This window comes from Humulus lupulus, chromosome 2, assembly GCF_963169125.1.
Source record: "Humulus lupulus chromosome 2, drHumLupu1.1, whole genome shotgun sequence".
NCBI lineage: Eukaryota > Viridiplantae > Streptophyta > Magnoliopsida > Rosales > Cannabaceae > Humulus > Humulus lupulus.
In genome coordinates, this window is record NC_084794.1 from 98,846,765 (window position 1) to 98,918,853 (window position 72,089).

Below are 72,089 nucleotides of genomic sequence, written 5' to 3' on the forward strand. Positions count from 1 at the left end.
ATGTCTCTAGGGAATTAATGCTGGACCGACCCTAAGGTCGATGAAACTTATAAGCGCTTGACTAGTCTAAGCTAGTTACTCAGAGCTAGGGCCTAAGGCCTAGGTGACTGCTTGTCCCATGGTTATGACTCTATGGTCATGAGGTAGGTTATGTTGGTGACTAGTCATCATGCACCTATCCTGTTTAAGCTAGTGAAATGATCACTTATTTATAAAGCTCTGGTGACCCTATCATCACATGGCTATTGGGAACGGAACCCACCTTAGTGACTTGTACAACTGTCACTCTTCTATTTTGGGCTAAAAGCCCTGGATGATTATTATGATCATCGGTTGATGTGTTATACTCAACATTATGTGAACTCATTTGCCTGGTTGATTAGGGCTATATCTGCTAGGCATGTGCCTTATGATTTGATGACATGTGTATTACTGTTCATGAGCATATTGAGTTTTCTTGCTGGGCTTTGGCTCACGGGTGCTATGTGGTGCAGGTAAAGGCAAAAGAAAGTTGGAGCATCCTTGAGCTGGAGAGCTTAGGTGACGATGTGTACATATGCGGCTGCTCGACCGCCACGGCCGAGGGTTGAAATAGGAACTAAGGTTAAACCCTGTTTTGCCGCTTAGATCGGCTTGTTATAAATATTTTCTTGTAGTAGACTCTTAAATTATATTTTTGGGATCCCAATGTATATAGTAAACGTTCTAATGAAACGTTATATCTTAAGCAAAATTTTTAATCCCTAAACCGCTAATCATACTTAGTTACACGATTTTGGCCAAATGACTCGATTAGCAAGTTTAGCACTGTTTATAAGGCACACCGTAATGGTCCCTGGAGTTTGGGGTGTTACAGATAGGCTCCTCAAGAACCAAGATCGAACATGATCCATTAATTTGGCGACAAGGTCCTAGGACCTGTCTCTTTTGTTGATCGTGTGGGTCGATAGGTTCCTCAAGAACCAGGATTGAACATGATCAAATAATTAGCGACAAGGTCCTCGAACCAGTCTCTTGTTTGGATCGTATGGTTCGATAGGTCCCTCAAGGACCAGAATCGAACTTGATCCGATGGGGTTGACAGATCTACAAGACAAGTCCTTCGTTGAACGAAATTTAAAGAACTAAGAGAAATTTTAGAAATTAAATTCACTCACTGAAGCACAATGGCTGTTACATAGATAATTCATAAATAATACATTTGCAGCTTAAAACTTGTATTGCTACTGAACAACTTCATTGATAGTACCGGCAGAAGTGTTCGCCATTCCAGTAGTTTCTGATTAGTTCACCATTCAGACGAGTTATCTTGTACATCCCATGTGGTATCACCTCCTCCACGAGTATGGCCCTTCCTAGTTAGGTCCTAGTAACCCTACTGTAGTGTCCTCAGTGTTTAGAAATACCCTTCTGAGTACTAAGTCCCCAACCTGGAATTTTCGATCTTTCACTCTGGAGTTCAGTATCTGGCCACATTTTGTTGATGTGCTGCTACTCTGAGACTTGCCTTTTCTCATCTTTCTGCAATTAAATCCGGTGACTCTTCTATTAGTTAATGGTTCTTCCCCTGATCATATGTCTCCCATCTATGCAATGAGGGAGTGATTTCAACTGGCAACATGGATTCATACCCAAATACCAAAGAGAATGGTGTATTCCATTTCTTCGTTCGCGCCGTCGTTCGATGTGACCATAGGACCTCCGGAAGTAATTCTGGCTAGGCTCCTTTGGCTTGTTCAAGGCGTTTCTTCAGAGTGTCTTTGATAGTCTTGTTCACTGCTTCTACTTGACCATGAGCATGGGGGTATGCTACCGAGGAAAAGCTCTTTGTGATTCCATGCCCAGTACAAAAGTCGGTGAGCATATCACTGTTGAATTGAGTCCCATTTTCTGAGACTATCTTCTTTGGTAGGCCAAATAGACATATGATATTCTTCACCACAAAGTCTAGGACTTTCTTCGAGGTTATGGTGGCGAGCAATTCTGCTTCAGTCCATTTGGTGAAGTAGTCCACGGCTACAACAGCAAATTGGAATCTTCCCCTTCCCATGGGTAGCTTTCCGATTAGGTCGATCCCCCATACAGCAAAGGGCCAAGGGCTCTGCATCTGTGTTAATTTGTTAGGTGCTGCTCGGGGTATCTTGGAGAACATCTGGCACTTATGGCATCTTCTAACATACTCAATCGAGTCTTCATTCATCGTTGGCCAAAAGTATCCTTGTCTTAGGATTTTCTTCGATAGGCTCTGCCCCCCAGTGTGATCTCCACAAAACCCCTCGTGTACCTCGATCATTAACATCTTTGACTGGTCGGGTGTAACGCACCTTAATAGTGGTAGGGAGTACCCTTGTTGGTATAGTACCCCTTCGACTATCATATATCGCGCAGCTTGTCTCACCAACTTCCTTGCTTTGTTCCTGTCGCTGGGCACTACTCCTTGGTTGAGATAGTAAATAATAGGGGCCATCCATGTATCTCCTAACTCAATAGGTAGTGCCTCCATCTCGGTTATACTTCTTTCCACCAAGTACTCAACAGGAACAACATTTAAGGCGTGTGCGTCTTTGGCATTGGAAAGCTTGGCTAAGGCATCGGCATTAGTGTTCTGTTCTCTCGAGACTTGTATAATTGAGTATTTCTTGAACTGTGTCAACAAGTCCTTCACCTTGTTCAGGTACTGCACCATCCTAAGTCCCTTGGCTTGATACTCCCCCAGTACCTGGTACACCACTACCTGGGAATCGCTGAATATCTCCAGGGACTGTGCATGTACATCCTGAGACAAGCGTAATCTAGCTAATAATGCCTCGTACTGAGCCTCGTTGTTTGAAGCTTGAATCCAAATCTGAGAGTGCAATGGATTCGATGATTCTCCGGAGTGATTAGTATGATTCATGCGCCTAAGTTGGGTTCATTGGATACTACATCAACATATAGCTTCCATACAGGAGTATCTCCTTCCTTCTCGGTATCTCCACTCTCCGATTGGTAGGAATGGTCTTCAAGGTTGGTGCCTTTGATTATGAATTTCACCAATGCTTGTCCTTTTATCGCCGTCCTCGAATGATAAGTGATATCAAACTATCCTAGTTCCACTGCCCACTTGAGTAATCGTCCTGAGGCCTCTGGTTTCTGAAGACCCTGTCTCAGCGGTTGATCAGTCAGGACTCAGATTGAGTGAGATTGGAAATATGGACGCAACTTTCGAGAGGCGATTACTAAATAGTAAGCTAGTTTTTCAAGAGGGGGATACCTAGACTCCGCACCTACTAGCCTTTTTGTAACGCCCCAACTCCTGGGACCGTTACGCTGTGCCTTGTTAATAGTGCTAAACTTGCTAATCGAGTCATTTGGCCAAAATCGTGAACTAAGTATGATTAGCGGTTTAGGGATTAAAAACTTTGGTTAGGATGTAACGTTTCACTAGAACGTTTAATATATATACATTGGGATCCCAAAAATATAAATTTCAGAGTTTATTACAGAAAATATTTACAACAGGCCGTTCTAAGCGGCAAAACAGGGTTCAACCCTAGTTCCACTTTAAACCTCGGCCGTGGCGGACGAGCAGCTGCATATGTACACGTCATCACCTAAGCTCTTCAACTCAAGGATGGTCTAGCTTCCTCTTGCCTTTACCTGCACCACACAGCACCCGTGAGCCGAAGCCCAGCAAGAAAACATAACACTATACATAAACATTATCAAGTGATCATCATTATAATCACACTAAGCGTAAAACTTTCAAACCAATGAGTGAACATCACATGATTCAAGAGGGAGAGTGGCTGCTAGGTAAGCCACTAGCCTCCAAGCACTTATTTCATTCATCGACCCTCGAGGTCGGTCTGGAATTAATGCTCTTTGAGTCATTCAATGATGATGGTCGATTAGATCTAATCTCCGTTGGCATGCGTGACCCACGCTAAGACCGTTCTGACTAATAAGTCAGCGCTATGTGACCAGTGTCCAGTATCACTGCCGAACTTGACTAATAAGTCACAGCTTCACAGCTGATACTAACACCTTTGCCAATTCTGACAGACGAGTCAGTGCAACGTGACCAGTGCCCAGTACCACTGCCGAACCTGACTAATGAGTCACAGCTTCACAGTTGATACTAGCACCTTTGCCAAATCTGACTAATTAGTCAGTACCATGCACAAGTATGCAATGCTATCAATATGTATCATATGCCAGTTATCCAAGAATAGGGCATTCAGCATGCTTACTAAACAGTTGCTAGCATAATCATGATCATGCACAAACTCAGAGACTCAAGCTCTGGCCAATCTCATATTCATCATTCATGGCATGCCCTAATCATATGTTTCTCGTGCATCACATGCATCACACTTAATCATCCAGCATGCCTCAATAATAATCATATGCAAATGGGCAAGATCGCCAAGCATTCATTATGCTATCAATGTTTACATTTAAACATCCAACATGCATCAATCATAGCCATGCATGTCACATATGGGGTGCAGTTTTCTTACCTTGGGTTTGAGCGAGAATTAATAAAACAAACGACCTTTGAGAACGATCAGCTTTTAGTCCTTTAGCGGTCACCTAGTCATAACCAAACATATAGGATACCATTAATAAAAAATGACCAACATAGGTTCCCAAACCAATATCTAGCCTCCGAGACATCAATCCACACTTAACCGGGTACTAGGATCAACCCCGAGGCCTTAAGCTAACATCCCCAAGCCAAAAACCTATTTTTGGCCAAATTTTCCTTGATGGGCCGCGGCTCACCATAGCCATGCCGCGGCTCATCCCCCTGACAGAGACATAATTGCCTCAGAAACCACTTTAGGCCGCGGCACACAAAAGCCAGGCCGCGGCTCATTACCCTGATCAGCCCAAAAACCAGCAACGCACCAGCAAACTCCCCTGCATTTTCCCTCTCAAACCAGCCCTTCAAAACAACTCAAAACCTCTTCCAAAAACTCATTTAAACCTCCAAACATCACCCATAACTCACCCACATCACAACCCAAGTTAAACATCAATTAAACTCCCATTAATTCCTAACTAACACATCAAAATCACAAGCTGAAACTTAATAGAAAGAAACAGAGTATAGCTCAAAACTCAGACTTAATTCCTTACCTCAAGCTCGGTTTTCAAACCCCTTCAATGGCTGAATCAATTCCCTAAGCCCAAACCTTGATTTTCCTAGCATGTTCCTTCAAATTGGCTTCAAAATTCCAAAAGGAGAAAGAAGAGAAATGGTGTACGGGTGAGGAGAGAGAGGAGGTTGATGTCTCTGTTTTGGCTCTGTTTCTACAGCCTTCCAAACCCCAAAGCTGATATAAATCCTTAAGGTCAAAAGACCATAATGTCCCTAGGCCAATTTAAAAGCTTCTAAACACTCCCAAGGGTAAATTCGTCATTTCCAACCTATACCGTTAATTATAATTAACGCTCTCCAATTCCCGTTATTCTCAACATTCTCAAATGCCAATAAATCATACCTCATTACCCTTTAATTCCCTGTAATGCTCTAATCATCAAAATGACCCCGAGACTCACCCCGAGCCCCGAACTTAATCCCGTTATGACTAGACCGAAAACTTGCTTTCCCATGATCGTCTCACGTCGAATGGCTCGAACCAATCCACATATAATGTGGTAAAATTATAATTCACCCATATGCATAAAATTACACAATCACGCCCCCAACGGCCAAATTACCAAAATGCCCTTGCATTTAAAATATGAGCCCATATGCATGCATTCACCATCATATAATAACATAATTCACATGAACATGCATATAATCATTAAATATCATAATAAATCAATTATGGCCCTCCCGGCCTCCTAATCAAGGTCCTAAACCTTATTAGGAAATTTGGGGCATTACACTTTTACTGATATAGTATACAGGGTGTTGTACCCTTTTCTCTTCCTTTACCAAAGCAGCACTGATTGCATGCTCGATGATTGCCAAATAGATGAACAGTACTTCACCATATATTGGATTTACTAGGATGGGAGGTTGGGCGAGGTGTTCCTTCAGGGCTTGGAAAGCCTCCCCACACTCCTCTGTCCATTGGATCTTCTTGCTGCCCCTTAGTAAGTTAAAGAAAGGGACACACTTGTCCGTAGACTTTGATATGAATCTACTAAAGGCAGCTACTCTCCCGGTTAAGCTTTGCACTTCTTTGATCGTGGTAGGTGACTTCATGTCGATCAATGCTTTGATCTTCTCGGGGTTAGCCTCGATTCCACGTGAATTGACTATGTATCCGAGAAATTTACCAGAACCAACTCCAAACGAGCACTTGAGAGGGTTTAGCTTCATGCTATACTTTCTAAGTATTGCAAAGCATTCCTCCAAGTTTTGAACATGCCCTCCTTCTTCTTTGGACTTAACCAGCATGTCATCGACGTATACCTCCATATTTTTGTCGATTAAGTCTCGGAACATGTCATTCACTAAATGCTGGTAGGTGGCTCCTGCGTTCTTCAAGTCGAATGGCATCACCTTATAACAGCACAATCCCTTGTCTGTCTGAAAGTTGGTATGTTCCTCATCAAGAGGGTGCATACGTATTTGATTATACCCAGAATACACATCCATGAATGAGAGTATTTCATGTCCTGTCGTTGCATCGACCAGTTGGTTTATTGTGGGTAGTGGGAAGCAGTCTTTGGGGCAGGTCTTGTTCAGATCTGTGAAGTCCACACATGTTCTCCACTTCTCGTTTGGTTTTGGGACCAACACGGGGTTTGATACCCAATCAGGTAGTAGGCCTCCCTTATAAAACCATTTTCCTTGACCGCTCGACCTCCTCCTTTAGGGCTTGAGATCGGTCTTTTTCAAGCAATCTCCTTTTTTGTTGCACTGGTGGGTAGTTCTTGTCTATATTGAGGACATGACTTATTACGGACGGAGAGATTCCAACCATGTCCTTATGTGACCAAGCAAAGACGTCTTGGATTTTCTTCAAAAATTCCACCAATCGTGCTTTAATTTCCACCTTTAACTCCTTCCCGACTTTGATTACTCTAGTCGGGTCCTCCTCATCTAGTAGGACTTCATCAAGATCTTTGATTGGTCCAACCCCCATGATGTCATCCCCAAAGCAAGGATCGATGTCGTTTCCCTCGCTTTGGGAAACTTGCTATAATAACAAATCTTCGTTAAAATGAGGCCTCGGCTCCAGTAGAATGTTTCTTTCAACGTCAACTTCCATGTTGGCATCCTCATCGGTTCCTTCACTGTCTTCGCAACAGGTTACTATCATGTTGTTTACATATGGTCTTTCTTTGCCTTGACCACTAACACACATAACATTCTCGTGCTTCCCTTTGGTTACCCTGTACGCATCCTTGCCCTGCGCTGGTAAGGAACTTCAAAGATAGATGCTAGATAGATACTGCTGCATGTAATGCCATCAGGAGGGGTCTCCCGAGTACTACATTGTAAGCCGATGAACAATCTACCACCAAGAACTCTGTCATCACAGTCTCGTGCCAGGGAGCATCCCCCACTGTGATTGATAGTTTGATAGTTCCTGCTGGTGCTAGGCATTCTCCCGTGAAACCATATATCACTTGGGAACACGGTGTCAGGACCTTGACCGTGAGCTTCATCTTCTCGAGGGATGATTTGTAGATGATATCTACCGAGCTTTCCGTATCCACCAAGCACCTCTTCACTTGGGCATTGGCAATTTGAATGGTAAGGACTAGAGGGTCATTATGGGGGTACCTCACGTGTCTGGCGTCATCCTTTGTAAAAGTATTCTGCATCCTTCTCTATAAATAGAGAGGTCATGCACCATTGTAAAGGACCGAAATTCTGAACCTTGAGAGGAAACTCTGAAGAATTCATGCTTAAGAATTTTCAGAGATAATCTTGAGTTTAATAACAGAGACTTGTGGACTAGGCAGATTTAACTGCTGAACCACGTAAAAAATCGTGTTGTGTATTGTCATATTTTAATTGGCCATTACTAGTTATTGTTTACGTGCTCTTCTTTCACTGCTGACGAAAAGCGGCGTCAACAGTTCGGTGCTTTCATTGAGAGCCTTAAGCATTCATCCCTGAAAAATTCATGGCCACTAACAATCAGAACACGCCTGAAGAAAATTACCCAAGACGTCCTGGAAAACAGCCAATGGAGAACCCGGATGTTGAAGAGAGAAGTGGGTCTTCTGATTCCCAGGGACCACCTCCTCCACCAAGAGATGAGGATATGTATTACAATCCTAAGCGGTATGTTCCTATTGTGGAACTTGAAAACCGACAATTGAAGCAGCTGTTGGCAGAGGCCAACAAACGGAATGAGGAGTTGACAAGGATAGCTGCAGAGGCGCAGGTGGCTCAGCCCCCGCCTCCGCGTGAAAACCAAGTCCCTCCTCCAAGGGACGTGCATGTTCCTCCCCGTAGACCCCATGGGCGTTTACAAAAAGACGCTGCCACAAGGAGGCCGACTCAACCTCCGGCACCAACAGAGCCATCCGCTCCACCTAGGCCCCAGAGGAATACTCGGGTTCAGGCCCAGGCTAACCCGCCTGTGGAAGTGCCTGCAGGAACTGAGAATAACCGAACCCCTGCAGAGGCTCGGACTCAGATACCTGGGAGCGCACCAAATGCGACCGACCCATCTCGGGCAAATTCTGGACCCTCTAGGCCGCGACATGGGTGGCAGCCACCGTTGCCTATACGGTTCCCTCCATCACCCATTAGATATCCTTCGGCCCCCCGCAGGAACGCTCAACCCGTTCGAGATCAGGGCGAAGGGCGTGCAGGGGGAAGACAAGGAAATGGGGAGGCTTTCCAGGAGCGGAGAGGCACCCCATCTGAGAAAAGTCAAACGTCTTGGTCTCGCACGGTGGAGACGAGGCGACGTGGGAAGAATCCATCATGAAATAACCAAGCAACGAGTTTTACCAGTGATGATTCCGGAGATACCAGGTCGGTCAGTAAGCATGACCGAGGTCGTAAGAATACTGGAAGCCACAAAAATCATCCCGACTTGCGAGATCACCTGAATCAGAGTTGGGGTAATGGTGACCAGACAAATCCGGACTTGAGGAATCGCTTGAATAGGTGTAGAGATCCCTTGCGGAGACGCGAGCCTGGGATTGTGATCGATGACAGCCGATTCCAGACAGTGCCTCTTGGGGACCCAGTCCAAGAAAGAATTGACCAGCTTGAAAAGGCTTTTAAGCTTTTGAAAAACGAGCAAAGGAATGATCGATATGAAGACTCTGACGAGGAGCTCGAACCGTTTGCTCCTCATATTTCCAATACTCCATTTCCTCAAGGGTTTCAGATCCCTCACGTCCCAACATTTGAAGGAAAGACCGACCCGTGTAGTCACCTGAGCACGTTCAACACCATCATGAGAGCCAGTAACGTGGGTTACGAGCTCAGGTGCATGTTGTTTCCAGCATCGTTGACAGGACCTGCCAAAAGTTGGTTCGAAAAATACAAGAGACACTCGATAACTTCTTGGGAGCAGTTGTCTAAAGACTTTAAGAAGCAGTTTAGAGCAATGATGGGGGTCAGACCGGAGGCATCCACATTGACTAACGTCCGACAACAGCCGGGCGAAACACTAAAAAGTTACTTAACAAGGTTTAATCTGGAAGTCGCCCGAGCTCGGGACGTGGATGACAGTGGGCACCTAATGGCTGTCCGAGCCGGCGTAATGCCGGGAAGTGCCCTTTGGGACGACATGCAAAGGAAACCAGTAAGGTCCATAACCGAGTTTAACAGACGAGCGTAGAGGTTTGTCAATGTAGAGGAAGCGAGGTCAATGCTCAATGCGACTTCCCAGCCCGAAACTACAAAGATAAACGTCAACTCTGCCTCAACCTCGGCGGACCCAGCGGCTCCAAAACCCGTCACGGAGAACCCCTCCAAGAGGAAAATGAACGAAGGAAGTAACCCCGAAGCCGAGGGAGGAAAGAGAAAGAAAGGGGAGAGATATTTCTCCGTGTATAGAGTATACACCGAGCTCAATGAGTCTCAGGAGAACATATACCTGGCTAATGAAAACCAGGTCCCCTTTAGGCGTTCGGACCTGATGAGAAATAAAAAATCCAAGAGGGACTCCAGTAAGTATTGCTGATTTCACAGAGACACCGGCCATACAACCGATGAATGTCGACAGCTGAAGGACGAGATCGAAGGATTGATCTCGAGAGGTTACTTCCGGCAATATGTTAAAAACCAGAGTACTAGTCAGGCGGCCGCGAGCCAGAGAGTAGTCGCGCCTCCGACGACACAAAACAATAATTCCCGAGCTCGGGAAGAAGACAGGCCCCCACCAATAGATGGAGAGGATGTAATAACCATCTCGGGAGGGCCTCATCTCGCAGGAATGTGCAGGAACGCCCAAAAGAGATATGTTAACGAACTGACGACTGGGGACGGGTCTCCTTATGAACCCGAACCTAGGGCCCCAAAAAGCCAGAGGATTGAGACACAACCAATAACCTTCACTGAGGAAGACGCGTCCCATGTCCAGTTTCCTCACCATGATCCACTGGTCATTACTCTTCAGCTGGCCAACAAAAGGGTCCACCGAGTTCTCATAGATAATGGGAGCTCAGTCAACATTCTTTACAAAGCAACCCTCGAGAAGATGGGACTCTCCCTTCGCGACCTGAAAGCGTGTGCAAATACTTTGTATGGCTTTTCAGGAGAAGGAACCGCCTGCATGGGATCCATCGAGCTCCCCGTGACCTTAGGAGACTACCCAGTCTCGGCAACCAAGATGATGGAGTTCGTGGTAGTAGACTTACCATCAGCCTACAACGTGCTGCTCGGGAGACCCGCCCTGGTCGGGCTGGGGGCAGCTTCATCAGTAAGGCATTTGGCCCTTAAGTTCCCAACCCCTAGCGGAGTCGGGACATTGAAAGGAGACCAATTAGCAAGGAGGGAATGCTACAGCATCTCCTTGAGAGGAAAGAGACAAACGAGCGCACAAACACTCGTCATCATACAAAACAAAGACGGAACGGTCTTAGAGATTGACGAAGAGATTGATCCAAGGATTGAGGAGAAATTTGACCTCAAACCTTTAGAGGAGCTCGAAGAAGTTCAGCTCGAGGAAGCTGATCCCTCGAAGAAGGTGAAGGTCGGAAAACACCTCCAAGATGAGGCAAAATAGCAATTAATTTGCTTTTTGAAGAAAAACCAGGGTGTCTTCGCGTGGTCACACTTAGACATGGTGGGGATAAGCCCGAATATAGCAAGCCACGCACTGAACATAGACAAAAGCTTCCCCCCGAAGCAACAAAAGTGAAGACAGCTGGACGAAGACAGAAGAAAGCAGTAAAGGAGGAGGTTGACAGGTTAAAGGCAAACCGATTCATTAGGGATGCCTTTTACCCTAACTGGGTAGCCAATTTGGTGTTGGTCCCAAAGCCCAATGGGACGTGGCGAACCTGTATTGACTACTCAGATCTCAACAAAGCTTGCCCAAAAGACTGTTTTCCGTTACCAAGGATTGACCAGCTCGTGGATGCCACGGCGGGCCACGGACTGATGTCGTTCATTGATGCCTATTCTGGATACAACCAGATTCCCATGCATGCCCCCGACCAAGAACATACGAGCTTTATAACGGATAAAGGGCTATACTGCTATAATGTCATGCCATTCGGGCTCAAGAATGCTGGAGCCACATACCAGCGGCTCGTAAACATGATGTTTTCAGAACAAATAGGGAACAACATGGAGGTTTATGTTGATGACATGCTTGTCAAGTCTCAACTCAACAAGAACCATGTTGATGACCTCGAAGAGTGCTTCGGCGTGCTCAGAAAGTATAACATGAAGCTAAATCCTCAGAAGTGCACTTTTGGGGTGTCTTCAGGAAAATTTCTGGGCTTTATTGTAAACTCTCGTGGAATCGAAGCTAACCCCGACAAGATCAAGGCCCTGATTTACATGCCCTCACCTCGGAGGCACAAAGATATCCAAAGTTTGACTGGCAGGATGGCAGCCCTAAGCAGATTCATCTCGAAATCTACGGATCGTGGTCTTCCATTTTTAAACTTATTAAGAGGAGGTAAGAAATTTGAATGGACGGAGGAATGCGAGCTGGCCTTTCAGGAACTCAAAAAGCACCTTGTAGAACCACCCATCCTATCAAAACCTGAAACGGGAGAAATACTGTACCTATACCTTTCAACCACCGAACACGCGATAAGCACAGTGCTCGTTCGAGAAGAAGAGAAGGTGCAAAGACCCGTTTACTACATCAGTAAGAGATTACTGGGGGCAGAGTCAAGATACCCATTGATGGAGAAACTCGCGCTCAGTTTAATTCATTCATCTCATAAACTCCGCCCCTACTTTCAGGCGCATCCCATCCATGTGCTGACTGATCAACCGCTTAGGCAAGTCTTGTCTAAACCAGAAGCTTCAGGTCGACTTCCTAAATAGGCTGTTGAGCTCGGACAGTTCGAGATCACCTACCACCCAAGAACGACCATTAAGGCACCGGCATTGGCGGACTTTATAGTGGAATGTACTGGAATAGCCGACGACGAGGTAATAACCACGGCCCACGAGCTGTGGAAACTTTATGTCGACGGCTCATCAAATGAAAATGGAGCGGGGGCAGGGGTCATTTTGGTTACCCCCGCAGGGAGCAGATTTCATTCTGCCTTAAGATTTGGCTTTAAAGCGTCGAATAATGAGGCCGAATACGAGGCTTTACTCGCAGGACTTCGTATAGCAAAGGAGCTCAAAGCTAGAGCTATACATTGCTACAGTGACTCCCAATTCGTGGTTAATCAAATCCTAGGAGAATACCAGGCTCGTGGAACAAGAATGGCAGCTTATCTGGAAAAGGCAAAATCCGCATTGGAGTGTTTCGAGTTTTACGCAATCGAACAGGTTCCCCGAGAACGAAACTCAAATGCAGATGCCTTAGCTCGACTCGCCACATCCACCGAAAATGAAGGGCTGAATGTTGTACCCATAGAACACCTATCAGCACCTAGCATTAACGAGCCAGAAGAGGAAGATGTGTGTATGATCAAAACAGAGCAGACCTGGATGACCCCAATAGTTGATTATCTTGAAAATGGAGTCCTTCCAAAAGATCGGAACCAGGCTCGAAAATTGATGTATCAACTTCCCCGTTACACCATTTTGGACGGGAGGCTATACAGAAGGGGATATTCCATGCCGTTACTTAGGTGTGTAACCCCTCCCGAAGCTAAGAAGATCATTGAAGAAATTCATGAAGGATTTTGCGGAGATCACGTCGGGGGGCATAGCCTATCCAAGAAGATCATACGCCAAGGATATTTCTGGCCAACCATCAAAACGGATTCTTTCGAGTACGTGAAGAAATGCGACAAATGCCAGAGATTCGCCACAATACCCCGAGCTCCACCATCCGAGCTGACCATGTTGACTTCCCCATGGCCTTTCGCGGTATGGGGGATCGATCTAATAGGATCTCTCCCGACTGGCAAAGGCAGAGTAAAATATGCAGTGGTTGCCGTGGATTACTTCACAAAGTGGACGGAGGCTGAACCATTGGCGACTATAACTTCAAAAAAGATCCTTGATTTCGTGGTAAAAAGCATCGTGTGCCGATATGGGGTACCAAGGAAGATCTTCTCCGACAATGGAACCCAGTTCGATTGCGACTTGTTCACCAACTTTTGTGAAAAGAACGGCATAATAAAGAGTTTTTCATCAGTAGCCCACCCTCAAGCGAATGGCCAGGTCGAGGCTGTAAACAAATCTCTCAAAAGTTCTCTGAAGAAAAAGTTGGAAGAAGCGAAGGGACGGTGGCCCGAAGAATTGCCCCAAGTCCTTTGGGGATATAGGACCACAGCTCGAACATCAACAGGGCATACCCCGTTCTCTCTAGCATACGGCTGCGAGGCAATGTTGCCCATCGAGGTCGAAATCCCAACGATCCGAACTCAGATTTATGATCAAAGTTCAAACCACACTCAGCTCGAGGAAACCTTAGACTTGATTGAAGAAAAGAGAGAAGAGGCTCAACTGAGAAACGCTGCTTACCAGCAACGAACTACCAGGTATTTCAACAAGAGGGTTCGAGATCGAAAGTTCGGAATGGGAGATCTGGTGTTGAGACGTGTATTCTTGGCAACACGAGATCCAGCAATTGGGGTGCTCGGGCCGAATTGGGAAGGACCATACCAGATAGAGTCAATCATCTGTCCCGGAGTGTACAAACTTGCAAGATTGGACGGGAGCCTGGTACCGCGAGCATGGAATGGCAAACACCTCAGACCTTACTATCAGTAGTGTAGGAAACGTGTTGCCTATAACCATGATTTTCTATCTGTATTAGTTTATTTGCTTTTGAATTCCATCAAATAAAAATCTATTTAGTTCAATATATTATCTCTTTTTATTTTTGCAATCTCTCTTAATTTAATAACCTATGGTTACACTCATAGGATATTAGGGGGGAATCATTGGTATATATACCATCAGCTTAAAAAATAAAAAATAAAAATAATACACAAAAGTATTTGGATATAACCAGATACGCGAACTTAGATAGTTCGGACATAACCAAATTATCAAAAACATAAAAGTATTTGGATATAACCAGATACGCGAGCTTAGATAGTTCGGACATAACCGAATTATCAAAAAACATAAAGTATTTGGATATAACCAGATACGCGAGCTTAGATAGTTCGGACATAACCGAATTATCAAAAACAGAAAACGTTTGGAGTTAACCAGATGTGCAAACTTAACAGGTTTGGAACAAACCAGCCAAAAAACTAATCGACGATAAGTAGGAACCTAAACCTACTTCGGGATAAGTCGAGATCGAGGCTGGAATATCTTAAAGAAAAATAGTTTCAAACTCTTAACCTTGGAGTAAAAACCGAGGACGAGGAAAGGTAACTAAGCAAAAAAGATATAACCAAACCATTCACATTACATACCATATAAGTACTTTCGGGTTCATGGTTAAAGTAATATCCGACTTTGATGAATAACGAGGTCCGAAGCGGATAATTTGAACAAACTATGCATGAATGCATCGAGTTTCGAGCCTAAATCCACACTATGTTTGTATGAATAAATAAACATAAATGATTCATCAATATAAAATGTGCAAAATATTTCGAGCTGAGAAATGTAAGGCATAAAAGAAATTGTATCAGCCCCGTGGGCATAAATTAAAATAATTACAAAGATCAAGGGGACGCAGCCCCAATAAACGATTTCCCCGAAATCAGAGTTAAGAAGGAGGAGTCTCCTTGGCCTTCTCAGTATCAGCAGCACCGGACTCCTCAGGATGAATAGCATGACTATGCTTTTGGGCACCCTCCGAAGCGGCCTCCCGAGCAGCCTCTTCCTTCTCAAGCCGAGCATTCCACCTGTCAAGAAGTGTCGCCTCGTGAGGACCTAAGAAGCTGGTATCCTGGTCTTCGTTGTTGGCCCACATTCGGTACATGGCCGAGTCAACCGCCTGGTCCTTCTTCTCTTTGTACTCAGCAAGGAGACAAGCTTTTTCATCCTCCATAATATCAAAGGTAGCGGCCTTTTCATCTTCGAGCTTCTTTTTGGCCTCCTGAAGCCGAGTGACCTCCTTCTTAAGATCTGCAAGCTCGGAATTCTCCTTCTCAAGCTCCTCGAGCTTAGCCTTCAGCTTCCCGAGCTCGGAGGCCATGCCCTCGAGTTCCTTAGCTCCTGCATCAAGCTTTGCATTGGCTGCCTTCAGATCATCGCTTGCTTTAAGGTGGAGATCCTTCGCCTCCTGAGCATGAGACTTGCTCGAGTGGATCTCGTTGTTCAACTTATAGTTGAGCTGGGCAGTAAAGGCAAGAGACTGACAAAGGAAGAAATCACCATTAGCTCCAGGTCAGTATGATTATAACCAAGAAGTAGGACGGTAGAAGGACACTTATCGTGGCAGCGAGTTCGATACTCTTCTCATAAAGGACAGTGCAGTCTTGGGTATCGTTCAAGCATTGCCATTGGGGAGCTTCGAGACTACCAAAGCTCTGGCCGATCCAGGACATAACATCCGAGACCAGTGTAGACCCATGAGACCCAGCGGCATTGTTAACCACATATGCATCCATGTGGGTGGAAACTGACAGCTTTTAAGCTCTAGAAGTATAAGGCTTTCTAGAAGGCGGACCAAGTCTCAATCGAACCATTACGGGAAGTTGGGGCTCGGTCGTGTTAGAGGCATCGACCTCCGAAGTCGATGCCACAGTTGCGGCACCGACCTGCGAAGACGGCGCCGTGATGGAACCGGAAACAAGAGGAGCTGGGGGAGGAGGTGTCTTCTCGGTCCTTTTGGGAACTTTGGCGGACCGGTTCACCTTTCGCGATGGTGCCCTGGGACACTTGATCCTTTTGGCACCACCGCTCTCGATGATATTGTCAAGGTCGGAGTCCATGGCACCTGCACAGTTCCAATCGGAGTTAGACATAATGATAATAAGCTTGGAAAATAAAAACAAAAAACCAAGTAAAGAAAAGACCTAACTGGAACTCTTCCCCGAACTAGAGCTCGGGGACCATGAAATTCCCCCATCTTCAGAAGAAGCAGGGGGAGTACCTTCCCTATAGGTGGGTGAAAACCTTGAAAGGTCCCTATAATCGTTGGTCCCGTATTGGACAGCTATCCCATTCCACACCTCGTCCGAAGTATACATGGTGTCATACTTCCCAAGCCCACTATCAAACCTATGAACACAGTCGTCTACCCAACTCCATATGTAGACGTGGTATCCATCATATGGGCATGAGACTAACCTATTGGGTTTATGCTTTAGTAAGGTGGGGGACCACATTCTCGAGGTAAGGAGGGCTTTACCTTCATCCGAATCTGAGCTCGAGGCTTCATCATTAGCCTCATTCCCCGACGGTGGACTCCTTATGCGAACTGGAAGTGGGGGCCTCACCTCTCTCCTCAGAGGGAGGACGCTTGTGGGCAAAGGCACCTGCTCCCAGTGTTCATACTTTTTATTGGATCAGTCAGAGGTGGACTGGCCCTTTCCCAAAAGTCCGCATTTTCGGAGCTTGTCCTCATGTAAAAGGTACAGGAGAGACCTCCTACCATGAGGGAGTTGAAGCAGGGTATCCTTATGTCCCTTCATTGCCTCGTCAGGAGAGGGACGCTGAAAATTGGCTGAAAAGAAAGACACATTTCAACTAAGTACGAATCTAACAGCTAAAATCCCGAGCACAGAGATAACGGAAACTGGAATACTTACGAATCCGCCTGAACGAGTAGTGTTGAGACGGGGTCAGACCGTCGGTCCAGAAGAAGGATTGTTTGAAATCAGGTGGATGATTGGGGAGGTCTTCAAAGACCTTCTTCTCTTTGGGATAGCTCGAAAGATAGTAAAAGCCATCTCCTTCCCGAGCTCGGGAGGGGTTGCTTTTCAGGCAAAAGAGATATAAAATCTCCTGAGGCGAAGGCCCTTCCCACTCCAGCTCGTGGTAAAGCGACCTCAGGGCAGACAGCACCCTGTAAGAATTGGTATTGAGCTGGAACGGAGCCAGCCCAACAAAATCCGTGAAGTCCTTGAAAAAAGACTTCATTGGCAACAGTGGCCCCGCCCTCATGTGTTCCTGGCTCCATGCCGCGTATTTCAGCTTGGCGTCACGGTCCCCGGGGGCGAAACAGCTTCGTTCGTGGGCGGCCGGAGCTCGACACTTCAAAGAACCTGACAAGCTGAGGCCATGGAGGGCCAAGATGTCAGTTATCTGACTAGTCGAGGTAACCGAGCTCCAATAGTGCTCAGCCTCGAACATTTCTTTCCTCGGCTGCGAGGACGAAGGCTCCCCCATTAGTGAAAATTGAAGTTCTCCTGGACTATATGCGACAGTGACCTTTAATGCGGGGTCGAGGGGGATCGGCCTAGGCCCTGAGTTGGACTCTGGATAAAGGGCCTCCCGAATAGTTCTCCTCTTCTTCTCTATAACCTCGTCTATTTGACGGCGATAATGAGCTCGGATTTCCTCCTGCTCGCGCGCAAGCTCGTACTCCCGAATTTGGCGTTGATTCCGAGCGAACAGCGACTCCGGGCTCGAGGTTTTTGACGAGTAAGGGATTGCCAGCAACGACCCCCACCGTTTTTCCAGATTCTGTGACATCTAACGAGAAAGAAAAAATGGTGAGGGCCATGCATGCAAGAATTACGAGCTCGATAGAGCGAGCTCGGAGTTTAGGAACAAAACGAGCTCGATACTAAAACCCAATAAAAAGTCAGGACGTGTATTCTACGGGAAAAAGGAGGAGAGTGGACATAGCTTTTTGAAAATCCCAAAGTATCAGGGAAAAAAAGGTGGCGGTTATTTAGGAAAGGTAACGTGGGGTATCGTGCATTCTTTAAAAACCAAGATTTTGTACCCAAATATCTTGGTGTGCAAGATACATCTTTTAAATTTTGAAAACCCAAAAATGAAGAAACCATGTTTGGGTTTGTTCTACACAGAAAATTGGATTTGAAACCAAAGATTCAACGCCTAGTATGGGAACGTAAATGTAGAAGCCTATTGATCAAAAATTTCCTAGCATATAATACTAAGGAAATATATCAACACATTCCCAGAAATAACAAGAACACTATGGACAGAAACTAGCATAAGGGAAAATAAAAATTGCACACTTACACAATAGTGGCGATTGTAGAGAGATCGTTGACTAAAGGAGAGGCTGCAAATATGAGCTCACGAACTCGAACAAACCGGAGGTTCTTTGTTTTTTCGGCTGAGAAAACATGCACGAGAAAAAGGTTCACTGGGATGGCCTCTGGTTTCGTCCTTTCCTTTGCTTTGTTTCTAATGCGTGTAAAATAAGAGGGAGAAGAAGACCTTGAACATATAAAGGAAGAAAAGTGATAAAGAGGATTGATCTGGGCCATTGGCTAGAATCCTCATAAAATCCGACGGCCAGGGGTCAAAGACATGATGGGGCCGAAAAGATGGCAGACGAATGATCGTGGGCATGTTTCCAAGGTACTCAATTGCCCTAAATGAGCAATACCCAACTGACGCGTGTCCATTTTCAAGAGTATGACGGTACGGTTCCCGAAGAAAGTAGTTCAAAAGTTTTCTTCTCTTAGGATTCGAACAAATACTTTTGAGGGGGCAAGATGTTATACCCAGATTTTGAGCCATGTTAAATGCGACCTCGAAAGTTGGATTCGCAACGAATGAACTCGTAAAGTTTGAAGTATACTCCAGGACTAAATATCGAGCCTGCAAGACTGAGACGACCTCGAATGTGGTGGTCGAAATATTCACGATCTCGAAGGGTAGCTCCCGAGACGCATCTATCCTCAGGGAAGACCTCGGATCAAGGGTTCCAAGCCTGACACATGTACGATCTCGAAGCCATGTGACCTCGGGAGATTTCATTAGCTCGAAAGCTGATGAGAAACCTGGTAGAGTAAGGGCTTGGAGATATATGATAATGACCTTGAATATCTACAAGTGTTGTCTATAAGGGACGTGTTCTGCATTTATTATTGTAAATCCCATAAAATCATGGGATATTATTTGATTAGTTATACGCCCCCTGGTCTTCAGGGGACCTTTCCTTTTATATCAGATTACAGGCATTTAAAGCCATTTAATTTATTTACACAAAAAGAGTAACTACCCAAAATATGTGGGATAGTATTCTGCATCCTTCTCTATAAATAGAGAGGTCATGCACCATTGTAAAGGACCGAAATTCTGAACCTTGAGAGGAAACTCTGAAGAATTCATGCTTAAGAATTTTCAGAGATAATCTTGAGTTTAATAACAGAGACTCGTGGACTAGGCAGATTTAACTGCTGAACCACGTAAAAAATCGTGTTGTGTATTGTCATATTTTAATTGGCCATTACTAGTTATTGTTTACGTGCTCTTCTTTCACTGTTGACGAAAATCGGCGTCAACACTTACAGTATACACAGCGGAATTAAAGAGTCCTTCCTTCAGTTTCTCTAACTCTTGTATCCTCTCTGTCGCAGAGTATTATCAAGAAACTGAACCGATCTTCTATTTTCTTCACAACCTTCTAATGTATCCTTAGAATCACCTAGATTAGTGTGGGCAATTCTCAACACATGAGATAGATACAGAGAAGAAGAAGAGAAAATAATCAAAGAGGCTTAGAAAAGGACTTGTGTTTAGAGAGAATCTAAAACTATCAGAAAACTAGTGATTAAACTTATCTGTCGTCTCAGAAATCTGAACTTATGACTTCTCTCTAAGCACTCCTTTTATAGACTCAATTAGACCATTTAATTTAATTAAAAAATAAATAAAATAATAGCCAATTAACAGCCCTAGGTCGAAATTATCATGGGCTTTAGGCCTGTGAAATTTCCCATTTGGTTATAAGCCCATTATACTTAAAATCAAGGCCTATATTATTTTCTATTGATTTAATTAATTAAATAATTATTTAAATCCTTTAACAAATTAATTATTTATAATTTGAACCTTGATTTAAACTTATTTATTAATTTAGATACCAATTTATCTTAATTAATAAATCAACCATAATTTCTCTTTTCTTCTCTAAATTACGCAACACTGTGAAACTATCCAAAATTGACCTAGTCAACTTTGATAATTCTAATTGATGTTTAAATCAATTAATTGAGACTATCTAGATGATTTTATCCAAGGTACAATGGGGACCATGAGCCTATGAAATCAAGCTCCAATAATTTATCATAAATCTAACAAATAAATTTACTAACTTATTAATTCCTCGTGACTCCACTATAGACTCGGAATTGCACTCTTGAATTCATAGAACGCTTTATAAAAAATATAGATACGCAATTAATTATCCATTGTTACAACCATAATTTTCACTCAATCCTCTATAGACGGTCTACAATTAGATAGGACTAAAATATAGTTTTACCTCTCATTGTATTTTATCCTTAAAATACTCAGTTCCTTGTAAATGATATTTCAATAAACTAATTTAATTACTGAAATGAGATCTCTATCATTTAACACCTTGAACCAAACTAAAAGGAAAGCATCGTTTCACTTCTTCATCAGAAGCTATAAATGTTCATATCTATGATTAACACTCCCACTCAATTATACAACCGAGTTCCCAAGATGTAAGTATGGGCTAGTCTGTAGGGTAAGCTGGTAACGAACAAGTCAAAGAACTCAAATAATACAATCAGTTAGAATACTAACCACTCAGAATTGAGATTGAATTGACCTATGGTCAACTATATGATATGACTAGAATAGATAATAATGGTATGTTTACTTATCTTATCAACTGTCAATATCGGTCCAGTCTGATGTAACAAATACATCCGATCTTATCCACTTTGCTAATGTTCTGGAAAGAACATAACACTGTGATGTATAAGTAGATCATATAGTAGATTGGCAAGCCAATGTAAATCCTGTGCACTGACTAATCTTAGGACTAACTTATTTTGAACATATAATCATATTTATATTCCACTATGATTACGTCACTATAAATAAGATTAGCTATATGCTTGGGATTTAATAGAAGTTTATATTAAACAAATAATCATGAAAATAAAATATGTGAACAAAGTGATTGACCAAGTCAAAAAATGATTTCTATTCTTTTATTGATAATAAATGAGATTACAAAGAATTTGGGTTTTAATAAGGGCATAAAACCCCAACAGTCAGATGGTTTATGCCTTTTTCTTCCTTCATGATAGCATCATCTAGCTTCATTATTTTTTTCGACTCGGTCCAAGAACTCCTGCAAGGTGTTGATAGGGCTCCTGTGTTTACTATCCCACAAGGGACTTCGGCAAGTTATTCTTGCCGAGATGGCAACAAACTTCCCTTCATCTCCTACCGTGGCCGCTCGGTTTGCCTCTCTCATGAATCTTTGAATGTATTCTTTCAGGGACTAATCTTTCCCTTGCTTGATGTCAGCTAGCTAATTGGCATAAACCGGTTGAATCCACCCGGCATTCCTGAGCTGAGTCAAGAGAGTGGTAGGGAAGACCCTGCACCTATAATCATGCTCCACACCGAGTAACTCCATCTGATCCTTGAACTTCCCAATGTGTCGTACCAGGTCCTCCTTCCCAGTGTATGTACGAAGTTTCAGGGTCTTGTATTTCGATGGTGGTTGGGCAGCTTGGATCTTGGCACTGAAAGGACTTCCACTTTTATGAGTCATCTCGATATCTTAAGGTTTCTTTGTTAGACCCTGAACAACCATAACTAGTGTATCTATTTGAGTCTGTACTACTAGTGGGATCGCTGCTCCGGGTGGGGTAGAGGTCCCTGGTACCCCTTCCTGGGCGCTAGTCCTCCTGTTGATGACCTCCCTCAAATCTTGAGGTTGTGCATCTTTCTCCAGCCTCTCGAACACAGTACTTGTGTTATTCATCGGTTCTTCTCCCTTACAAGACTGTGGGTGTAGGGATGGTATGTCCGCCTTGCCCCTGTTGGTGCGACCCTGCTCCCGAGCCTTTCCTCCTACATGACTTTGAGACTTTGAGCGTCCATTTTCATTCTTGTCATGCCTTTCAAATGTTTGACCCTCATTTCCTGTGCTGTTTCGTCGGTCCCCCTGGAAGTGGGCATTTGGGTAGGTAACACTCCTACTTCAAAATGGAGTATTATTCTTCTTAGTCATGGAGGAGGCAGTCTTGGACTATTCCTCTTCATCCTGTCTCTAGGAAAGTGGTTCTGAGAGTGTCCTTGGGGTCCTACTCCTCCCTTGGGACTCTCTGTTATTGTTGTCTCACATTCCTGCTGCTTTTACCTGAGCCTCCCTCACCGCCTGAGCAGCAGCTTCAGCATTAGCTCTGGCTAACTGAGTAGCCGCTTCCAAGGCCACAACGGCCTCCTGGTGCTTCTAGTCAGCCTCCTACTCCCTTTGGATCATCCTCTGGACCTGCTCATCGATCTCCTGTCGTTGCCATTCCATAGTCGCCCTCTGAAGGGCAGTTTCTTCAGCAAAGGCCTCCTGCCTCGCCAGAAATTGCGCCATCTCCTCCTGGTGAGCGTCATGTGGATCTTCTGCATTAGGTTGATCTCCTACCTCCACCTGAGGTTCGTTAACGGGATCTATGGGATCCTAGGTGGGGGGATCCGTGGGAGCAGTCTTCTTTGTCTAAATGGGTTTTGGAGGCATCGTAAATTGATGAAAGTATGTTTCTTGATTTTGTTCTCTCAATGAAAGCACCAAAATGTTGACCTGTGAAATTGGCCAATGGTCATATGTGCAATATACGACACCTTTTGAACGAAATAAATAAAATAAATGACAAAGTACGATATCTTAAATAAACACACATGAATTTTATAGTGGTTCAGCTTGTTCTGATGAACAGTAATAACCTAATCCACTTAGCTTTAGTATTGAATCACTCGACAATTATACTGTTGAACTAAAATATCCACTCGTTCTCACTTTCCCAGAATTTCTCCCCAAATATTCTTTAGATCTCCAAAATTCCAGAAAAAGTGATCTAGCCCAGAGTCCAAAAGTCCTCCCAAAAAGAGTCCTTGTAAATGAAGCCATGGGTCCTTTATTTATAGTACCCAGGGGCTGTTACATGACTAGTAGTATTGGAATCGTGATTTGGTACACAATTATCATGATGGAGAGACGTGTCCACCTCCCCATGATCATGAGATCGTGGGTCTTCTCGTTGTTTCTTTAGATCGTGGTAGATAAAGCACGATTGAAACTTCTGGGAAAATGTTAAGTCTTTGTTGGTATATGATACTTAGGTGCTAGGCCCGACGACCAAAGCTTGGGTGCTGAACCTGTGACCTTCTAGGTGTTGGACCTGTTGATCCTTTGGGTGCAGGCCTGTTGATCTTCGAGGTGCTAGGCCTATTGATCTCAGTTTGAACGAGAGTGATTATTTCTCAGTGAAGTGTACTTGGGGGTTTAGGTCGACCACCCTATGAAAGATAGGGTGGGCCGACCACCCAGGTGGCTCTTGGGCCTGCTTAGACTGACCACCCTAGGGATGAGGTCAGGTCGACTACCCCTAGGGGTCCTTGGGCATACTGGGGCCGACCACCCTAGGGGTTTGGGTTAGGCCAACCACCCCTAGGGGTCCTTGTGCATGTTGGGGTCGACCACTCCTAGGGCCTTGTGCTTGCTTAGGCCGATCACCCCTAGGGGTTTTAGGCTTGGTTGACTGCCCTAGGTCTTGGACCTATCTTTTTTGCCCGTCATTCTTTTCTCAATACTTTGTCATTTTTCCCTGATTTGTGATGTCACGTGTCACATTCTCATTCGCCACGTCATTATCGTATTTTTGAGGGATAACACAAACATATATCACATATAATATAAAAATGCACATAGTCTCACACAACAATTATTAATATGCAGAGATTAATGACTTGCTCTAGTACCAATTTTTGGAAAAACAATAAGAGTGCACAGCGAAAATCGCGTGGTGGGCCTAGTTTGATAAAACAAAAAATGTCCATCTCTCATATAAATATTTTATATATTCAAGAAAACATCCAGACAGAAACATTAATATGCAATGTGATTAATCGTGCAACATTTATATAATTATACACATACTTATATATATATATCTGTTGACGCGGTTCTTCGCCAACAGGTAATTAAGAGAATGAGAGAAAAGGATTAGTGCTAAATGTGAACCGAAATAGATGTATAATCTTAGGGGACGAAAGGGGTGACTCAAGACATGGTTTTTAAGTGGTTCGAAGGTTAAAATCCTTCTACTCCACTAGTCAATATTATTGATTTATATTGAGTATTTGGTTACAAAGTATCTCTTACAAGGGATTATTTGTCCAACCCCTATCAACTCCCAGGGTCTCCATATTTATAGGAGAAGGCACCTGGAAGTTGGTAGGGAGGTCATCCCGTGACCTTCTTACTTATCGTATCAATTCTGTGACATTCATGATTAATTCCTAAACCTGACACATAAGTATGGTCAAATCAATAGGTAAGGAAGTAATGGGCCGCACAGCCCAACCCCACCGTGGGTGTCTGAACACACATGTTCCTGCTGCGTGTCCAAGAAGTCAGGGGGATATCAGACACATGATGTCTGATATATGCACGTTTACCTTGCGTGTGTTTACTTCTCAAGGGGTCATAGCTCCATGTTCAGCTCGTACCACGAGCTGCATGCTGGACTCGACCTTCGGCCTTCAGAGGGCCTGCTCCAGTCTTGGACAATGGAGGCAAGCCCTTTGGGCTTCCTCGAGCTAATGACAGAAGCTCCGGTTTTAGGGGAGTTCATGAGATAACTACGATTAGTCAGAAGCTCGGCTTGCTAATCAGCTCGTGGGAAAACCAGGGCGTACATCTGCCCCCCAAGCTCCTGCTCGTGGTAGACCACGTCGTGTATAAGACCACAGTAGGGGCTTTTGGCCTTCCCCATGAACTCTTCGCATTCCACCTTTTATGCAGGCATCTGATACGTGGAACATCGTGGGTGGCGATGGTACGTCTTACGAGAACCGCATTTAATGGTCTAGCCCATGCCCAGCCGTCGTTTCGTATTTTGAGTGAAGGGCCTCGGATCCCTCATCAGGGCCATCCAACGGCCCTCTATACGTGATCCTTTACGCATATAAAAAGGGGTGGCCACCCTACGCATGGGCCACCCTTTTATTCGAAAATTTTCAAGCTTCAAGCTCCTCTTCTTCTTCTCTCTATATCTCCAGAAGAACAAAACCCTTGATCCCGTTACTGCTACTTTCAGCGTTCAAGAAGCTTAGGCGCACGGACTTCTCCGAATCTTTTGAAGCCATTACACCGACGAAGCTCTTACCAACGCAACACCTTCGTCTACCTCCCAGCCATACACTGTAAGTTTCCTGACCCTCTATGTTTTGAAAATATGTTACTGTAGCTTAGGTAAAAAAATTTACTGTAGTTGCATGCAAGGGTTTGCTGAGTTTTGTGGATATGGAGGGTGACAGCCTTTTTTAGGTCTTAGCATATTTGCTGTAGAAAATCGCTTTAGAGCAAGGGTTTCAGGATGCTTTTTCTGGGGAAAATTTCTGGGTAGGAGTTTTGGGAATTTTGGGTGCAAAACCGGGTAGCTTAGGGAACACGCCTCATAAGCGGTTTTGCAATTTCCTGCCTACTGAACCTTTCCCCCCAAGGAAAATTCCATCCTGACCCTCCTGACACACGAATCCCGAGTAATCAGGGATCGGTTAGGAGCACAAGCGCGTGTTCATCGAACCGCGTGGTCCCACTCTCCACGGGCTGGGCTTACCTCAGCTCATGCAAATAATAATTGCTTTTTCCTCGTGCTTGGGTCGCCTTTTCTGAAATGTTTTCTTTTGTTCGTTAGGCGACCAGATGGCTCCAAAGAGAAATCTCCCACAGAAGAACGTCAGCAGCTTGGCCTCCCAGCAGGACAAAGGAAAGGCGGCGATGCCCAGCTCCCCGATCCCCCGCTTCGGGCCGATAGTGGAGATGGAGGTCGAGGTGACCCCTGATGCCTTCTTTGAGGCGGAAAGGATTGTCTCGAAGATAACCGACCAGGCGAAGATTAACAAAATCTTCCTTTCCCACAATATCGCCCTGGGGAAAGCGTCTGTGGTGGCCCGACCTGCTGCGGAGGGCGAGCGGAGCTGTTCGCCGCTCGACGAGTCGTTCGCGGCCTGGAGCGGTGAACACTTTAAGGCAGGGGCCTTCCTTCCATTGGATCAGTACTTTGCTGATTTCCTTAATTATGTGGGGTTGGCCCCATTTCAGCTCCCCCCCAATTCCTACCGTCTGCTGGCAGGGTTGAGGTACTTGTTCCAGAAGCACGAGTGGGAGGTCCCCAATCCTGCAGACATTTTATACTTCTTTTGCCTCAAAGCCAGCCCGGACCAGCGGGGGCGAGGTGACAGGTTCTACTATTTAACCCGGTTTCCCAATACGGCGGCGGTCATCGAGCTGCCCAGCCACCCCAATGACTTTAAGGACCAGTTCTTCATGTCAACTAGTTTCCGGAACTGCGAGCACCACTATTTCAATCGTCCTCGTAAGTCTCTTCCGTCCTTAGCTCGCCTCTTAAGTGTTATTTTAGCTCCTCCCGTACTCCATTCTGACTCAAACTAATCTTGCAGCCATCTTCGTGAGGACAGAGAAGTCTGTGACCCTCGGGGCCAATATGACACGCTGGCGGGCTTGCCCCCTAGTGAGAAGGATTATCGCGCGCTCGTGATGGACGAGACAATGGTGTTCTGCAAGTTGATTTTTCCAAATCAGACCCTGAACATAAAGAGGCCCCGGGGGCCGCCTCCATCTCGGGACACCAGACCTATCGTCGTGGAGGAGGTCGCGGGGGATGAAGACGAGGAGGACGAGGGCGACGAAGTTCCGCTCGTGAGGAGCAGGAAGAGGACCTTGGAGGTCGCCCAGAGGATGGGCGAGGAGAGGATCCAATCCGGAGCAGCCGCGGGTCCTTCTGGCCAAGGTAACCCTCACATGTTTAGGAGTCTAGATAGGGCCACTGCAGACCCCCGGCTGGCTAGGTTCAATCCTTGGCAGCTCGTCCATCGTCATCGAAGCGATCCGGACCTGAACACACTCCTGCTCCATTGTGTCGACCGGCTAGTGCTGGATCACCAAGAGAGCCGGCCTAGGGGTACCGTAGTAGTAGATAACACCCTAGCCTTTAGGTCGATCCTATTCGAGGAGTATGGGACCAACCTACGCACATGGCCATCACTCCAGAGGGGTATCTATGCTCCAAGGCTTAGGCAGTATGTAGAAGAATCTAGCCCTGAGTCAGAACCGGACTTAGAACTTGCGCCAGTTCGGGAAATAATCGTCTTAGGTTCTTCCAGCTCGGGGGGTAGGGCTCCCTTAGTATTCGCACACTTTTTATATTTAACCCTTTATCCTTGTCTGTATGGTTGCTAACTTGTACTAACCATGTTTTTGTTTTGACAGAAGAAATGTCTCAGCCCGAGGATAGCTTGCGAGGCGCGGTCTTCGGGGGAAACCCCTCGGCCGGACCAAGACTAAAAAGGCTCCGGGGGTCCAGGAGCGCCGCTGGGACCTCCACCAAGTCTCCGGCAAAGGAGAAAGAGAAAACCCCGACTGCCCAGGACACGGGAGCAATTCTTCCTGCCGCAAGAGCAGGCCAAATGCCTCCCCCACCTCCGCGAGCTCCAGCCGCCATTCAGGACGAAGGAACGGAGATCGGGACTCCGGTCGTGGCGGTCTCCGATGTGCGCATCCCAGTCAACCCTCAGGACCTGGAGAAGATCCCAGAGGCCTTCCGAGGGACGGTGTATGAGTCGGCGAACTACGCCGTCAGCCATACATACAAGTTCACCGAGAAGGAGCTCCGGGCCATCGAGACCATGAGCCCGGTGGACGTGCTGGAATCTTCAATGGGCATGGCCATAACAGTAAGCCAACCTAGACTTGTGTTGTGTTTTTTTTTTTATTCTTTGCTATGCTTGTTCCTAAGGCAATTGTCTCTTTGTCTTTGCAGAGCATTGTCGCCCTACACCGGAGCATCATCAGGACCAAAACTCAGCTCGAGGATATGAAGACCGAGCACCAGGCCTCCCTTCGGGAGGCTAGGGCGACTGAAGATGCCTTGGCGACCACGAAGGCCGAGTTAGAGAAAGCCTTCTCGAAGGTCCAGGAGCTTGAAACCTCCCTTGCCACCTCGCAGGCGGATCTTGAGGCTGCGAAAACTGAGCTCCAGACCGCCCAGGTCGCCTTAGAGGCCGAACGGAACACTTCGGAGTAGTCCATGCAGGATCTGTTCTATCATTGCTGGGCTTACAATCCGGAGGCGGACTTCTCGTTCATGGAACAGAGCCTTTGGGCGCGCTTGCTGGTTAAATTCCAAGCTCGCCTTGAGAAAGAGGCACCGCCTTCGGAGACTGGGGAAGCCTCTGGCGCGGCGGAGCAGGGTGAGACAGCGACCTCCAAGGGGCCATCTGACAAAGCTTAGGGCGTTCTTTCCCTGTGGCCCTTGAACATTTTTAAGTATATTTTTTTTTGTAACCTTCGCATGAGGTGTTTTCACCTCGAGACAATTTTCTTTAACACCTTTAATTTATGCTCTTTTATGCTTTTAAGCATTTCGGTTATAATTTATTGAAAAACTTAGTTCGTGTTAATTTTTATCCATATCTCGAGTTCTTTAATAAGAAAAACGATCAGTAGATTTAAATCAACTTCTAAGTTTTATGACCCGGTTAAAACCAGGAACTTAATTTGAAAAACTTAGTTCGTGTTAACTTTTATCCATATCTCGAGCTCTTTAATAAGAACAACGATCAATAGATTTAAATCAACTTCTAAGTTTTATGACCCGGTTAAAACCAGGAACTTAATTTGAAAAACTTAGTTCGTGTTAACTTTTATCCATATCTCGAGCTCTTTAATAAGAACAACGATCAATAGATTTAAATCAACTTCTAAGTTTTATGACCCGGTTAAAACCGGGAACTTAATTTGAAAAACTTAGTTCGTGTTAACTTTTATCCATATCTCGAGCTCTTTAATAAGAACAACGATCAATAGATTTAAATCAACTTCTAAGTTTTATGACCCGGTTAAAACCGGGAACTTAATTTGAAAAACTTAGTTCGTGTTAACTTTTATCCATATCTCGAGCTCTTTAATAAGAACAACGATCAATAGATTTAAATCAACTTCTAAGTTTTATGACTCGGTTAAAACCAGGATAGGACTTAGTTAGTGTTAACCCTTATCAATATCCCGCGTTTTTGAGAAAACCACGGTCAATCGATAAGAATCAACATCTAAGTCGTTAAGGAGACCTGGTTATATCCAGGTACCATGTGCCCCCCAAGTAACTGGGAAAGGGTCTTTCGTGGTTACTTTATATTACACTTGCAAATATGCATAAAAAGTTGATTTTCATTAATACATAAGAAGTGGCCTTTCAGGCCTTGCAAGTAAATCATTGGTAATATCTTTTTAAGTGGACGGTGTTCCAAGTTCGCGGGACCGTCCCTCCATCAAGTCGCGTTAGCTTATAAGTTCCCTCCTTGATGACTTCGATGATCTGGTGTGGTCCTTCCCAGTTTGGTCCCAAAACTCCGTCTTTGGGATCTTTTCCGGCGAGGAAAACTCTTCGCAGGACCAAGTCGCCTACGCTAAAGGTGCGTTTTTTAACCTTGGTGTTGAAGTAGCGGGCAATTTTCTGCTGATAATGGGCGAGCTGAAGTTGCGAATCCTCCCGCCTTTCCTCAACCAGATCGAGGGAATGGCACAAGAGCTCGTGGTTTCGATCTTGGTCGTAAGATTGGACTCTATGCGAAAGAACCTTTATCTCCACGGGGAGGACTGCCTCACTCCCAAAAGTTAAAGAAAAGGGAGTATGACCCGTAGGAGTTCGATGCGAGGTCCGGTATGCCCATAGGACCTGGGGGAGCTGTTCCGGCCAGACCCCCTTTGCTTCGTCTAATCTTTTCTTGAGGCTCGCCTTTAAGGTCTTGTTGACAGCTTCGACCTGGCCATTAGCCTGAGGATAGGCCACGGAGGAGAAACTTTTCACAATCCCATGTCTGTCACAGAACTCGGTGAACAGGTCGCTGTCGAACTGAGTGCCGTTATCGGAGACGATCTTCTTGGGCAGGCCGAAGCGATAGATGATGCTTTTAACCACGAAGTCAAGCACCTTTTTGGACGTGATTGTTGCCAGCGGCTCTGCCTTAGCCCACTTGGTAAAGTAGTCGATGGCTATCACGGCGTAACGGACCCCGCCCTTTCCAGTAGGCAGGGCGCCTACTAAGTCTATTCCCCAAATGGCCAAGGGGCCGAGATCATTTTTAGCTCGACTGGAGGAGCTCGGGTAACCGCAGCGAATCGCTGGCACTTGTCGCACCTCTTCACGTATGAGATCGAGTCTTTGGACAGAGTCGGCCAGTAATACCCTTGCCTGAGAACTTTTAAGGCCAGGCTCTGCCCCCCAGTGTGGTCTCCGCAGAATCCTTCGTGAACTTCCTGCAGGATGGCCTTTGCTTCATTCGAATGAACGCATCGGAGGAGAGGTAGGGAATGCCCACGTCAGTACAACACCCCATCGACCAGCGTATATCTCGGAGCTTGATACAAGATTCGCCGTGCGTCGTTACGTCCTTCAGGTAGCGTGCCCTCGACGAGATACTCAAGAATGGGGGTCATCCAAGTCGGCCTAGCGTCAATCATTTCGACCTCCGCCCGATCTCCTTCTATACTTGGTTGTTCCAAGAATTCCATCGGCACCAATCCCAAGGTCTCCGTCTCTCCCGAAGTGGCGAGCTTGGCAAGAGCATCTGCATTAGTGTTCTGCTCCCGAGGTATCTGTTCGATCGATCCTCGCTCAAATGCGGACAGCTCAGCTTTTACCTTTGCCAGATAGGCGGCCATCTTGGGTCCCCATGCCTGATATTCGCCCAGGACCTGGTTCACCACGAGCTGGGAGTCACTGAAGCACTGGACGGAGCTCGCCTTTAACTCCCTGGCTATCCTTAGGCCAGCCAGCAAAGCTTCGTATTCCGCCTCGTTGTTGGAGGCCTTGAACCCAAACCTTAGCGCCGAGTGGAATCTATGTCCCTCGGGGGATATCAGAATGATTCTGGCCCCGAATTCATTCTCGTTGGATGAACCATCTACAAAGATCTTCCACAACGATTGGGGCGAGGTGAGCTGAGATGAGTCCTCCGCTGGATTCTCCTGGAATCCCGTGCATTCTGCCACGAAATCGGCGAGGGCCTGACTTTTTACAGCAGTTCGTGGGTTGTATAAAATCTCGAACTGACTGAGCTCGACCGCCCATTTTAACAAACGTCCCGATGCTTCAGGTTTTTGCAAAACCTGCCTTAGAGGCTGATCGGTCATGACGTGCACTGAGTGGGATTGGAAGTACGGCCTGAGCTTTCGCGAGGCCGTGATCAGGCAGAACGCCAATTTTTCCATAAGTGGGTACCGTGATTCTTCCCCGAGAAGTCTCTTGCTGATGTAATAGACTGGCTTCTAAGCTTGGTCCTCTTCTCGTACCAGTACGGCGCTAGCTGCATCCTCAGTGACAGCTAGGTAGATAAAAAAGAGGCTCGCCTGCCTTGGGCTTGGATAATACAGGTGGTTCAGCCAGATGCGCCTTCAGGTCGAGGAATTCGCTTTCGCACTCTACTGTCCATTCAAACTTCTTGTTTCCTCGGAGCAGGTTGTAGAAGGGCAAACACTTATCGGTTGACTTGGAAATAAACCAGTTCAGTGCGGCCACTCTCCCTGTTAAGCCCTGGACATCTTTCCGCGACCTAGGCGAAGGAAGCTCGAGCAGTGACCTAATCTTGTCAGGGTTTGCCTCGATTCCTCGTGTATTGACTATAAACCCCGGGAATTTTCCTGACGCGACTCCAAAAGTGCATTTCTGGGGATTGAGCCTCATGTCGTATTCTCGTAATATTTTAAAACATTCTTCCAGGTCGGAAACATGGTTGTCGGCAGTCTTTGACTTGACTAGCATGTCATCAACGTACACTTCCATGCTTTTCCTGATCTGGTCCGCGAACATTCTGTTTACTAATCTTTGGTAGGTAGCTCCGGCGTTCTTCAGACCGAAAGGCATGACCTTGTAGCAATAGACATTAGTCGGGGTCATGAAGCTGGTGTGTTCTTGGTCCGCCGGATTCATCGCATTCTGATTGTAACCCGAGTATGCGTCCATAAAGGACATGAGCTCGTGCCCCGCCGTGGCATCCACCAGCTGATCGATCCTTGGTAATGGAAAACTATCCTTGGGGCAGGCTTTATTCAGGTCGGAGAAGTCAATGCAGGTTCGCCACTTTCCGTTGGGCTTTAGAACTAGCACGGGGTTGGCGACCCAAATTGGAAACTTGGCTTCACGGATATAGCCACATTTTTTGAGTCGGGTCACTTCTTCTTCTAGGGCTTCAGCTCGAGTTGTTCCTAAACGTCTTTGCTTCTGAGACTTGGCAGGAACGCTTTTGTCCAGATGGAGCGTGTGCATGATGACACTCGGGTTAATTCCCACCATGTCCTCGTGGGACCAGGAAAATACATCTAAGTTATCCCGCATAAACGTAATCAGCTCCATCTTCCTCTTGCTACAGAGGTTTTTCCTGAGCTTGACCATCCGTGATGGATTTTGTGGATCAAGGTTCACCTCCTCGAGCTCCTCAATAGCCTGGAGCTCGGATCTGTCTTCGCCTACCCGGGGGTCAGTGTCCTCACCCAAGGTGACATTTTCCCCTTTGGCGTTTTGAGGTTTTTCAATCTCAGGAGCCGCCAAGGGTTCCTGGGATTCCTCTTCACTCATAATGGCCATAGCCAGTTACCCGGGTTTAGATTTTCCCTTCATGGAAATGCTGTAGCATTCCGTGGCAGCGAGCTGATCGCCCTGGATCGTGCAGATTCTCGTCGAGGTGGGGAACTTCATGGAGAGGTGTCGGATGGAAGTGATGGCCTCGAAAGCTATGAGCGTGGGTCGGCCCAAAATGGCGTTGTAAGTAGCGGAGCAGTCTATGACCACGAATTCGAGTAGTTTGGATACTGTTCGAGATTCTTCTCCTAGGGTGATCACCAGCTCGATCGTCCCTATCGCTGCTGATCCTTCTCCCAAGAAACCATACAGCATCATGGAGGTTGCCTTTAGATCGGCGACAGTCAGACCCATCTTCTCTAATGTGGATCGGAATAAAAGGTTCACCGAAATCCCGTTGTCTATTAGCACCCTTCTCACTCTCCGGTTGGCGAGCTGGACTGCTACAACTAAGGGATCATTGTGAGGGAACTGGACATGGCCTACATCTTCCTCCGTGAAAATGATCGGTTGTCTTTCCAATCGCTGCTGTTTTGACTGATGCTGCTCCGGGACGAACTCCACTCCGTTATGAGCCTCTAGTTCATTCACGTATCTCATCTGGGCGCCTCTGCTTGTGCCAGCGATGTGTGGACCTCTCGATATGGTGGATATCTCTCCTCCGATCACGGGAGGAGGGACGTCCTGATCTACCCGGGACCCGGGCTGACTGGCTGGGACCTCTGGAGTAGGTCGACTCGCTGAGACCCGGTTACGCGAGTATTGAGCCAAAGGGCCGGCTCGGATGAGAGTCTCGATCTCATCTTTTAAATGCCTACAATCGTCGGTATTGTGGCCCACATCGTTATGAAAACGGAAAAATTTGGAAGTGTCTCTCTTTCCCTTGTGGTGCTTCAATGGCTCCGGCCTCTTCCAGGGGACCCGAGTAGAGTTGGCCAAGAAGATACTCTCTCTGGACTGAGTGAGCTCGGTATATGTCGTGAAGACGGGCTTAAACTTATCTATGGACTTATTCTTCTTTTGGCCGTGCTGACTGTTTTCGCCATTGCCCTTTCTCTTTCCTCCACCGGGCTGGTTGCTCTGTGCGACGTTCGAGGTCGTTGCCGCAACCTTCGCCCCTATCCCCGCAGGCTAATCGGGAACCTGGCTGGTTCCCGCAGCTGAGGCCTCGGCTTCTTCTAAGTTTATCCACTCTTGGGCCCTGTTAAGGAATTCGTTGACCGAGCTGACTCCCTTCCTCTGTATATCCTTCCATAGGTCTCCTCCGACAAGGATTCTGGTTCTCATGGCCATGAGCTTAGAGCTATCAACCGCGTCTCTAGCTCGAGCAGCGACGTTTGCGAATCTGCTCAGGTAGGCCTTCAGAGTCTCACCGGGCTGCTGTCTCACGTTGGCCAGGGAGTCGGCCTGAACACGGGCGGCCTGGGAGGCTCGGAATGCCCTTTTGAAGTCGGCTGAGAAGGCCTTCCAGGAGCTGATTTACTATTTTTTACTTTGCTTGAACCACTGTCTGGCAGGTCCAGTCAGCGTGGAGGGGAAGATTAAGCATCTCAGCTCCGGGCCAATGTTATGGGCCATCATTAGGGTGTTAAACATCCCTAAATGGTCCGAGGGGTCTCCATCCCCGTTGAACTTTGACAGGTGAGGCATACGGAAACCAGATGGGTATGTCGTCGCTGCTATGTTGGGGGCGAAGAGTTCCATCTCGTCCCCTGAATCATATTCGTCTTTTTCTTTTTCTGATAGAAGTTTCCTCATCAGATCCTCCAACTGGGTCAGGCGTTCGAGGGTTTGGTCCTGATGTCCTTGGTTATTCCGAGGCTGTTCAACAGCTCCGGATCCATTATACACATTTGGTGGGTTATTGCCCCTCCTATCTTGAGATAGGTTATTTGGGACATTCCCTCCGTTGCATATTTCGGACAGGACCCCCCTGAACGAGCCTGGCCACCACTTCCAGCTTGGTCCTCTCTGTGGGAGTTGAGGCGATCTCGAAGGTCGCCTTCCTGGGTTCTCTGGTGACTTTGCGCCGAACTTAACCGCTGACGCAGGTCTCCCCCAGAGAGATCACTCTGGCGACTGCCGATCTAGTGGCTCCTGCTGGATAGGCTTGGAGTCCGCCTTTGGTGGTGACGATCTAAGTTTCCCTCCGACGCCTTGCTACGCCGGGAAGGTCCAGCAGACGGTGGGTTTCTCCTACTACTCCCGTAGGCTGGGACATCCCGGACGGGCCGAGGAGGAGACGGATATCTGATCGGAGATGGAGGATGCCTGACTGGAGCGGCGATCCTAGTTCCGTCTGGACGGATCAAGTTCGGTGGGGGCCTTTCGGCCCTGCCAGCCTGCTGGTCCTGCGCCGGGCGATCTGGACGAGGCACAGGACGGTCCTCGGGGATGGGCTGTCGTCGCGAGCCGTCCCCGGATCTTCTTCGAGAATTTCCTCGAGCTCCCCTGGGCGTCCTCGAGGATGGCTGAGAGCTAGGAGTTGACGTCCTAACCGAACAGCTGTATTGTTGTTGTCTAGTCCTAGGCACTTCCCCAAAGTCTGCCTCTCGATGGTGTGATGAAGGGGTGGAGTTGGCTGCTGGAAGTCTATCCGACCGGCTATGCCTGGACCGGTTACCCCAGCAAGACTTAGGAGCCTCACCTTGCCTCTCTCCAACGTTAACATCGGTTGTGAGAGGGGCTAGTCGGGCCAGGATATCCTTGATTTGCTGGCTGGGCGTTGCTAACTGGCTCCTCAGTTGAGCGTTCTCCATCTCTACCGCAGTATAATAGCATGGGTTCGGATTAGGTGGCCGAGGCGCCGAACTACCGGTATCATCTTGGCCCGCCGGCTGTTTTCCTGGCCGCTGCTAGACTTCAGGAATTTGTTCATCAGGGATGGTAGTATGATGAGCCTCCTGCCCATCATGTTGTTCTGTCTCGTTGCCATGCCTGGACCGTGTAGTCACCATAGTTGGATGTTTACAGCAGCACTAATCGAACTTGCTCTTAATGAAAGCACCAAACTGTTGACGCGGTTCTTCGCCAACAGGTAATTAAGAGAATGAGAGAAAAGGATTAGTGCTAAATGTGAACCGAAATAGATGTATGATCTTAGGGGACGAAAGGGGTGACTCAAGACACAGTTTTTAAGTGGTTCGAAGGTTAAAATCCTTCTACTCCACTAGTCAATATTATTGATCTATATTGAGTATTTGGTTACAAAGTATCTCTTACAAGGGATTATTTTTCCAACCCCTATCAACTCCCAGGGTCTCCATATTTATAGGAGAAGGCACCTGGAAGTTGGTAGGGAGGTCATCTCATGACCTTCTTACTTGTCGTATCAATTCTGTGACATTCATGATTAATTCCTAAACCTGACACATAAGTATGGTCAAATCAATAGGTAAGGAAGTAATGGGCCGCACGGCCCAACCCCACCGTGGGTGTCTGAACACGCACGTTCCTGCTGCGTGTCCGAGAAGTCAGGGGGATATCAGACACGTGATGCCTGATATATGCACGTTTACCTTGCGTGTGTTTACTTCTCAAGGGGTCATAGCTCCATGTTCAGCTCGTACCGTGAGCTGCATGCTGGACTCGACCTTCGGCCTTCAGAGGGCCTGCTCCAGTCTTGGACAATGGAGGCGAGCCCTTTGGGCTTCCTCGAGCTAATGACAGAAGCTCCGGTTTCAGGGGAGTTCATGAGATAACTACGATTAGTCAGAAGCTCGGCTTGCTAATCAACCCGTGGGAAAACCAGGGCGTACAATATCATATACACATTTATACAAATTTTCAAGAAGCCTATCAAGTATCCTTGAGTCTTTTCATATATATATATATATATATATCGACCTTCCTATCCAACGCTTTGAGTACTCAAATCACAATCTTCCAGAGTGTTTTCTACACCTGCAGATGTATGTGGGCACATAGAGAAAAAGGGTTTCTAATTTAGAAATCACAAGTATATCTCAACACATGAGAACTTGGATTATGACTTGAGAAATGTTAGAATAAAATAAGAAGATGACAATTTCTTGTCTGACAAATTCTGAAACATTTTATGAATTCTTACTCTCTTATTTTATTCTTGTTATTACATAATATATTAATAATATCATAATGATGATATGAATTGATTTAGGTAAATATCTAACTTAACAAATTTGAAAAACTCTATTTTAAAATTATTAATTAAATAAATAAAATAAAATAACACGTATACTTTATCTGCACTATCTTACACCCATGGTACAGTCCCTGAACTATGTCATGCGTGTAGCAGTATTCTCTTTTCAGTGATATTGCATTTTTCTTTTATTTATTTATTTAATTAAAATCAATTCTTCCAACAAAATATGGTATTATCTTTTTAAGGAAAAGATCACAACCATATTTCAATATTTAAATTTTAAATTCAAAATTCAAAATTAAAATTGATGATCATCATTATCATCATCTTTTAAAATTCAATAAATCAAAAACTATTTTGACTTACCAATTTTACTTTCTCCCACTCAAATAAAATAATTAATTACAAAAATGAATTAATTTATTTATATATATTTCGAAATTATATATTTAAATTAATAAACATATTTTCGAAAATTTAATAATTAATTCCAAATTAATTATTCAACCTCAATTATCATATAATTGTATATTTGACCTGAAAAATAAAATTCTTCTCAAATTTCCAAATTACAGTTTTATCATTGTATCAACTCTTACTTTGATATAGTATTGATAGAGCCACCATAAGGACCTATGAACCTATAATATCAAGCTCCAATAAATATTAGATTATTAATCAAAGCTCTTTGATTTAATAATCATATTCATTAATCTCATGATTACTCCACTATAAATATAAGATTGAACTCTTGATAATTATAGACATATATTTACAGAGTACTTTACTAAAGAATAAAGTTTCCATTGATATAATCATTACATACAACGTTAATCCACTATTAATGGTTCATAATTAAAAGGAAATAAAATTACCGTTTTACCCTTTTAACTATATCTTGTTCCTATTGTACCATTGACTTTACTAGTGAAGGTTGTGTCACAACAAATTTGCGACGTGAGCGCTCATAACATTTTCAAATTCAAAAGTCAACCCAATAGAGAACCATTATTCAATCTATAAGAATGTATAGATTCCATATCTGTTAAACTATATCCTCAACCATATATATCATTGAGTCCCCAAAACAATTGTTTTTAGCCTGATCATTCTCACAAACCTTAACGCATGAGTCAAATGATCATATGTCATATATAGGATTTCATAGTAACCTCAAGATTAAGATCATCGTGTATATGATCATCGTTCGATGTGTTTGATTAATACTATGAAACGGTGTTTAAACAAGTATGAAGAAATCACATTTGGTCTAGTTCTATATATCACTATATATAAAGTACATTCACTAAAGTGTCCTGCTACTCTAGTGACCCGGATCTAGGTCACTTGTATTCATAATACTAGCGAACTGTACTAGAATTAATTAATCTAAAGATTCCATAACTTTATTTTACTGCGAACTTTTTCAAGTTTATTATCTTAATCCCGATCCTCTCATACAAATATGAGATTAAGACCACATAGATAAACTTTGAAATTTTATGATATTTACTTAATATTATCAACATAATATCGGGTATAGTCTATATATATAATAATTCAATTCAATTATTTATTTCATTTAAAATATTTTTCAATTATAATTGCTTTAAAGACACTATTCCCAACAATGGTTACCCTGGTTGGGGATTTAGGGCATGGTTATTAGTGCTGAGAGCTGGATCTCCACTATTGCTTGTTTTAATGGGGTGCCCAAACGCCTTGGCTTTATTGGCAACTCTCAAGTTAGTTTCCAAGACTTTTGTATATGAATATTGTTCGTATATATATATCTACTTTTCTAGATTTTTCTCCGTACATGGTTGATTTGGTTATTTATGTTATTGGGCATGACCATAAGTTTGTCAGGACGCTTAGGCGTTCTTGAATTGTCTATTTAGGGTCCGGATTTATCTGGAACCATAATTCTGTAAGTGGTTTGATTATGGTCAATGACTTGGTCATTGACCCCAACTTGATTTTATAATTTCATGTTGTGAGGTCGAACTTATTAAGTGTTTTCACTTACCTAGTTGTTTCATGTAGGTAAGTGTTTTTAGGATTTATGACCTAAAAGCATGTAAAGATATTTTATTGATTTAACTAAAAGTACAATTTTATTATATTTGAATGTTATAATTATTATTTTAGAATAATTTATATAAATATAAAGAAAATTTTATATTCATTTATGAGGATATGATCTTGTATTACTACAAGAGAATTAATATCATATACAATGAATAAAATAGTGAGTAACATATTAAGGTAAGAAATTTTTAATGAATGGTTATTAGTATAGTTTACTAAGCATACATGATGCAAGTGATCTAGATTCAGATTACTGATGTAGATAGACATCTTAGTAAAAGTGTTGTATATAAAAGAGATTATATATGATAAGACTGATATGAATTAACTATCTTGATACACTTATTGCTTGCCATAAAGATTTAATTATTATCATAATAGATGATATTTGTAGATCAGTCTAAATATTGAGTAGCTATGAACTCTTGTTTGTGCTTATTGGATCTTTTGATTCACTCGTTAAGGTTTCTTAGTATAATGAGACTAGTGACTTTTGTTTTGGAGATTCAATATCATGAATGGTTGGGAACATGATTTACAATAATGGAATTCATACTTTCCTAATTGATCAAAAATTGGTTCATTTAAGGGTTAATTCTTGAACTTAATAGTTATTGAGCTCAAATCTATAATTTGATTATAGATTAATTTTTCGCTAGTTAATTAATGGTACTTAAGGAATGAGAGGTAAAGGGTAAATCGGTAATTTTGACCAGCTCTTATTAACGAACCAATATTTGGAGTATAGAACTACATCAATTGATTATATCGATGGACCACAAACAAAACTCGATAAATATAATTCTATAACTTAGAGTGCAATTCAATATTTATAGTGGAGTTATCATGGAATTAATAAAAAAGATTATTAGATATAGTTTAATTAATAATCTGGTTTATTGGAGCTTCGTATTATAGGTTCATGGTCCCCAGGTCACCTTTGTTCTACAATGTCGATGGTAAGGATGTCATAAGAAAGATTTGTAGAGAGAATGACTTAATTGCAAATGAATTAATCTTCCGAGGAAATGAAATAATTATGGCAATTGATTAATTGTGAATTAATTAATTATTTAACAATATATTTTGTATTTTGAAACACTTTATGTTAAAATAAATATTAATCATGTTTAGATTAATATATAGAGAGAGATTAATAATTATCTTACTATAAGATATTTATTTAATTTATTTAAAACTGATATGTTAAGATAAATTTAATTTGAATTAACTGATATTTATTTAGGGATAAATATATTATCTTAAAAATTAATTAAACAAACAAATGAAAAAAACAGGGAGAGCCATAGAGTGGCGCCACCCAGGGGTATTTTCTATCACTGGGACTTGAATTTTGAATTTTAAATTAATTTGTTTATTTAATTATGTTTAATTATTTTTTTAAATATGATTTAAATTAAATAATAAAAATAGATGTAATTGATCAATTTTATTTAAATAAAATAAAGATTAATTAAATTAGTTAATTATCTTTATAAACCTTAAAAGTGTTGGATTAGCTTATACAGGATCTTTATTTATTTTCATGTATATCTAATATTAAACAAATTAATACGAGATAGCCTAAAACATATTTCTAAAATTGAATTCAAAGAGAAACAAATAATAGAATACTTACAGTATACGCAGCGGAATTAAAGAATCATTCCTTCAGTTTCTCTAACTCTTGTATCCTCTCTGTCGCAGAGTATTATCAAGAAACTGAACCGATTTTCTATTTTCTTCACAATCTTCCAATGTATCCTTAGAACCACCTAGACTAGTGTGGGAAATTCTCAACACATGAGATAGATATACAGAGAAGAAGAGAAAATAACAAAGAGGCTTAGAAAATGACTTGTGTTTAGAGAGAATTTAAAACTATCAGAAAATCTTACTTGTGACTTATCAAACTTATGTTTTGACTTCTCTCTAAGCACTCATTTTATAGACTCAATTAGGCCATTTAATTCAATTAAAAAATCAATAAAATAATAGCCATTTTGAAGCCCTAGGTCGAAATTATCATGGGCTATAGGCCCATGAAATTTCCCATTTAATTATAAGCCCGTTGGACTTAAAATCAAGGTCTGTATTATTTTCTATTGATTTAATTAATTAAATAATTATTTAAATCCTTTATCAAATTAATTATTTATAATTTGAACCTTGATTTAAATTTATTTATTAATTTAGATACCAATTTATCTTAATTAATAAATCTTCCATAATTTCTCTTTTCTTCTCAAAATTACACAACTCTGTGAAACTATCCAAAATTGACCTGGTCAACTTTGATAATTCTAATTGATGATTAAATCAATTAATTGAGACTATCTAGATGATTTTATCCAAGGTACAATGGGGACCATGGGCCTATGAAATCAAGCTCCAATAAGTTATCATAAATCTAACAAATAAATTTACTAACTTATTAATTCCTCGTGACTCCACTATAGACTTGGAATTGCACTCTTGAATTCATAGAACGCTCTATAACAAATATAGATACGCTATTAATTATCTATTGTTACAACCATAATTGTCACTCAATCCTCTATAGATGGTCTACAATGAGATAGGACTAAAATACCGTTTTACCCCTTATTGTATTTTATCATTAAAACACTTAGTTCCTTGTAAATGATATTTCAGTAAACTAATTTAATTACTGAAATGAGATCTCTATCATTTAACACCTTGAACCAAACTAAAAGGAAACCATCATTTCACTACTACCGAGTTCCCAAGATGTAAGTATGGGCTAGTCCATAGGGTAAGCTGGTAACGAACAAGTCAAAGAACTCAAATAATACAATCAGTTAGAATACTAACCACTCAGAATTGAGATTGAATTGACCTATGGTCAACTATATGATATGACTGGAATAGATAATAACGGTATGTTTACTTATCTTATCAACTGTCAATATCGGTCCCGTCCGATGTAACATATAATCCGATCTTATCTACTTTGCTAATGTTCTGGAAAGAACATAACACTGTAATGTGTAAGTAGATCATATCGTAGATTGGCAAGTCAGTGTAAATCCAGTGCACTGACTAATCTTAGGACTAACTTATTTTGAACATATAATCATATTTATATTCCACTGTGATTACGTCACTATAAATAAGATTAGCTATATGCTCGAGATTTAATAGAAGTTTATATTAAACAAATAATCATGAAAATAAAACATGTGAGCAAAGTGATTGACCAAGTCAAAAAATGATTTCTATTCTTTTATTGATAATAAAATGAGATTACAAAGAATTTGAGTTTTAATTAGGGCATAAAACCCCAACAAAAATAAGCAATACTTTTAAGAAGTTTTTATGAAGCATTTTTTATGAGACTCTCTCTCATGAAATAAACGATAAAATTTCCTAAACCTGGAATTATAGAAATTTCTATAGCCTCTCTCTTCTCAAGTCTCTCTAGATCTCATATATCTCCTAAACCTGGTATTTTTCAATATATGTTTTGTATTACATATGTTTGAATCTAAATATATATATTTAAAAAATTATATAATTTCCATAATATATATTAAATGGGGTGAAATAAATAATATGTATTACATGGTTTTAAGAGAAAAATGTTCTCTTAATATGTAAAAGATTTAGTTTAGCTAATTTATAAGCTAAGACGAAGATTCAACTATTTCCTCTAGTTGCAATTCTTGAATAAAGTAAACATTAAAATTTTTATAGTTTTGCTGCTTTAATTTTTCCGGATCAACGTAAATAAGTATTGCCCAGCTCTTTGTTGACAATTTTTTGCTTATACTTTCTATATATTCTTTCTTCTCCTGAGAAGTAATTTTATATGTTTATGTTAGTATTGAAAAATGATATTAATGAAATTTGTTTAGTATATAAGAACAATTTTTTTGGTTGATTTTTCAAAAACACAACAAAATTCTTCAGAATGTTCTATTAATTGTACTACAGAGCAACCCAACGCCTCTTCTACATGGCCAAACATAATTACAGATATGCTTCCAGTGTTCTCATTGATTTGAGCATATGCCCTGGTACTGAAATTGATACGTTTATCATTTGAACAGTGGTTTATTTTAAGAAGATACATTTTTCTTAAAACGTTTAAATTATTAAACACACATCGTGGTGTTCCAATTGATTCACTTCCAAATGTACAACTAATTTTTTCGTTGTAATTTTTTGAAGTTCTTGAGTTGCATGCAAGACATGACATGAAGTAGAATATTTGTGCTAAGTTTGTCAGAATTATTTTTCCTTGAATCCAGAATTTTGCTTTCTACATCAATTTATGTGGTAAGTAAAAATGTTGCTGTAAATTTAATTTACTCAAAAGTAATAAAAACAACTGCACCTCTGTTGGTTGTAAGCTTTTCATCAAATATGCAATATGTCCAACCTTAACAATGTCCTGAATCCCAACAAACGATAGGGAGGCAGATGGATATGTACAAGATCTTGCAATGATACTTCTTATTTTTAATTTATTTTTGTTTGCCCTCAATTATAATAAAATAAAGATAAATGTTATAAATTTTTATAATGTAATTAGGTTTAATTATTTAAGAATTACCATTTTCTCATTGTTGTTGCTTGTAGAAGTGCGAGATTTATTGTAAAGTTACTAGATAAAGTTGTTGACAAAGTTAAACCTTTTTCAAAATGAAATAATGTTAATGAAAAAATATATGTTTTTTTATATATAGTTTTATAATATTGTGACTTTTAATAGTTACATCTGTATGATTTGACAGATATGTTTGTTGCCAATATGATTGGTCTTTCATCGACAATTTCAAATATCTTTTGGTCATCATATTTGACAAATCGACCCCACATGATTAAACAAATTAGATTGAACCTAAAGATTAGGAAAATTTTAAATAGTTAATATTTAAATAAAAAAAAATATATTTCTTATGCATTTAAAGAATTGAATTATTTTAGGTTTTCTGCTTACCTCTTATCAATGAGATATATTTCTTGGATTCTTTTTATTTCATGCATTGTCGTTACATGTTTAGTTGGGTTCATTTTTATTGTAACGACTAATACATCTGTATTTTTGAATTTTAAATATTAGAGTTTCGATAACGAATTTGCAATAAAAAAAATTAGTAAAATTATTATTATAAAAATTAAATTACATTACCTATGTTTTCAGGTGTCATTTTGTAAGACTCCAAATCTTTGAAGTTGACTATTTCATATTTTTGTTGTTGTACATGGTCATCATTTTCTGATTATTCTTCTATTTTGGCCTTTGAATTAATTTTCCATTCATATGGATAGTCTCCAATTTTGTAACGTGAATTTGTTTGTGTAACACATGTATTGCTGATGTAATATGATTGGTAAACATTCAAATAATCCTCCCAAGTGTGGATATCATACTCAAAAATTACAGTTTGTACTTTATTTCCCTCCGTTAAAAATAAGAATACATTGAGATTATTAGGGTATAGTATGTTTTTTTCTTTCTAAATGAATAATGGAAATGTTATTGAAAATTAGTGATAAAAATAATTATTTTACCTCTTTATCAATAAGCGTCATATTTTGATATTTTATTTCCTTTTGTGGGCTTGTTCGTACAACTGACTTTTCAGAAACTATCATCTAGATTTTCTAGTCTTTTGTAGCTAGATGGATATCCGTTATTGATGTGTGCATCATGTTGTTGTTTTTTTTCAACTTTTATGAAATTCATAAATGTTATATTCTAAGATTATAAATGGTTAAATTTAATTAAAATTAGAAATAAATATTTTTAGCATACTTATAATATTAAAAAACATGAAAATTTATACTAGACTATAGTACACATACTATGTTTTTAGACAAACAAAAAAAAAAAAATTTATAGTATACATATTTTGATTTTATCTTTCTTATACAAGTAACTTTTTTAAGAAATAGCATGAATCATTATAGAAATAACTTATTAATGCATATGTTATAAGGATAATTGAAATATTTTGTGTTCTTTTAATATACTTTTACAGTATTTATTTATATTTTTTATTATTAATTTTTTAATTGAGTTAAATAATTTTTAATATTTTGTTTTTAATACTGAAGTTCACTATAAATATAATGATGCACATTAGAATCTATAATGTATGTATCTCCTGTTGGCTTACATATGACTTATGAACTCATATTTTTTTTGTCTAAAAAAATGTGTAAATAGGATATATTGAAACTCGTTAACGATAACCATTTCAAAATAAAAAAAAAAAAAGTTGAACAATAATATAAAAATCAATATATTTATATAAAGGAAAGCATTAAGGCAATGATGTGATATTCCAAAATACCTACAAACTAATCTATTTATTTTCTCATTTAATCTAATTTATTTATTTATTTTTATTAATTAATAATTATAATAATAGTAATTAACTACCTAATTATTAAAAATTAATAATGATGTGACACTCTAAAATTTCTTCAAACTACTCTATCCTTTAATCTAATAAATAATTATATATTTATATAAAGAAGAGCATTAAGGAGGTGATGTGGCACCCTAAAATCTCTTCAAACCACTTTATCTATTTTCTCATTTAATCTAATTTATTTATTTATTTATTTTTATTAATTAATAATTATAGTAATTAACTACTTAATTATTAAAAATTAATGATGATTTTTAGAGTCACTCTATCATTTAATCTAATATATAATAATAAATGTAATTTTTAAAATTCAAATAAGATATTATAAGATATTATTATTTAAATTAAGAATAAATATATATAAATATCTTTTTATATGTATATTTTAAACATTCTCTATTAATCTCATATTTTCCTCTACTCTAATTTCTCTTCTTTTTTTCTCTTCCTCTCTTTAAACTCTTTTAACTTCAATGATTTCCAATTCATGTCTCCAAATTTGATTGATTTACGTGTTAATGATAACACAATCATCTAAGGTATTTATTCAATTATTAATGTTTGTTAATCTCTACAGTTTTTATTTTAAATTATTAATCTTTATATTCTAACATCTTTATCTTATTTCGATTTCAATGAATTCCAATTCATATCTCCAAATTTGATTGATTTACGTGTTAATGATAACACAATCCTCTTAGGCATTTCTTCAATTATTAATGTTTGCTAATATTTTAAGCTTTTATTTTAAATTATTGATATTTATATTCTAACATCTTTATTTTATTTTTATCATGTTTTAGATGTTGTCATAGGTTTTTGTGGTGTGGGTGATATTGAAATTGTTGGAGATGGTCGGAAATAAAAACAACATCAAAGTTTTAACAAATCAGTAAGTATAAGTTAATCGATAAAAGTAATATTGCAAATATATATATTTATTATTGAATTTTGTTTTTTCATAAATGTCATTTTTTTTTTATGTTTATTTCATTATTAACTTTTGCTAAATTTTATGTATAGTTCGGTTACATCAAAAGCTCCTCGACTCTAAAATCTCTCCAAAACACTTTATCTATTTTTTTATTCTTTCTTGTTTTTTTATTCCATTTTTCCTAATTTATAGTTATTTAATTAACTTTCTAATAATCATATACTCACAAAAATAGTTAAATTATTAATTAATAATAAAAAAATTAACAATAAGTATCATATATATATATATATAATAGCTTTAAAATCTATTATAACCGTAAACATAAATCTACATTATAAATATCTATCCGTTATTTTGAATAATGTAAATCACAAATTTAAATTATAGAAAAAAAACTAATTTATTTATAATAATTAATTAAATGGTCATTATAAATAATCTAAAAATTAAATTAAAAATAACTAAAATATTATATATTATTTTATTTAATGTAACTTAAATTCAAATAAGTGTTTAATTGAATTTAAATGTTTATTATATTGCAAGAAAATATTTATGATATCTTATTTCATAAATTATCTAAAAATTAAATTAAAAATAACTAAAATATTATATATTATTTTATTTAATGTAACTTAAATTCAAAGGAGATGATGTGATACTCTAAAATCTCTTCAAACTATATTAGTTTAAAAATAAATAAGATATTTAGAAGATATTATTTAAATCAAAGTAATAACATAATTGCTATTATTTAGTATTACGAGGATTTCTTAATTTTTTATTTATATTTATGTTTCATTTCCTATTGTTAAGAGATAAATTATATGTATTTTTTTGTGTGAGTAATTTTGTTTCGCATTGGAATGTGAAAAGAGTAACGAGTACATTTATTATTAATAAGTATATTCTATAAAAAAGAAAGAAAGAAATGTAAACATATTTGCAGCAATGGTCATAGTAGCATTTGAATCATCAAATTCTTGAGAATCTAAATAACCTAATCAATGTATTATTATTATTATTATTTAAAAATTATTACTACTAATAATAAAAATATTATTAATATTACTAAAAATCGTTATTTACTCTATCTATATACACTTCATATCATAAGATCATATATAATTTAAATTTGATTATATATTTATTTTGATTAAATAATATATGTACAATCTATACAAACATAAATTAAAGCAAATTAAATATCTAATTTAAAAAAATGAAAAATCATAATTAATAAAATTAATTAAATATCTAATTTAAAGAAATTGAAAAATCCTAACCAATACACATTCAATTTTGTTTTTAATCAATATTTGTATAAATAGAATAAAATAAAAAATCTCAAAATAACAACTAACCTATGTATACAATTTAAATTTGAATTATCTATTTTCTCTTTTTTTTTCTTATTTCTATTTTAAAAATAATGGTAATAGATGGCAATTAAGAATATATATATATAATAAATAAATAATATATCTATTTATATTTTTAACCTTTAACAAAACACGGGATCCAAAAGTTAATTTTTTATAATAAAGGGTCCAAATGGGTAATCGGCCAAAACACATATGGTTCAAATAATCTATCAATATATTATATTTTTAAGCTTTTGACAAAACACGAGATCCACAAGTTAATTTATAAAAATAAAGGGTTCAAATGGCTAATTGACTAAGATACAATATTCAAGATGGTGTGAACCCTTACAGAAAAAATAAATTATATATATTTATATAATTTACTTTTTATAATGAATTTTTAACCTTTAATAAATACATACTCCAAATGTTAATTTTTAAAATTAAAGGGCCAAAACGGGTAATCGACCAAAATATAGTGTTAAAATAATTGATCAATTTATTCATATTTTAACTTTTTGACAAATCAAGAGGTCGAAAAGTTAATTTTTAAAAATAAAAGGTCTAAATGGGTAATCGGCCAAAATAATAAATAAATAAATAAAGTAAGCGTACAACAAGTTGATATTTTGTTTTCAACACTTTAATTATTCAACATTTCTCGAAATCCTACAAGAGGTTTGCTATACAATGAACACTATCATGAAAAAAAACTTTGACAAAACATGAGATCCAAAAGTTAATTTCTTAAAATAAAAGGTCCAAACAGGTAATCGGCTAAAATACAATGTTCAAAATTGTGTGAACCATTACACAAAACATAAATTATATATATATAATTTACTTTTTATTAAGAATTTTTAACCTTTTGAATAAATACATGGTCCAAAGGTTATTTTTAAAAATAAAGTGCCAAAACGGGTAATCAATCAAAATATAATATTCAAATAATCGATTATTCTATTCTTATTTTTAACATTTTGTCAAAATATGACGTCTAAAATTTAATTTTAAAAAATAAATGATTCAAATTGGTAATTGTTGACCCAGGATTTGGCCAACGACACGAAGTCAAATATACGACAAAAGATAAAACGGCAAGTAAGAAAGATAATCTAATGGAAGAGAAGAAAACACCAAGGATTTATAGTGGTTCAGCCCCAAAAGATGGTAATGACCTACGTCCACTTAGTGCTATTATTAAGATCGAATCTCAAAGTAGTGATTAAAGAACTAGGGTTCTTGAGTTTCACAAGCTTTGAAAGAAATACAATAAAACAATGGATAGTTGCACTACAGCTTTCTCTTTTTCTCTATCTTAGCAAAAAGATTCAGGAATCAAAAGTCCCTTCCTTGAGCTATTTCATGTATATTTATAGGCTCAATGAGGGTTACATATGCCAACGTGCCCTATCTTTCCTTAATAATCACGTATCAAGATAATAATGAAGAAATATTCAATGCAATTATTATAAAATTACAGTTTAAGAAGGAAATAAATCAGGTTATACGACCAGCCTGGTCGTATCTAAAAGTTAACCCCTGGCGAAGCAATGTGCCTCTGGTCGATAGTCGAGCAGCACTTTTGCCACGTGTCAACCACGTGTGAGAAATCCTTGCCACGTCATCAGCAGCCGTTTTTAGGGTAAACATTTGTCCCCCAAGTTTATTTATTGCGACCAGCAATAAGTAAACTTAGGAAACTGACCATTCGAATACCCCACGAAATCTGTCAGAGCCGCCCATGTTTTCTCGAAAAAAGGTGATCAATCATGTCCAATCAAGTCTTTTCAGTTTCCCAATAACTTGTTTGGCGATCATTACACTTCCCCATATTTTGAAAAGTTACCCTTTATGATTACCTCGGTAACCGCTCCTCGACTAATATAAATAACCCTTCAGAATCAGTTTTTACTTTTTACACTTTAACTTTATCCTCAAGAAAACTAAAGAACCAGGAGCTATATTTCCAGAAACCCAGAAACTCAGACGAATCACGAAGCTCTTGCCCAGCCGAATCAACTTAGCGGCTCAGAACTTTACTCCATCTTTCATACAAGTACGTTTCTTCAAACCTTTTAGTTGTTGATACGCCATGCAACACTTGTTTATCTTTATTTCTGATTTCTGAGTTGTTGGAGATTTTTACTGTTCTTGACTGAAACTGTTTTGGGGAAATTGGGAATGTTAACTGATGCTTGAAAGGGTGATGAAACAATGTCTTGTATGAGTTAAGAGCCAGTTTGGTAGTCAAGATTGTAGATTTAGGGCGTAAAATCGAAGTAAAAATTCGATTTTTAAGCTAGTTAAAAAACTGGGTTTTTCCCGCCCCTTCGGAGTCGAAAAAGCTTTCTTCCGAAAAACTTGTTACTTCCGATTTTCAATCTGTTTTTCAAACTGCTCGTATAGAACTTAGTGTTTTTGCTAGAATGTTGTTGGTCGTATAAAAGCTTAACTTTTACACGCGAGCAACATTATTCTAACTCTCAACATAGATTTTTAGGCTTTACGTTCTCACCTCCCCCTTTCTCTGTTCAGCTTTTCATGCAAGATCTGTGGGGAGGTGAAAGGCCTATCGACGATGACTTGCTTGCCCAATTACTTGAAGACGAGGAGCAACCGTCGTTGCTGATTCCAGAAATTCCTTTTTCTCGAACCCCACCCAATAGACCTCAGTCAAACCTTCCAGCCATGGGTAGAGTAAAATCCACTGCCCAGAAAAAGAAACCTTCAAACCCTTCAAATTAGCATGCTCCTCAAGCTGGAATTTCCTCGACCAGTGGTCAGGAAAGAAATATTCCTGACCCAGACATTCAAACTCGTGCTCAGCCCCGAAACGTCGTTCAACCAGATGTTGAATGGTACGTCGCACCTGTCAGCCGGGTAACGATCAGGATGATCGCCAATTATATTAAAAAGTACAGACTTCCTGGGGTGACACTAGTTCAACCCACTCAAAACCAACAGGCGAACTTGCCTGGAGGCGCCTTCAGCGCCTGGTCGAGGTACCACATCGAGGCAAGAGCGACCCTGCCTCTTCATTCTTTTTTCCAGGGGTGGCCAATTACTTCGGGGTCGCCCCTTTTCAAATAACTCCCAACGGATATAGAATGCTCGCTGCACTCTATATCCTCTATAGCCACAAGAAATGGCCCGTCCCCACACCACACGAGGTTAACTATCTATTCGACCTAAAATCTAACCCCAACCAAGAAAACATGGGGTTTTTCCACTTTTGTCACCAGGAAACAGGCCACACTTTCCTGACTGACACCACTTATATCTCGAACGTGGGGAGGTACCATCTGGAGTATTTCCTGACGACTGACATGGTTGCGAACAACTTGGCCTTCACTCAAGGAGGTAAAGTCTTTGTACCACTGGTCGTCAATCTTTCTTCAATTTTTTGCTGCATTTTCCTTAGAAATTTAGTGCGTTTCAGGCCCATGGTTGTGACCAGACCCTACTCCAGACATGGAGATGCGATCAGCCCTCCTGGCCAGCATGACCGACATAGAGAAAAGTGTCAAACAGCTGGTCACAGAGGCCAAATTGAGGCTGGTCGGGCTTTTAGCACCCCACCAAGACGTGAGGGAGTCAACAGCGAGAAGTGCCACTGGTGAGGAAATTCCTGAGCCGCACCCGGATGTGTCACAACCTCAAAGGAGGACAACCAGAGTGAAAATCAGGGAACCCTCCAATACTCCACGAGTTCCTTCTTCCCCCGCCCCTCAGGGAAAGGGAAAAAAGATGGCTACTGTCCCTCTCGAGCCTCTTGACGAATCGTCAGACGAGAACGGTACTGATTTCTCGCTCTTAGATAGTCTGCCTATTCCCTATCACCTCTTCGACGGGGATGGCAACTTTAAATACCCTCCTACTTTAAATTCAGATTTTTTCAGGCCAGAGAGTGAGTGTAACACTATTAGAGTAAATAATGTAGCGACCAGTAATGATAGCTCGGGTATTATACTTTCAATTTCTCTATCCTTGCTTCTTAAACTTAGCAAGTTTCTCTTATTATATTGCCTGACTGTTCACTCGTTTCTTTTTTTTGCAGACATGCCTGATGAGCGTGCCTTCGACTTGTACACCAAGTCAGCGAGCAAGAAAAAGTCTCACAGGCACCAGTCTGGGGAGGGCTGCAACAATCAACCCGGGAAGAAGCCTCGAACAGACGACCCCCTGCGTCTACTCCAACAAAGGAGACAACTCCTCCACCAGCTCCTACCAGGGAGGCGACTTCTCTAACTCCAACAAACCCAGATCTTCCATCTCTGATCGGACAGACTCCTCCTCCGGCTCCAGTCGACCCTACGCCTCCAACATCCACCGTCCAGCAATCGGCTGATCGTCGGGAAGAAGCCTCAGGAGACGACCTTACGGGCATGGTGCTCAACTCAGCCAAAGATATGCTGTCGAAAATAACAAAGCACCGACACAGTCGGGAGGCAATCCAGGAGACCGGATCCATGGGGGTCGACCAGGTCCTCAGCCGCGCACTGAACGAAGTGCTTGTTGTAAGTTACTTTCTGTTTTGTAAATCGTCTTTTTAACTTGCTCTTATTAACGACCTTATCTTTTTCTGATCGCAGGGGGTGCTTACCCTGACCTCTGGCTGGCGATCTTCAAGGACGCAGAATGCTCAGTTTGAGAAGAAACTCAGCGATCAGCTCAGTGCTGCTGAGGCTCAATACACCGGGCAACTCAAGGCGTCTGAGGCTACTTATGCCGAGCAGCTGAAGGCAGTCGAGGCGAAACATTCTGAGGCCCTCAAAGAGGTCGAGGTGAAGCATACCGAGGCTCTTAAAAAAGTCAATGCGAAGCACCTCGAGGCGTTGCAAGTGACCGAGGCCACAATTGCTTCTCTCAAAGAGGAGCTAAAAAGGAAGGATGCAAGTATCGATAAGATCACTGCATCCAAGGAGGAGTACAAGGAGGTCTCGCTCAGGAATTATCAGGATGCCCACAAGCTTCAAGATGAGCTTGCAATAAGTCGCCAAGAGGTTGCTGCTTTAGAGGAACAGAACGCCTGCAACCTTGAAGACTATGAGGGGGCATCGTTCGAGTGCTTCTACTTGTTCTGGAAGAACAATCCCACTGCCAACTTTTCCTATCTCCCAGACCATATTAGGGAGGCGGAGCTGGCTAGGTGAGTTGCTCGCCTGGAGGAGGAGACAATTCCAAGGTCTCCAGAAATTTCTCTAGCAACCAGCATCGAAGGTGCCCGAGAAGAAACTGGGGATGCAATGGACCAGCAGCAGTAGCAATCGCCACAAGACCCCCCGGCAACATCATAGTTTTTTTTCTCTTTTAAATACACGACCTACGGGTCGTGATGTAAAGACAATTCCTTATTTAATTTTTTATTGTTGCATGGGTAGCTATTTTCCTTTTAATCGAACAATTACATCCGAGCAGTACTACTCGCGGTGTAAAGTAATTCTTTTTTGGTATTATAATACATTTGCGTCTTATTATAACATATGTTCGCATGACCGAACTTAGCATAACACTTTGGTTTGATTTAGCAAAATACAAAATTTTGAAAAATACTCTAAGTACCCTGGCATGCTTTCACTTATTTTGCTCATTTGTTTACATACCTTTCGATATGCTTTGCTTACTGGATACCTTATATGCCCCCCAAGTGATCGAGGAGCTTTAGGTCCTTGGTCACTTGCCTTGACCAAAACATGTTCGAACAATACTGCTCGGAGCAAAATAATTAAAATTGTAATAGAGCAAAACAACACACGTAATGAGCAAATACTTGTATAAAATACAATAATTGGCAAGAATGACTGGCTGCGCACAGTTCCTTATATTTCTCGTAATAAATGGACAAAACGTGTATGTACGAGTGATCAAAAAGATCTTACACTTATAAGCGATTAGTCACATAAAATGACCAACCCTTTTTCATAACTTGTAAAATGTAAAATTAATATAAGCCAATCCTTTAAGAAGGATTGTTCATTGATAGTACTTGCGCAGGTGTTCTCCATTCCAATAGCGAGGAACGAGATCTCTGTTTAAGCGAGCAAGTTTGTAGGTGCCTGGGTGAAGGACTTCTTCAATTTGGTATGGCCCTTCCCAATTAGGTCCGAGTACTCCAGCAGCTTGGTCACGGGTGTTCAGGAAAACTCTTCGAAGTACTAGATCTCTGACATTGAATTTCCTTTCTCGCACTTTAGAATTGAAATACTGAGCAACTTTTTGCTGGTACGCAACTACTTGGAGTTGGGCTTGCTCACGCTTCTCATCGACCAAGTCTAGGGATTCCATCAGTAGTTGGCTGTTCGAGCCTTGATCATTCGTTATTCTGCGATGCGAAGGCGGATCTAACTCAACAGACAACATAGCCTCATATCCATAAGCTAAAGAGAATGGAGTATGGCCTGTTGTTGTTCGATGGGAAGTTCTGTACGACCAAAGGACTTCAGGCAATTGTTATGGCCATGCCCCCTTAGCTTCTTCTAGTCTTTTCTTCAATGTATCCTTTAGCGTTTTGTTGACTGCTTTGACTTGTCCATTTTCTTGGGGATGAGTGACTGAAGAAAAGCTCTTGATAATGCCATGTCGTCCGCAAAAATCCGTGAATAAATCACTATCGAACTGGGTGTCGTCATTCGAGACGATTTTCCTTGGCAATCCATAGCGACAAACGATGTTTTTTATCACAAAATCCCGCACCTTCTTGGTCGTTATGGTTGCGAGTGGCTCGGCTTCGGCCCATTTAGTGAAGTAGTCGACGGCAACCATAACATACTTGACGCCGCCCTTCCCTGTGGGCAAAGATCCAATTAGATCTATGCCCCAAACTGCAAACGGCCACAGACTTTGCACCTGTTTAAGCTCATTAGGGGCTGCTCATGGGATTTTGGAGAACCTCTGGCATTTTTCGTTCCTCCGCACAAACTCCATCAAGTCTTCATTCATCATGGGCCAGAAGTATTCTTGCCTCAGGATCTTTTTTGACAAGCTTTGCTCCCCAGCGTGGTCTCCACAAAAGTCTTCATGTACCTCTTTCATTAAGTCTTTGGCCTTTTCTTTTGAAATACATCTGAGGAGTGGCATTGAGTATCCCCTTCGGTACAAGATTCCATCGACCAGGATATACCTAGCAGCTTGCCGCTGAAGGGTCCTGGCTTTGTTTCTGTCCGTTGGTAACACGCCTTGCGTTAGATACTCTATATATGGTGCCATCCATGTGTCCACCATCTGGATCACCATAGTGGTCTCCTCTGCTTAGATGCTTGGCATAGACAGCCACTCAACCGGCACTATATTCAGAGTATTAGCATCCTTTGCACTTGCTAATTTGGCCAAAGCATCAACATTGGAATTCTGGCCGCGAGGTACTTATTGGAGGGTGTATTTGTTGAACTGAGCCAATAAATCTCTTGTTTTGTTTAAATAGGCAACCATCTTTAAACCTCGCGCTTGGTATTCTCCCATGACTTGATTCACCACCAGCTGAGAATCATTGTAGATGTCGAGCACCTTTATATTCATGTCCCTGGCTAAACGCAACCCAGCAAGTAATGCTTCATACTCGACCTCGTTGTTAGAAGCAGTGAAGTCAAACCTGATTGCACAGTGAAATCGATGCCCTTCCAGCGTTATCAATATCACTCCTGCTCCGGCATGGAACTCATTAGAAGAACTGTCTGTAAATAACTACCACGAGGGAGCTTGGTTTTGACACTCAGGCTCATTAGGCTCTTCAATTCACTCGCTATCTGTAAGTACAGTGAACTCTGCAATGAAGTCAGCCAGGGCTTGCCCTTTTATCACTGCTCGCGGCAAGTAAGATATATCGAAATTCCCAAGTTCGACTGCCCATTTTAACAATCTACCCACAGCCTCTGGTTTTTGCCGGACTTGTCGTAGAGGCTGGTCGGTCAAAACCGTAATTGGGTGAGCTTGAAAGTCCTTCTCGATGGGCGGGTACCGATGTTCTTCTCCAATTATCCTTTTTCTTACATAGTAAACAACCTTCTGCACGCCTTCTTCCTCCCTTACTAAAATAGCACTAGCAACATATTCCGTGATCGCCAGGTAGATGAACAAAGTTTCTTTATCGACCGGCTTTGACAGGATGGGTGGTTGCGCCATATGAGTTTTTAATGCTTGAAAAGCCTGCTCGCACACCTCCGTCCACTCAAACTTTTTGTTGCCTCTAAGTAGATTAAAAAATGGAACGCATTTATCTGTTGACTTCAAAATGAATCTACTGAGAGTGACAATTCTTCCGGTTAAAATTTGAACATCCTTAATCTTTGCTGGCGATTTCATATCGATCAGGGCTTTAATTTTCTCGAGATTGGCTTCAATTCATCTCGAGTTAACTATATATCCCAAGAACTTCGCTGATCCTACTCCGAAGGAGCATTTAAGGGGATTCAACTTCATCTGAAATTTGTTCAAGACGTTGAAGCACTCCTGCAAATCCTTTATATGCCCTTCTGCTTTCTTCGACTTGACCAGCATGTCTTCGACGTAGACCTCCATGTTTGTGTCGATCAGTTCCTTAAACAGGTGGTTGACTAGTCGCTGGTAAGTTGCACCAGCGTTTTTCAAACCAAAAGGCATTACTTTGTAACAGTAAAGCCCTGTATCAATCTAAAAGCTAGGGTGATCCTCATCAGGGGGATGCATACTAATCTGATTGTATCCAAAGTACGCATCCATGAATGAGAGAATCTCATGCCCTGCAGTGGCATCGACCAGCTGGTCGATTCTTGGGAGTGGGAAACAATCTTTGGGGGAGGCTTTATTAAGGTCTGTGAAATCCATGCACGTACGCCATTTTCCATTCGGCTTGGGAACTAGCATGGGATTAGAGACCCACGATGGATAAAATTCCCCCCTAATGAACCCATTCTCCTTCAGCTTTTTGACTTCTTCTTTTAAGTCCCTTGATCTATCTTTGTCGAGCAGCCTTCTTTTTTGTTGCACTGGTGGAAAACTCTTGTCAATGTTTAGGACATGGCTGATGACTGCAGGGTCTATCCCGACCATGTCTTTGTGTGACCAGGCAAAGACTTCCTGGTTCCTCCTTAAAATCTCCACCAATGTTTGTTTTGTTGTTGTCTCTAAGTTTTTACCGATTTTCACAACCCTGGTCGGATTTTCTTCATCAAGTTGGACATCTTCAAGGTCCTCAATGGGTCCAATTTATTCCTCAAAATCTCCAAAGCGAGGATCCAAATCTCTATCCTCACTTTGGGTAATGCCCTATTTGGTGACAGTATCACCTGAGTGGGCCTGAGTATCAATTGCCACTTGCAACTCCTTTCCGGGAACATCTCTCGATACACCCTTCTTTTCCTTGGTGATCGAGGCGTTGTAGCACTCCCTTGCTTCCTGTTGATTTCCCAATACGCATCCTACCCCTGCGTCTGTTGGGAATTTCATAGCAAGGTGCCATATCGAAGTGACAGCCCGTAGGTCGACCAGAATTGATCTCCCAATTACAACATTGTATGCTGAAGGACAATCAACTACTATGAAAGCAGTGAGTAATGTCCTATTAGCAGGTGTAGTACCTGCTGTAACTGGAAGCCTAATCGACCCTGTTGGGGCGAGCCCTTCACCGGAAAAACCATAAATGGTTTGGTTGCATGGCTCCAGGTCTTTGACGGACAACTTCATTCTTTCCAGCGAAGACTTGTACAGGATGTTGACCGAACTTCCTGTGTCGACCAACACCCTTTTCACCATCATGTTGGCAATTTGTACGTCTACGGCCAGCGAATCGGTGTGTGGGAATCGCATGTGCTGGGCATCGTCCTCAGAGAAGGTTATCAATTCCTCCTCTATTCGAGTCTTTTTTGGTGCTCGATCCTCCACACTCATCATCTCGATGTCATGGTCGTGGCGTAGGGTTTGAGCATATCATTCCCTTGCCTTCCCACTGTCTCCTGCAAGATGTGGGCCTCCACAGATGGTGAGTAAAGTGCCTACCATAGGAGCTAGCTGTAGAGGTGGCGAGCGTTGGCGTGCAAGGGCCTGCTCGTTGCCACCTGGAGCCTCTCGCTGAGATCCTCCTGCCGCTCGCACATATATTCTCAAATTTCCCTGCCTTATCAGGAACTCAATCTCATCTTTCAGCTGGTTACATTCATTGGTGTCGTGCCCGTAGTTGTTGTGAAAATGACAAAACTTTGTCGTATCTCTCTTGGAGATATCTTTCCTTATAGCTGCGAGTCGCTTGTAAGGCACGCTTGAGCTGGTCGCCTGGTAGACTTCAGCTCGGCTTTCGACAAGGCCCGTGGAGTTGGTGAATCTTGGCTCGTATCTGTTTCCTTTAGGGCATTTACTCTCAGAAGTTGAGGGTTCATTGTTCGCCCATTTTCCACCATTCCTACCACTGCCATTCCCGTTGCCTTTGTCGTTGCCATTGGGCTTTTTCGACCCGTTGGCGGCTTTGGCGGGTTCTTCCTTGGGCCCCTTGTCTTTTTTTGGTGATTTCCCTTCGTTTACAATCACGTCTTTGAGCTTGATATACCGATCAGCCTGATCCAAAAACTCTTGGGTATTCTTACCCCATTCTTTCTGAGGCTACTCCAGGGGGGTGAATGGCGCCTAACTCCAGCAGTTAGAGCCATCATCTTACTCTCATCGCCCACTATCTTGGCTCCAGCTGCTGCTCACATAAAGCATTGGACATATTCTTTCAAGGGCTCTCCCTCTTTCTGGCGTAACTCGACCAGCTGGTTGGCCTCTGTGGGGTGTACGCGACCCACGTATAACTGTCCGTAAAATTCCTTCACGAACATTTCTCAAGATACTATGCTAGCAGGAGGGAACTTGAAGAACCACTCCTGGGCGGTGTCAGACAGTGTCGCAGGGAAGATCTGGTAGCGGGCATCTTCCGACACTTTTTGTATGTCCATTTGTATCTCAAATTTATTAACATGAGATACTGGGTCTCCGTACTCATCGAAGTTCGACAATGTAGGCATCTTGAACTTACTGGGGGTTTCGGCCGCAGCAATCCTCTGTACAAAGGGGGTGCCCCTCCTCCTATCGTACTCAAAATGGGACGTTCTTCCCCCGACCAGTTGTTGTACCGCCTGGTTCAGGGCATCAATCTAAGCCTGAACAGCTTTTGGGACTGCTGAGGCCACCAGTGCCGGGGGAGCATACTCGTCGTGCCTCTCACGACGGTCGTTAAGTACGTCCCTTAGATCACCGTCTCTACTTCTCTGCTCGCTAGCTCCTAGCCGACTAAAGACGTTATGCTGCCTGGGTTGCCCCTCAGCATTGTGGCTAGCTGGCCTATTTTCTCTAGGTGGGGGGCTTCTGCCTCCACCTCTTTCTTCATTTCTCTGGCCAGCATTTCCTCTATCGGAATCAACATCATTATAGTCATGCCCATCTCTGAATTGTGGTTGAATACGGCGTGACCTGCTGTTCACGCTATTTCCTCCTCGGGCTGGCATTTCCCGAGCGTCAGGGGGAGGCCTGCGCTGGTCGTTGGGTCCCCGTGCATTGTTATGCCATGGGGGCCCCCTGACCGCAGAGCCTGACTCGATGTTCCTCCTATTGGCAGAAGGATGCTGCCCCCTGCTCGATAGATTTGACTCTTCATCCCCTGGGCGTCTAGGGCTACGGGGCGGCTGCCCTACCCTATTCTGCCTCGGGCGCTGGGGATTGCCTTGACCAGCCTGGGATGAAGGTTGCTACTCAGGGTCCCTAGGTGGGATATCATCCTGAGCCACAGGAAGCTGCTCCGGCCTTTGAGGGCTTGCTGGCTGGAGCGGAGGGCTTGGATTGGGACCTCTTTGAGGTGGCGTATTTGGTGGCTAATCTAGCTGGGAGGCTGGCACAGCCTGACTCCTAGTCAGTTGAATGGCTGCTTCAAGGGTGGCCATGGCATCCCTCTGCCGACGATCCATTTTCGCCTGCCGCTCACTCAGCTCTTGGCGCTGGCGATCTATTTCTCTTTGCTGCAGCGCCATTGTCTCTGCAGCATTCTCCTGATTGGCCCTCAGATTAGCCAACTCATCTTGCAACACTCCTAGGTTTTCCCTCAGTGTTTCGGAATCTAATTCCTCAAATGTGGTTCATTCTTAGCCACATTTGGGGGAGGAGGTTGTGATGGTGCAGCGCCAGCAGCCTGTCTAGTCTTCTTGGATGTTTTCGCCATTAGATTTTTTCACAGTTTTTTGTCAAACTCTCAATGAAAGCACCAGAATATTGACCCATGATTTGGCCAACGACATGGAGTCAAATATACGACAAAAGATAAAACGGCAAGTGAGAAATATAATCTAACGGAAGAGAAGAAAACACCAAGGATTTATAGTGGTTCGGCCCCAAAATATGGTAATGACCTACGTCCACTTAGTGTTATTATTAAGATTGAATCTCAAAGTACTGATCAAAGAACTAGGGTTCTTGAGTTTCACAATCTTTGAAAGAAATACAATAAAATGATGGATAGTTGCACTATAGCTCTCTCTTTTTCTCTATCTTAGCAAAAAGATTCAGGAATCAAAAGTCCCTTCCTTGAGCTATTTCATGTATATTTATAGGCTCAATGAGGGTTATATATGCCAACGTGCCATATCTTTCCTTAATAATCGCGTATCAAGATAATAATGAAGAAATATTCAATGCAATTATTATAAAATTACAGTTTAAGAAAGAAATTTATCAGGTTATACGACCAGCCTGGTCATATCTAAAAGTTAACCCCTGGCGAAGCGATGTGCCTCTGGTCGATAGTCGAGCAGCACTTCTACCATGTGTCAACCACGTGTGAGAAATCCTTGCCCCTTGCCACGTCATCAGCAGCCGTTTTTAGGGTAAATAGTAATCGACCAAGATAACCCTTACACAAAACATAAATTTCTTTATACACAATTTAGAAAATCATGTAAATTGTTTAATAATAATATAAATAAATAAATAAAAGAATGCATACAACAAGTAGTTTGACTTTATTTTCATCACTTTAATTATTTTTTATACATAAATATTATTTTAGAAAAAACACTTGGGTCAAGACGCGTCCACAGTATATATAGGGAGCATGTTGTACGTGTAGGATGAAAATGACAGCTTACAACACAATCTCCTAAAAAAAAAATCATTACAAGCAATTATGTTTTCTAGGAATAAATATAAGTTTCTAACCCTAACTAGATCACTTTGCCCTTTTTCAGCCGCACTTTCTTCACTTAACGTATATTATTTTATTATAATTAGTAAATTATTTATAATATGGTACTTGCTGCTTTTAACAACATAATTGATATTAATATAAATACTATATATGTTAGATGTTTTTATTTGTTCATTAGTCAAAATAATATTACAAATTCAATTTAACACGCGGGGTAGAGTCCCGGTGGGGACCCGCCCCTAATGGAGTGGGGGCGGGGAACATGACTCCCGTCCCGTCCCGTTTACATTATAATTTATATTTTTAAAATAAATATTATTAAAAATATATAATATAATAATTTATATAAAAATATATATTTATTAAGTTGGAAAAATTATCAAATCGAAATCACTAATGGAAAAGCTGTAAAAACTCGAACAATAACTCAAGAACAATGATAGAACAACAATTCAATCTTTCATTCACACTCAAGCCTTTTGCTACAGTAAAATTTCCAACCCCCTTTTCAGGTGGTCTTAGAGTTCATTTTATAATAGGCTCTAATGGCCTTAGGTACATAGTGGTCCAGGAGACCAAGTGGTACATATGTACTGTGTCAGGGGAGTGGCTTCAGAGGTTGTGGTCGTACATCCCGTACAGGAGCAGGTGTCAGGAGGATGTCTCCACTACTTGTCTGTACCCGTGTCTGATGAGTGGTGGCAGGCGTAGTGGCGCAGGAGGTAGTGGTGTCGACTCTGTCCTCTTTCCTAATGCTCCAACTACTCGTCTATCATGAGTGTCAGGATCACGCGTACGGGATCTTAACGGTCGTACCCCGTACAAGATTGTACCAACATGATCCTTTTGAAATATTCTTAGGCCTTTCCCTCTAAATGTCGAAGTCATGGTTGACCCTCAGAGGAGACGTCCACTTGAGGTGTTAGGGGCGAAGAATAGGCGTGTGCGTGATGCCATCTCGCGAGGCCACCTGGTGCTGGGCCTCATGCGCGCGGGCAAGGCATGGTTGGGGCACCATTTCGCGAGGTCCCTCACTAGCATGGCCATCAGGTGCTGCGGGGTGTTACACTAGCGAGGCCACTACGCCCAGCGATGCGCTCCACCAGCGAGGCCACCACCCCCAGCGAGGCGCTCCACCAGCGAGGCCACTACGCCCAGCGAGGCGCTCCACCAGCGAGGCCACCACCCCCAGCGAGGCGCTCCACCCGCGAGGCCACTACACCCAGCGAGGCGCTCCTCCAGCGAGGCCACCACCCCCAGCGAGGCGATCCACCAGCGAGGCCACTACGCCCAGCGAGGCGCTCCACCAGCGAGGCCACTACGCCCAGCGAGGCGCTCCACCAGCAAGGCCACCACCGCCAGCGAGGCGCTCCACCAGCGAGGCCACTACGCCCAGCGAGGTGCTCCACCAGCGAGGCCACTACGCCTAGCGAGGCGCTCCACCAGCGAGGCCATCAAGTGCATCCAAGGCGTGGCTTCGCTAGGTAAGTGGTTGGTGCGGGACAATGGGAGCCCGAGGGCATCGCGGCTCCATCACGTAATTAAGTGCTTATGGGACCTTAGCGCGCGCCTTTGATCTTTCGAGGGCGTGGAATTTTGAGCCTCAACATTTTTTAATTATATTAAAAAGTATTAATTATTTTAATTTTAGAAAAAAAAATTAAAGATTTTTATTAAATCGGTATCTGATGGGGCCTCGACCCCGAGATGGGACGGGGATGGGGGAGCCATCCCCGACCCGCCCCGCCTCGTTTACACCCCTAGTGAAAATGAATTGAATGAATTAATGCAGTAATTAATTACTAATAAATTAAAAGATATAAAACCGAAACATATATTGATATTAATTCCCAACATTTCTATCATAAAAAACAAAACAGAAAAAGTTGAAAAAAATGATTATTATGTTAGTAAAGGTGTTATATTGCAATTAATATGTGATTTTGTAATATTAATTTAGTGGAATATTTAGTAATTATGCTTACATCACAGTTCACATAGAATCATTTTAGGGTTTATACTTTTTTAGACCCTGTGTTTTGTCCTATTACCTGTTTGGACCATGTGTTTTGACAAATCACTTTTTGGACCCTATGTTTTGTAAAATAGTTAAAATAGAACCCTAAATCCGATTTTGGTCAATGATTTCTCAACTAAAATCACAAATACTTTACCAAACTAACAATTCAGAACAAAAATAAAATCATTCTGCTTAAAAAGTGTGTTATTATATTCAATTTTTTCTTCATCAAAATTGAGTTTAGGGTTCTATTTTAACCATTTTACAAAACATAGGGTCCAAAAAGTAATTTTTCAAAACACAGGGTCTAAACAGGTAATGAGACAAAACACAAGGTCCAAAAAAGTATAAACCCATCATTTTATTATAATGTTGATTAGCGATTATGCTTGCATCACAATTCAAATACATATTTTTTTTGTTATGTAATGATTTTTAATATATTTTTTAATGAGTCCTATCTTTTTATTAATAATTTGCTATGACTTTACAATTTAAGTATATTTTGTTCATTTAATTCAATATGTATGTAAATTTAAAATTAGTCATTATTCTTATAAAATTAACAATAGGAAGAGTTTTTTTTAGTGGAAATTACATTTTATATGAACTTTTTTTTTTATGTTTTAAAAAATATGACTTTTTTTTCAACATAATTTTTTTTATGACTTTCTATATATATATTTTTATCATTTTTATGGTTTTTTTTCCATATTTTTGTCAAAATTTCAGATTATGTCATATCTTTATTACTAGTGACTTTTTTTTAAGTACAAGGGTAGTTTTGTAATTTCATTTTATTTAATTTTTTAAAATTTTGTATAATACGTTAACTTACCTTTTCAATTATTATAAAGGTAGTTTTTATATTATTTTATTTTAACTTTTTTATATTACTTTTTAATTTTTTTTTTATCTTTACCATTCAGTTTTTTTCATTTTCCGACTGTTCTTCTTCTCCTTCTTCAAACCTATTGTTGTCTTTGCATGGTCTGCGTCTTCAGTGATTGGAGTGGTCAAATAGAAGCTCGGTGAACGGAGGGGACGACTAGAAGCTCGACGAACGGACGTGAATGAGTGGAAGATTTTCGGAAGGTCTCAGCTAACGGACGTGAAGGGTATGGGTTTTTTGTTCTATTTTGGGCATTTGTTTTCTCTTTTCGTCATGTGTTTTTTATTTTGTATTTTGGCGATAGTAATTGTTAATGTGTTTTGTTTAACATGGGTTTTATTTTGTGAACGGGCGATTGTTGAGGTATGCATTTTTTGTTCTGTTTTGGGCATTCTTTACTGTTGTCGGCATGCTTTTGTTTTCTTTGATTTTGTATTTTTGTGATATTAACTGTTAATGTGTTATGTGTTATGTATTTTGGCCATTTTAGCTGTTAACTGTTAATGTGTTTTGGCGATCTTAATTTTCTTGTAAGGTATTTACTGTTTTAAGGTTGGTAAGGATGTAAAATAATTAAGAGATATTCATTAGTCCCGTAGTAATGTCTTAAGCACTTTTAATGTGTTGTGTTTTTAATCAGAGGTATTAATTTGCTTGTAATGTATTTATTGTTTTAAGGTTGGTAAGGGTGTAAAATAATTAAGAGATATTCATTAGTCCCTTAGTAATGCTATGAGCATATTGTTCCAAATTCATTATTTGCATTTTTAATTGTCATCTAGATATTTTTGTGGTGTGCAAGTCTTGATCTATCTTTGTTATAGAGTTTGTCATGGTTATCTTCATTTTTAGTAGTTAGTTGTTATAAATTTGTTTTTTTTTTTTTATATTTATTAGTTTTGCATGGTTCTTTGTGTACTAGAAATGGTTAAAAAGAGAGATAATGTTGGTCCTTCAAAAAGTCCTTATGATGTTGTGCCTTCTTTAAGTTTGCGTCGTTCGCCTCGAAGTCCAACAGTACCTGTTAACAATGTAGCACCTAACATTAAGGTATTTTGGTTTCTTTATTTTGATTGGTTTTAATTCTGATTTGTATTTTTTTTCTGTGTTTGGGTTTGGTTATTAGTTTGTTTTTTATTAATTAGAGTTATTCTCAAATATTAATTTCTTTTGTATTCATTATTTTTATTTTATGTTTATGTTTATCAGGGAGGTAATGTTGGTTCTTCATCAACAAGTGTTGGTGGTGGTTTGCGTTCTTCCCCTCGAGGTAAAGATTCATCAAGGATCAAGAGCACAACTGCTGGGACAAAGAAAGATTTTGGGAGTAGAGTTAAGGTAGCTAGTTACTTTGATATTGTTTTCCATGTTTATATGTATGTTTTATTATATTTTTTTTATAAGTTCATAGTTTCTATGTGCTTGGTATTGCTTTCTTATGTGGTCCCTGGTTACTTTATATGGTTTACGCGTATGATTATGTTTAGTGTTTTGTAATGTGTTCTCATGTGGTCCCTAGTTACTTTTGAATTGATTTGTTTTTATTATTTTTTGTTATTTTAATGTTAAGTAACCCAGTTCTGTATGTTGTCCACTTTTTTATGTTTTTTTATATATTTTTTTGGCTTTTATAGGTACTGAATTAGTTGTTGATGTTTAGTGTTTTATATTAGGTACCTAGTTACTTTGTTTTATTTATTTATTTTTTTGCCTATATATTATTCACAGATACTTTATTATGTTTAGTGTTTTGTAGTCTATTCTCATGTGGTCCCTTGGTTACCTTGAATTGCTTTGCTTTTATTGTTTGTCTTATTTCAATATCAAGTAACTAGTTACTTTGTTGTATTTATTTTTTGTCTTCATAGGTATATATTTACTATTTTTTTTAGGTTTGTAGTGTGTTCTCATGTGGTCCCTGGTTACTTTTATTTGCTTTGCTTTTATTATTTTTTGTTTTTTTAATGTTAAGTAACCAAGTACTAAATGTTGTTTTTTTTAGTTATGGCTTTTATAGGTACCCAGTTAGTTGATAATGTATTCTACTTTTTTATAGGTACCTAGCTACTTTGTTGTATTTTCATATTTTCTGCCTTTATATTTGATAGTTTCTCTATTATGTTTAGTGTTTTGTAGTGTGTTCTCATGTGGTCCCTGGTTTCGTTGAATTTATTTGCTTTTATTGTACGTGTTATTTCAATATTGAGTAACCATTTTCTTTATGTTGTCCCCTGTTTATTTTTTTGTATTTATTTTTTATCTTCATAGGCATGTAGTTACTTAATAATGTTTAGTGTTTATTTTAGGTTTGTAGTTACTTTGAAATGGTTTTTGTTGTTTTTCTTATGCTTTTTCAATGTTAAGTAACCAGTGTGTAACAAGTTGCCATGTTTTTTTGTAGGATGCGCATTTCAGAATTAAACCTGAGAGGCGTTTTGGTAGTAAAGTCCAATAGTAGAATAAGCATTCTGTTATTAGTGAGATTAAGGCAGTTTTAAGTTCGAAACAAAAAGCGATGTTTCGAAGAACCCCGTTCGGTCACTTTTTGGATATGCCTGATATTACATTTCAGGCGCAGTTATTTCACAGTGTTTTGCTTAGGGAGGTTTATCAAAAAAATGAAGATTCTGAGTTTTGGTTTAAATTGGGTGGCAAATTAGTTAGGTTCTCAATCAATGAGTTTGCCCTCATTACTGGTTTGAAATGTGTGGGTAGTGTTGACTTTAGCATGTTCAAAGAGGCTGATTTAGGGCTTAGGAAATCTCTTTTTCCGTTGTACGAAGGTAAACCCAGGAAGGAAGAAAAACTTAGGAAAGAAGAAGTTGCATGTGCGTTTAATGATAAAGATTTGAAGAAGAAAGGTGATGAGTTTGTCGTTAAGTAGGCCATTGTTCATTTGTTAACCAGTTTTTTGTTTGGTACACAAACTGAGACTCGTGTTGACAACTCCTTCTTTGCCATGGTTGATAATGATTTCGCTGAGATGAAGAAGTTTGCTTTTGGGAAAGTGTTGTGGCAAAGAACTAGGAGTGTTATGCGAGCAGTATTGAAAGATAAGAACGCCATGTATGATTATGTTCCTAGGAAAGCAGATGGGTCACTGGATAACCATAGTTATAAGTGCTATGGTTTCCCCATTGCTTTCCTTATATGGATATATGAGACCATTCCTTCTTGTTCTCAAGCATTGTGTAGAAGGGTTAATTTTTTGTTTCCAAGGATTCTGAATTGGACAAGCAAGGGAAGTGTGTCATACCAGTATTTGGTTGATAAAGTTCTTTTGGAGGAAGAGGTAATGATTTTGTTTTAATTTTTTTATGTTTTTTTGTCTTTCAATTCTATTTTTATTATGTTTGTTTTGTATTTTGGTAACTAGTTACTTATTACAACTATTTTTGTAGTTTGTTTAAAAATAATTTTTTATTATTGCAGTATGATGTTAATGTCATAATCCCTACCAATGAAGGAATGAAACTGCCTATATTGAGAGGGTTGTCTTTTGAGAGTAATTTTTTTCCAACAGATCCACCTAATGATGATAGTCCATCAAATATGCATGAAGATCTTATTGCCATTGAATCAAAATTGGTTGAAGTGCAAGATTCCCAGAAGTGTATATTGCTTGCAATTTCTGAATTGAAGAAATCTTTCGCAGCTGATTTTGCTTCTGTTATATCTTTGTTGGGTGGTATTAAGGTATCTATGGTTGCTGGTAATGATAATGTTGGTGGAGAGTTTGAAGATCCTATGCATGCTAAGGCTTCTTCTGAGGTAACTGGTTACTATTGTTTGTGTGTTTCCTTTTATTATGTCTAATTTGGTTCTAATTTTTGTAAAAATTGCTGGTTTTTGTATTTCTAGGATTTTTTTTATGACCATTCTTCTGGGGGTCACCAAAATGTTGATATTGGTGAGGAGTTAGGGGCTGATTTGGAGCATTCTGTTCAGATTGCTTCGCAATTTGTTAGTACTGATAAAGTAAGTTTTTCTTTCCTTTTATTTGTTTAAGCAATTGGTTTTTTCCCCTTGTTTTATTGTTTGTAATGAAGTATTGGTTATACATATTTATTTCTTTTTTAGGAGCCAATTAAAGTTGACTCAACTATATGCTCAAGTACTCGAACTCCCACATTTCATGTCTCTAATATAATATAGAGAGTTATTAATGAATCAATTGAGAGGCCTCTTAAAGAGAGTAGTTGTTTGGAGGATAAAAGTAAGTGGTCGATTGTGTTGTATGATGATGCACAAGCTATTGATAATGGACTGATTTTGGGAAAGAAAAGGCAAGCGAAGCCGAGCGCTGTAGTAAAGTCTCATTTCTTAACAAATTTTGGATCTTCTGAAGTCAAAGTGAAACAAAAAAGAAAGAGGACAATATTGGATAATATTTGTTCATTTTCCAATGAACTTGGTGATGATCACACTAAAGAACAACTGTCTGAGTTTGACTCTTGGATTAAACTTGATTTGAAGAAAAGGAACAAGTATGTATAACCATTAATTCTTTTTAAGTTTTTTTTTTATGCGTAATATGTTTGTTTAATTTGTTAACTTTTTTATTTTGTGTTTTAATGTATTGTTCAAGTTCAAGAAATATGATGATAATTCCGTGGACCCACCAATTAACTTCACTTTTGTCCTTATTTCTAAGAAGACTTGGTTTCATAGCCTTTATTTCTCCAGGCAATTCGACAATTCATCAGTGAGATTCTTCATTTTATTTTATCTATTTTTTCATGTTGGGCTTATTTTTTTGTTTAAAAATATAATAAGTCTAGTTATCTATTTATGCTATATATTATGATGTTATTGGGTAACCAGTTCCCTTACTGTTTGCTTTGTTGTAGTTCATTGGGTAACTGGTCACCCAAGCTTTTGTAATTGTTTTGTGTTGATGATGGTAACTAGTTACCCTTGTGTAAAAAAAAATTCTTGTCTGTTATAGTTGATTGGTTTCTATATATATCATCTTATAAGCATGTATTTTTTTTATTATGCGGCATATTGATGTGATGATGTATTACTTAAGGAGAAAGGTTAAATTGTCTAAAGATTTGAAGAGGAATGTATCTACGACTGACACTTGTTTTGGGCAAAACACAGTGTTTATGTATGAAGATTTTAAGAAAAAAGGCAGTGGTGCATTAAAGGTAGATGAGAGCTACGTTGCTTTGAAGATAATGAAAGGGGAATCCATGTTTTGTGCAACTCATTGGAATTACCTTGATGATGTTGTCATGCCTGTTAATGTGAAGACTCTTATGCACTGGATTGTGTTGCACTTTAATATACAACAGAGATCACTTACGGTGTATGATTCAATGTTTGGTGCAAAGCATGAAAATCAGACTTTAACTGTCGTTGAGGCATTTGCTGTTTTGATTCCTCTTCTATTGGAGAAAATTGGTTTCTATGATCCTCAAGATATTAATATTGATGTTAGTCCGTATGATGTGGCAGAGAATGAGTCTTTGAAGTTGAGCATTGCTAGAGGCATTCCTTAACAAATTGATTGGTTAGTTTGTTTATTTGATTTTAGTTTTTTTTTTCTTTGTGTTCTTTTTGTTTACATGTTCTTAGTTTTTTTTTTACCTATTTCCATTATGCAGCGATTGTGGGGTATTTTCTACTTATTTTTCCGAGCAAATAATACTTGGGAAGGAAAATGAGATGCCTAAACATATTGATGTTTGCCTCCTTCGCGAAGACATTGCTGTCAGCTTGTACTATCATGGAAAGAACAAAGAATTTGAGGGATACTTAACTAGCGATGAGTTCAATGAAAGGCTTTTGGAGAGGAGACAGAAGGGAATGAAAATTGCTTCATAGGCTTTTAGTGATATTATGTTTCGTTTTCTTTTTTATTTTGCTATAACAATAATTAAATGATGGATTAATTTCTAGTTTTACAGTTAGTTATTTTAAATTTCTACTTATGTAAAACATTAAGATTCTTAAGGTCATTATATATATATATATATCAGTATAGCCTTTTGTTAATTCATTTGTTGTTTTATTTTTTTTTCATTATTTCTTTAATTCAATTATTAATATATATTTTTATATAACACTTTAAAGCAGGTAGCTAGTTTTCTATTTGTTTTCGTATTTTTTTACAATGTTTTATGGAATTATTTGAGGGTAACTAGTTCCCAGTTGGTTTGTTTAACTAATTTTCCTAGTGTTATTCGGGCAAGAATGATTTTGAGGGTAACCATGTACTTAGGCTGTTTCTTTCGTAATATACCGAGGGTAACCGGTTACTTAAGTATTTTTTAGATTTTTCCACTAAGTTTGTCTTATTATAGTAATGCAACCAATTTATTAAGTTAATATTAAAGTAACTTTAATATTATATAAAGAGGAGTTTGTGATAGAAGAAAGTAAATGTTTTAATTTTTTTTTTTTTTGGCTTGTAGATTGTTATAGTGGGTAATTTATCTTGTATTGTAATATCAGGATAACCAGTTACCTATATCGTTGTTTTGCTATTACTTTTGGGTAACTGGTTACGTTTATGTTTGTTTCCTTATGGTGTATTTATACTAATGGTAGCATTGATAAATAAGAAGTAAACAATTCCAACAAATTAGTTTGAAATGATTTTATAAGTTTGCATAATCAATCAATGTGTTTAAATTTGAATCAATTTTATTAAAATACTGAATAATACTTGATGAATATGAAAGTCACTCTTTCAATGAATAAAGCTATTAAAGGTTTGTTTTGTTGTAAAATATGAATCTATGTCTTTGGCTTTTTCTATTTGTTTGGCTTCTCAATTGGAGGATTCCTGCAAGTCCTCCTGTTATGTCCTGGTTGCCCACATTTCCCACAGATGATTATTACTTTAGATTCCCCTCTTGATCTTATTCTTTTCTTTCTTGGTCTTCCTGCAGGGATTGTTGTCTTTAGAGGCAACACCATTATGTCCAATTGTTGTGGGAGATTCCATTTATCTTTATGGGCAAAGGATGAACATTTTCTTGATACAATGCTTTCAACGTTTCCGTTCTGTAGAACTTTGCACAATAATCATACACAGTCAAGTTTCTCTTTGCAATGACTGCTACTGCATGGCCACAAGGCATTTCATCTTCTTGAAACCTATTGCAAGTACATGTTCTATTATGTATATTTACTGTGAAATTTATCCCCATTTGATCACGAACTTGGTATTCTATTGTGTTGAAAGGAAAGACCTAAAAATAGTTTTGTCGTGAAATAGAATCAGATAATAAACATTTTAACTAGAATTAACATTGAAAGTAACTAGTTATCCTTCTGTGTAATTTTTTTTTTCTGTTGTTATGGAAGGTAACTGGTTACCATCTATTGACAGAATAAATAATAGTAAGAATAAGTTTAGTTGCATACCTCATACTTCATTTTTGAAACAATGTCATGTCTCAACTCATTCTCTGTTGTTGTAGAGACTTTTGTGAATGTTTCGTTTGCATTATTCGAGTTGTACCAAACCTACTTTTGAACCAAACTTCTAAGGCATTCAACCAAGATATCAATGGGGAGATTTCTTGCAGCTTTTAGTGCAGCGTTGAGTGATTCTGCGATGTTGGATGTCATCATGGTGTATCTTTTTGTTGGCGAGTATGATCTTGCCCAAGTTTCATACTTTTCTTTCTCTAAATAGGGTCTAATGCGTCTGTCAAGTCTATCAAGGCCTCTCATGTATTCTTCACATTCTGTTTTTGTGTATGCTTTTGCTGCTGCAATGAATTTCATTTGTAGCTCTTCTCCATGTCTTCCATACTTGCTTTTCAAATTATTGAGCAAGTGAAACATGCAAGCTCCATGGAAAGCATTTGGGTACAACA